Below are 52572 nucleotides of genomic sequence, written 5' to 3' on the forward strand. Positions count from 1 at the left end.
AAAGTAAATTTGGTATGTCACTAAAGTAATTGAACCCTTCACAATTTTGGAAATATATTATTCCTTTTTGTGGGACAACATTGAAGATATGACACTTTGATACAATGTAAAGTAATCTGTTGTTTGTAAATTAAGCGTGTCCTAAAAATAATTGAATACACAATCATTAATGTTCCAACCTCTGGCAACAAAATTGAGGTGTCTCAGCTGTAACCCCACCCAAAGGCACAACAACGCGGCCATGGACCACCCCCTCACCGTACTTCTCAGCATCTCAGATACTTGCACTAGCAGTAAAAGCTGACACATGCTCAGTAGAGATTCAGAGAAAATCTGGGAATTCAGTCATTGTTGACAAGAGCTGGGGAGCCGGAGCTATGACCCAGACATTAGATTATTCCTTGAGAAATACAAAAAGTTTAACTTCCTCATCATTTACAAAAGGGTTGTCCAGGATTTCACACGAGAACATTGTTCTTCTATTCATAAAGAAGGAACTATCACTTACCTTAGCAAAAACATGCATGTCCCACAGAACCACTCCAAGAAAGACTTCCTTCCCTGGCAGTGATAATGGAGACTGACACTGGAGTCGGGGTCGCAGTGGCACCCATGACAGTAACCCCCCCCCCCCTTCGGCCTCCCCCTCTTCTTGGACTGAAGGAACCTTTGAAGAAGAGCAAAATCCTCTCCTGTGGATCATACTCAGATAAGTAGTCAGGTTTAACTTGCAATTGACTGCACAGAGATCACCAGAAATTGGAAACAAACTTGACCCCACGGTCCGAAACAATGTGCAGGGGAAGTCCTTGTAGCCAGAAGATTTGCAGGAAGAACAGGCCGACAAGGCATGGAGCCGATGGCAAACCTGGCAGAGGGACAAAGTGGGACATCTTAGAGAAGCGATCCGTTACCACCCAGATGACTGTATTACCGGAAGAAGATGGGAGATCCGTAATAAAGTCCATGGCTATGTGAGACCACGGGTAACTGGGTATCGGCAACGGAAGCAGCAGATATGCTGGATTGAGGCTTGACGATTTGTTACAGGCACAGGAAGCACAGGAACCTACAAAATCTCAAACGTCCTTGACCAGATCTGGCCAGATCCCAGTACATCTTCTTCCGGTAATACAGTCATCTGGGTGGTAACGGATCGCTTCTCTAAGATGTCCCACTTTGTCCCTCTGCCAGGTTTGCCATCGGCTCCACGCCTTGTCAGCCTGTTCTTCCTGCAAATCTTCTGGCTACAAGGACTTCCCCTGCACATTGTTTCGGACCGTGGGGTCAAGTTTGTTTCCAGTTTCTGGTGATCTCTATTCATTCAATTGCAAGTTAAACTGGACTTCTTATCTGAGTATGATCCACAGTCCAATGGACAAGTTGAGAGGGTTAGTCAGTTCCTGGGCTGCTATCTCTGCCATTTTGTTTCCACCAGACAGCAGATTGGTCCTGCCTGCTGCCATGGGCAGAATTTTATTACAACTCTCTGGAGTCTGAATCTGCCGGGTCCTCTCCATTTTTAGTTGTCTTTGGACGACATCCACGCCCACCTCCTACTCTGTCTGAAGCTTCTGATGTTCCTGCTGTGGAGGAATTGGTTCAAGATCTCAAGTCCATCTGGAAGCAAACACGGCAGTCACTACTTTGGTCCTCCGCCCGCACCAAGACCCAGGCCAATAAGAGAAGCAGGCCTTCTCCAGTCTTCTCTCCAGGTGATAATGTGTGGTTATCTTTTAGAAACATCCGGCTGAAGGTTCTCAGCTACAAGCTTGGTCCTCGTTATCTGGGTCTATTCGAGGTGCTGAAGCGCATCATTCCCGTGGCTTATAAGCTCCGCTTTCCTTCCACCATGCACATCCCGAATTCCTTTCCCGTCTCCATTCTAAAGCCAGTCATCCTGAACCGCTTCTCCCGGTATGTACCACCTCCAGCTCCTGAGGAGCATTCCACCAATGTCTATGAGGTGAAAGAGGTCCTGGGTTTGAAGTCAGTCAGAGGGAAGCGGTTCTTTCTCGTTGACTGGAAGGGGTTTGGGCTGGAGGAGAGGTCTTGGGAGCCCGTGGACAACATCCTGGATCGTGCTCTTCTTCAAAGGTTCCTTCAGTTCAAGAAGAGGGGGGGGGATACTGTCACGGGTGCCCCTGCGACCCCAACTTCAATGTCAGTCCCCGTGATGCCCGCGCTCCAGCGACCATGTCCCCGTCTCCTAGGGTGCCCGCGCCGGCTCTGTAAAATTTATCTATATACCATTATCACTGCCAGGGAAGAAAGTCCTTCTTGGAGTGGTTCTGTGGGACATGCATGTGTTTGCTAAGGTAAGTGATAGTTCCTTCTTTATGAAAAGAAGAACAATGTTCTCGTGTGAAATCCTGGACAACCCTTTTGTAAATGTTGTAAAATCAAAAGTATCTGAGTTAAACTTTTTGTATTTCTCAAGGAATAATCTAATGTCTGGGTCATAGCTCCGGCTCCCCAGCTCTTATCGTGCCGGTTCAACAATGGCCGAATTCCCAGATTTTCTCTGAGCATGTGCCAGCTTTTTACTGCTAGTGCAAGTATCTGAGATGCTGAGAAGTACGGGGAGTACTGGAAAAAATTCAGACACAAATTAAGACCAAATATACAAACCGACTCAGTATCACCTATATAGCATACAACAAATAATACCATTGACTCAGAGAGCACTAAGCTTAAACATAGGCCGCACTAGATACAGAATATAAGATAGAACCTGCCTTGAACATTAATTCATAGATAAAGGCAAAATCAATGCAAATCGAACCACAGAATGACCGAAGACTCATGGATGGATCTCAAGTTATTCACTGAAACAAAACTGCTACAAGTTATTTCCGGTAATAAACTATTATATTTCCGGTACAGTAAGAATTCACAAGATGTACTCACCCAACCCCACCTCACCCCCCCCCCCCCCCCCAGCATATCCAACCCCCGTCCCCCTACAGATATTTGGTTCGCACAACAAAAGGACATTCAGGAGATAAAAGAGGACGTTGGTCTCTCTAAATAGTCACCACAACTGCGAGCTAATTTAGCAAATTGTGGGGAAGCTCCACTCCAAGGAAGCACGTATTACTTATACCTTCTTCCCCCCTAACCCCTCATCCCCTCCTCTCCCAACCCTCACCCAACACCCCCCTAACCCAATTTATATGGTCTTCTCTGCATAGATTGAAAGTCGACTTTATTGCTCCTGCGCGAGCAATCGCAAATGTAATTTGTCTTGTTCTATCAGAGTATTAATAGCAATATGTTTCTGTTGCTTCTTTATTCAAAAAAACCAATAAAAAGATTAAAACAAAAAAAAAAAAAAAAACTGTCACTATGAAGTGCAATTTGTTACACATAAAACAATTTCAACACATTTGGAATTTTTTTCCCAACTTCTCAGTACACGGCATGGAATATCAAATACAGGCGGTCCCCTACTTAAGGACACCCGACTTACAGACAACCCATAGTTACAGACGGACCCCTCTGCCCACTGTGACCTCTGGTGAAGCTCTCTGGATGTTACTATAGTCCCAGACTGCAATGATCAGCTGTAAGGTGTCTGTAATAAAGCTTTATGGATAATCCTTGGTCCCATTACAGCAAAAAATGTTTAAACTCCAATTGTCACTGGGGCAAAAGAAAAAAAATTGTCTAGAACTTCCATTATAAAATATACAGTTTAAACATACAAATTCAACTTAAGAACAAACCTCCAGACCCTATCTTGTATGTAACCCGGGGACTGCCTGTACTAGGAAGTAGATTTTGTTACGCATAAAACTAATTTTGAAAGAGGGGAGCGAAATACTGAAGGGCAAAAAGGAAAAATGGTTTTGGCAGGAAGGGGTTAAAGCATGGACTCGTATAAGGGATCTTGTTGGTATTTATATATATATATTGTAGGAAGGGAGGCGAGAGAGAAGGAGGAGGAGCTGCTGGGCTGTGGTTGCACTGTACAGCTGTGTTATGGATGTAGCCTCCTCCACCCGTGCTCCACATCTCCTCCTCCTCCTCCACCCATGCTCCACATCTCCTTCACATCTCAGCTCTCGGATCGTGTGTCTCGCTGCTGCTGCATCATCATGAAGCTGGAGATATTTCTTAGTTTTCTTCTTCTGGCAGTTTTGACTTTGGGTAAGTTTTATACAGAATATTTCCTCTATAGATAAATGTACGGAGGATGTGGGTCCCATCACAAGGTCTCCAGAAGAAGCTCTGATCTCTATGTCTGTTCTGCAGACCATAAATGGTCACTCCGTTTAGTTCAGTTTTCTTAAAGCAGATCTTTTAATTTTTAACTGCAAATTATTGTTTAACATTTTGCAAAATATCAGGCAAAAAACATGACCTGATGAAAGGCGGCATATACAGTATAATAGCGATTTTTATAAAATTGTACAAGGTCATTTTTAAAACAGAGGTGACACGCAGAGTACCCAGAGCACCGGGTGCACACGCAGGGACATTGGGGATCCAGGTATTTATTGTATGGGGTCATTGCTTTATGTATGGAGCTTGTTATGTTGTATATGGAAATGTTTTGCAATACTTTTGCCTGAGACATAAGTGAAAACTTCTGGGTTGTATCTCTAACGGACCCCACAATTATAATGTATTATTTATAGAACCAGTCTTCTCATATAACTCCCCTAAGGGCCCTGATGCAACCGCACCCTCGGCACTCCCCCTCGGCACACAGTATATAGACAATGCTCGGTATATATCTGTTTATATGGTAGGGTGCCCACCGAAGATGCAATATAAGACGTCATCCAATATAAAGCCGGTACTTATGGTTCTAACCCATTACTGAAAATGTATATTCATGGCTGGGGGTCCGGCTCCGAGACTCCAAGGTGAAGGCTGCAGACTCATCATGGCTCAGGTCATCTGCGCTCCAGCGTCTATCTGGTTATCAGGGGTCCCGAGAGACGGACCTCCAGTAATCTGGTATCCATTCCTATTCGGAGGATTGGATTGTGGAACTAAACCCCCCGGGTGTCCAAGATTTTGTTAAAACCGATTTGTTGAATGAAATGACCGTAAACCAAAGTATTTTACAGTCACTTGCACCAAATTTGTTAAGACGCCAGGAGATTAATGCAGTTATCTATCTTTGCTCCAGTAAAGATGTATACGAATCTTTATTTCTATGGCGCCATCACGTTTCGCAGCGCTGTACCGATCATGGGGGACATATACGGATAATATCAGACATTACAGAATAATAATATTGTCTGATGATAGGATATGAGCGAGGGCCCTGCTCACAAGAGCTTACAATCTACAAGGAAGACGTGCTGACAGACGGACACCTGTACCATTAGACTTTACAAGCTGAGCCATAAAATAATTCAGGCTCTCGCTGCTATTTTGTGACTTCCTTTTTGAGTGTGTCAAGTCAAAATTTGAACAAATCGGCGCATTCTACGGCACTGGTTGGTTTCTTATGACAGAGGTGGTGGAGGTGGTAAAGGTGGTGGTCAGTGGCGTAACGAGGAGAGGCAAGGCCCCATAGCAGACTTCTGAAGGGGCCCCCCTTCTGGCTTAAAAATATACATATTACATTCCTATATACATAAACATAGAGTTCATCACTTGTTCATACATACACATTTATACACTGTTACACACATATAGAGCATATACACATCACATATACACACATACAGTGCCATATATAGACATACAGCTTACATACACACATAACGTACTGTATATATACACACCATATACCATATACACTATATACCAGATACACATCACAGATACACAAACATATACAGCATATATACACCACAATGTGCAGCATAATATGTATATAATGGTGCACATCCTCCTTTCTTTAGTGTCAGGTCAGATGATGGGGCCCCCTGACACTGTGAGCCCCATAGCTGCTACTGCTGTAGTTACGCCCCTGTGGTGTTGACAAAGTGTGTAGCAACATTTAAAACTTGATAAATTCTGCACAACTTAGTGCACCCAGAGGTGGAGTTAAACATTAAAGGGGTTGGCCACTTGACCTCATGTTTTTATAATGTGTGTATAAGTGTGTGGGGGCAGGATACAAGGTAGGTTACCAATATACATCTATTAATAGTTCTGCTCTGCTTTCTTGATATGTAAAGTGAAGCCTCCTGTCTTTTACCTCATCAGCCAGAGAGTCCTGTCCATAAAATGGCCAAAGTTGGATGTGATCATGTGATCATGAGCAATCACCCTGCCAGGACCTTATGATGTTATTCATGAATATAGGATCACGGTCCTGGCAGGGCGATTGTTCATGGACACATAGAGATCGCATGATCCTCCATCTTTGGCCATTTTATGGTCAGGAATCTCTGGCTGATGAGGTAAATAACAGGAGACGTCACTTACATATCAAGAAAACGGAGCACAACTAGTAATAGATGTATATTGGTAACTTACCTAATATCCTGCCCCCTACACTTACACACATTAAACGAAACATGATGTTAAGTGGCCAATCCCTTGAAGTATCTAATACAAATGCTTAGAGCACTGAATCTCCACACAGCAGTAAGATGCTACAATTCTCCTGGAGGAGATTCATCCCGAGGACCTCAGGAGAATCCGGACGCTGACTGTCCACTATCTCTTTGAATTATGTTGGCATCTGCAGGTTGCCAATACAGTTCACAATTTTGGAAGAGCAAGGAGCAAAAGCTTCCTGATTTTGTTTAGACCCCATAGTGATAATGGGGCAGATTTACTTACCCGGTCCATTCGCGATCCAGCGGCGCGTTCTCTGCGGTGGATTCGGGTCCGGCCTGGGTTCATTAAGGCAGTTCCTCCGACGTCCACCAGGTGGCGCTGCTGCGCTGAAGAGCATCGGAACGCACTCAAGTACACCGGCCTATTCCTAGTGAAGGTAAGTGCAAGTCTTGCAACACTTTTATTTTTTTAAATGCAACGTTTTTTCCGAATCCGTTGGGTCTTCGTACGGCCACGCCCCCCCCGCGTGCATGCCGGCACCGATGCACCAAAATCCGATCGCGTGCGCCCAAATCCCGGGGCAATTCAGGTGAAATCGGCGCAAATCGGAAATATTCGGGTAACACGTCGGGAAAACGAGTAAATGACCCCCAATATCTCTACCCCAGAATGGACAAATTTACCTTCAGCTGAAGATGATGTCCGTTTCCATGCAAAAAGTCACAGAGCAACCTCAAAAATGTGCTATTCATTTAAAAATCTGCCCAAGAAAAACTCTACAAATCCGGCGCACATTTATTCTTCCGCAGGAGTTTCTAGAACTTGGAATAGGTTTAATGCCAACGTAAGTGACAATAGACAGAATGTGACAGCAAACACCACGTCAGCAGCTTCCTCCCTCTGCAAACACTAGGGATGTAGATGACGGTTCTAATTGGCCGGGGGAGGATCACTCTGATGACTTATACGGTTTGGCTTTTTTTTTGACACTTTTTGATTTTTAACATAAATAATCAGGTTTTTGGTTCTGGGGGAAATCCCTTTAAATGTCACTGTAGATAAAATCAAAGCTAATTAGGTCACACGTAGGCGTAGTCAGATGGGAGAGGCTCAATGCTAATGACAAAATTAAGGGAAACGCAACGGAAAAAGGACCTAGACTGCAGAATAAGGTGATAAACAGTGGAAAATAACCTCCGTGAGTCAGTAAATACAGTGACTGGGTGTAATGGAGCAAAGAAAAAGCTTATAGGGTCACTAACTTTACATACAACGTATAATCCTGGGAGTTCACACCTCCTCACAGAGCTACGGCCTGTGCTGTGATCATATTTTTATGTTTGTCTCCATATTGCTCCATTGCAGACACTGAACAAGCAGGGGGCGGCGCATACATTGCATACTGTGGGAAATACAGCAAGCTGCGTCTTTCCATCCTGCTTCCCCCTGCTTAGTGACATATTTATGCACAACCTATGGGCGGTGGATGCAAAGTATGGCATCCACCCCCAGCCTCTGCTAAACGTACACTCAGGAAGGTCCACAGTAATTTCACTGTCCATATAAGGACAGTTACATCACTAGGGAAATACCCTGAACATCAATAACAGCCAATCACTGTCTGCTGCCATGTTCACACCTTCTCTCACTTTCCTAGACTTCCTGGACGCTGCCCCCATCAGCTAACTGGTTCTGCCATCCATTATTCAACCCATACCTGATACACAGCTGAGCTCTAAAATGACACCACCCAGCTTTTCTAGGATAAAGTCTATGCATTAGAAATGAGCGGACCCAACATTTGGGTTCGGGGGACATGCCTTTGCCAACCATAGCTATGGCTAGTTGCTAGGGACATCAATTTGTGTTGGCTGTTTAGCTGCCAATCTGGCTATATGGCTGGGTCACACACCCATGCCCAAACCAAAACAGCCTTAGATATAGTGTGAACTCGGAGCACTGCAGCTAACCATTAGTGAGTTTTGACTTATTATTAAGGTAGGTATCTACAGGTAGTGATTCAAATCTTCCCTGATGGATCAATACTTCACTATTAGTCATATCTTCATACTAGTCATTGTGTTACGTGTCTATTGTTTTCCAGCATCCCCTGCTTGTTCACAGTCTTTACTGGCTTTCACCATAGTGAACAGTTTTGGGTTTCTTTTTCATGAAGAGAAAACTTAGGAGGAATCTCACAAAGGAGGAGAGTTTTTAGATGAGACTGTAGGCCATCCTCCCATAGCAGCCGGTAGACCTTCCCCAATTAGACCGACCCCTCTGACCACATGGCCGTCACGTCTTAGTCATGCGGTGAGGACTCTTACATTCTTAAACATAAATCTTAAAGAAGTCTTTTACTCACTCAATAATTAAGGAAAGTCAGATGTAGGTGATCTGGAAGGCAAATATGTTCCAAACATCTGCCTCCCCCCACACATACCTAAGAAGCGTTTGCTTATATTAAAAACAGGAAGTTTGCATACACTGTACCAGCAGAGGAAAGCCTAACCTGATAATATTTCCTGGATATAAAAACACTAAAAACCTAAACAAGTCCTATGTACAGCAGTATGTAAAAGGATTTTTTTTTTAAATAAATTTTTTTTTTTTTATATTTTAATTGAAAAATGTAATTTTCTTTGTAAACAGCATGTACTTTACAAAAATAAAAAATCTCCCCGGTGGGTCAGGAAGTAGGGGAGAATTGTCTTTCAGACAATATGTTCATTAATGTTATCTTCATAAGGTTTCCTGTGCGGCGCGGAGTGATATTGTTTCGTTACCCTGTCTGTCTTCTATTTCCTAAGAAACCCCCCCCCCTCCCCCAGCCACTTCCCACAGCTATGCTCCTTCTCACGCCATCTGACGAGGGTTTTTCAAAACCCCTAAAAAAAACTTGGAAAGGATGTGACTCGTATAAGACTGTGTTTTCTATTGTAGCAGCACCAGGCACAGCCACGCTGGTTTGCTTGTTGCGGTCTAGATTACTGTAGTGATGGGGGCGGGGTGTGATTTCCACTTCTGGTGGGTCCCACTTTTGACTCTGACCCATTGACTCCATGACTTCTGACTATTAGCCTGACACTGATGGCTATCTCAGTATTACTACTGACTCTGACCACATAACTTCCAAATCCGATGCTTGACTGTAACTTCATCACTTCTAACTCTGATACCTGCTCCTCACCGGATGACATTTGACTCAGACCCACTTACATCTGATTGTGATAACTGACCCTGACATAATGATGTGTAACTCTGGTACCTGACTTTGACCCTGTGACTTCATCCTTACTCCATAATGTTTGACACCAGTTTAATGATGAATGAATGACCTCTGACCCCGATACTTGACTATGACCCCCATGCAGGGTCGGCTCCAGGTTTTAGTAGCCACCTAGGTGGGACCCTTTCCGGTCAACTCACGTGGTGGCATTAAAAATTCAGAAGCTAAAACAGTCTCCTGTTCCCTTTAAATATTCCCTAGTTTATCATGCCAAACAGCCCCCTCATGGTTATTTTATATAAATCCCCCTAATCCCCAATGGACTCTTTATGTACAGCCTTATGTGCCCCCCCCCCCCCAGCAGTTCTGGGCCTTGGCAATTGCCCAGGTGTGCCCAGTGCTGATGCCGGTCCTGAACCCATGACTTGTGACACCTGACTCTGATATCTTACTCTGACTTCCTGACTCCTGACTGTGATACCTGACTCTGAGACAGTGACGCCTGACTCTGACCACATGGCTTCTTTCTACTCTGATAAAGTTCATAGATCTTCCAAAGTTATCTTAATCCTTAAATAATCCATTATTTCCTATATTATACAATGTACAATATAGAAAGCAGAACCTCTGTATTGTCCTCCGCACAATGACACCACTATATTGCTGTGTCAACAAGTCACTATTTATTTCCATTCTGTTATATCATAAAGGATAGTCCTCTTATACAGACTTCCTCTTATACGGACTTCCTCTTATATGTCACTTTTATACCGGTTTATCTTTCTTTTCTGAGATATTTCTTCATTCTCATATGGCATTTATAGCATATTTCCTTCCCGAACCCATTATTTTCCTTGTACACAGTGCAATTCTTCATTTCTCCTGTGGAGGCGCTACAGGGAGAAGGAGCAGTCAATTAAGGCTTCTCCCACATGTTATGGATATTTTCTGGGAGATTTTAAGATGTTATGACACCAAATTATATGTTGGGAATACTTCTCAAGACTAAAGAATGGGGCTTGCGCTTATATAGAGGAGCCAAAGAGAGCAAACCAGGCTGCAGACATGTATGCACTATTGGGCATATATACGCAGGTTTTGGGGCTGCCCTGGACCTAGAATTTTTTTTATTACCGGCACCCATCCTCCATGTTTACTAAACCCCTCATCATCTCCCTCTCCTCTCAGAATACTATTCCCTAAGAGCTTCACATCCCCACAGTACCTACCCCCCCCCCACTTAATTTACCATTCCCCTTTCAGCTCCTCATGTTTACCAACGCCCCATCAGCTCCCCATTCTCCATGTTTAATACTCCCCCTTATGAGCTCCCCTTCACCACAGTTTACTATCCCCTATCCTCCATAGTGTCTCACATCTTTATTTGTTAGGATGCTCAGTCACAATTTTGGCAGAAAAATTGTAGCAAAGAATTTTGGTAAAGTGACCGACACCCCAATGGAAGACCAATTGCCTAATAGTGAAACTGAGAAATTCCCCAGGAAGAATGAATTATGGGATTATTAACAGGCAAAACCCTAAAAACAAGACAATACTGAATCAGGTGTAAAAGTGGTGAGCAGACCTAAATGTGTGACCATAGCAGGTTGGATGTGGTTCCTTAGGACCAACTGTGAAAACAGAAGGGTTATCAGGATGACTTTCAGAAGCCACAAGTGGAGGGTAAAATCTAAAGCCTTCACATAAGGAGGGGGGAAAGGGCCACTTGGCCTATGTGTAATGTCCTTGTCCAATTCCTGTGTACTCCTGGTTCTAAGAAGCACCACCAACCATTGAGATGCCAAGGTTTGCACTTGTGTCCTACAACCTACCTCGTCCACCAATGCACGACAGCAGGACGACTCTGAGAGGTATCTTTCTTGTGTCCTTCTCACAGTGCTTACTAGATCCCTGACTAGATCCTAGAGGAGATCTTAAAGATTTGAAGCTTATAAGGACACTTGGATAACACTTCTTAGTTTAGCCCAAAATCAAAACAGTCAGCTGACAAAGGAGGTCCACATCCCACTGCTCGGGACACATTGCAACTAGAGATGAGCAAGTTGGTCGAAAATTTCAGGGACTAGATTTCGGGCCAAACTTTGAGCCAAACACAAACTTCATTGAAGTCAACAGGGACCTAGATTTTAACACCCGAAAAAGGGGCTGAAAGAGTTGAGAATAACAGTGCAGTTGCCCTACCCACAATAGGCTAGTACTTGAAAAAATAACAAAACAAGAAAAAAAAATTATATATATATTTATTTATTTATACAATTAAAAAAGTCCAATATCACAATACAATACATCAGAAAATCATAAGTAATAATGGGACACACCACAAAACTTGTTTTGCGGCCCTGCGAGTCTATCATCAACCCTCTAATATGTCTATCGGTGAGCACTTGTAGTCATTGAATCTGCTTACCGGAAGGTATCTGTGGTGGGAAGCTATGTAATATATAATATATGGAATCACTCATTACAGTAATTAAGTATTGATGAGACTATATGGTCTATACTACGCAGTTATAAGGGTTTTGGATATCGAAGGGGGCTTATGTATCCTGAATAGCCCATTTCCATTCTGGGCTCCTATGTCCCTGATTATGAAATGTCCTATTATTACTTATGATTTTGTGACATATTGTATTGCGATATTGGATTTGTGTAGTGAATAAAATTTGGTTATTGTTTTTTATTATGAGAGACTCCTACGTTTTCATTTGGTGTGTTGTTTTTGGTATTTGGATGTCTATTTATAAAATTTTTCTGTAATATAGATTTAAAAAATTTTAAGTTGACGTTCCTGGAATAAGGAACTTATTCAGACTCTGGCATAACCAAGTTGCGTACAATTCATGCCATCCATGCCATCACCGGCGATGGTGCCAAGGTTGTCATCCAATGGTGGTGGAGTTTGAGGAGAAGTGGACATGCCATTCCACTTTGCTAGTGTGCCAGCTGAATTGGTGATTTCCTCCTCCTCCACCTCTTCCACTGCCACATCCACCTCATTCCCCCCCCCACCTCTGATGCTTGTCTTAAATTTTTATTTTATTTTATTTTTTGTTTTTAATTTTCCTTATTTCTTTTCTTTTCTTTTTAATTTTATATTAATTACTTTTTTGAGTAGTTTATCCAACCCAATTTTTGCAGGGCAATTTCCCTCGATGGAAAGTGACCACTATTCACAGCCAAATCTTTTTTACTAATAAAGGAGAAACATGTAAGCTGTGCCATTGATTTACTGAAAAGACAGGCTCTGGGGTTGTTATATGCCTAGGAAAACAGGAAGCAGGATGAGGAGCTTTACCGGTATCTTAAAACCTTGGCTACAGCAACCAAGATATTTATACTTGTCCTCATCGGCATCATATTAACCCTTTATGGAACCGTCATAGTGGAGTAACTGCAGCACCAAAGAGGAATCAGTATATAACACTTCTCCCTCTATGTAACGGGGATGCATGTCAATTGTATGGTCGGGCAGTAACCAAAAATTGATACATACTATAAATTTACTGCAGAACTTATATTATTGGTCAACAATGAAAAAAAAATTATGGCCCAGAATATGGCATGCAGATATTTGATCTAAGTATTACTCGCTATTCACCAACAGCAACACTTTTCTGATCCACATATTAGTGCGCTGTCTCGCTGACCACACTGTTATGAACTAGGTAGAAAAATTCAATATTCTCTGACTACAATACTTCTAGGTCTTCTGTACTAGGTATTTGTGTGCGCTATTCTTGCCACATTTTTGTGAATTAGGTAGAAAAATGCAATATTCTCTGACAGGAGCAACTTTGCGAACAAGGGGCTATACAACATAAACACCAAAAAATGTAACAATCCCTATTGACATTAATGAGGTCCATTTGGTTTCATTTTAATGCTGTGGTTTACAGTAATAAAATATCATATAATCGAACAATATTATGATCTGTATCTGCAGGAGGTGAAGCCATCGTCCAGGACTCTAAATCGGCTCTACTACACGGGGATGTCACTATCTCATATGTTCCTACAGAGAAGATGGACATAGCAAGTTCAACCTGGAAGTTTGATAGGAATGGAGAACAGATCACCATACTGACTATTAATGGGAATTCTGAGTATGTATATGACTCTGAGTTCAAGGGGCGTCTACAAAAGTCTGAAGACTCTTTTACATTGACCATAAGGGACCTGACTATGGAGGACGCCGGGATTTACAGGATTGACTTTGTACAAAAAAATGGAAAAACAATATCCTATTCATGTAATGTCACAGTCTATGGTAAGTATAAGCCCAATGGACATAATAGTGATGGTCTACTTATCATCTACATAGAACAAGTTAACTTTAAAGGAAATCTACCATCTGAAAATGGTAATTCTGACCCAAACATACCTTTACAATGGGGTAGGTAAGCTGATGCCGAATGGGTCATTTGCCTATTGTATAAATAAATTTTTGGACAAAGTGCTGATTACAGTGCCTAAACAAGACAACCTCCAGCATCAGCTTACCTACCCCTATGTAAACGTATGTTTGGGTCAGAATGACCATTTTCAAATGGTAGATTTCCTTTTAGTAACAATGCAATATTAGTGTTATAGAAGAACAGAAGGGCTGATGATCAAGAAAATCCAAATTTGCGAATCATTCTATAAGACACCCTGGTAGTAAAATAGAATCTCCAAACATGGTCGTCTGGATTGTCTATTATGGCCAAAGTCACGTGACTTGCTTCTTTTCAGTTCACTAACCACGTGCCTACTAACTTCACTTTCTATCCCCATTGCCCACTCAGCTCTACCAACTTTCCAACTATTCACCTACTTGACTTTATTTCCCCTCTACACCCACTCCCAATAGTGGAGTATAATGTAGGTAGTTTGGGCAGTAGCCCGGGGCCCAACCCTTCTAGGGGGTCCATAGCCTCCCAAACCTACCAAGGGCCAGACCTCAGATTGAAAGCAGCAGAAGGGAAGCTTCCTCCATACCCCAAGAAGCTTGATCCTTCCATGACTTCTGGACTTGTAGGAGCGATAATATTCATACAGCCCAGGGCCCAGGGCAGTGTTAATCCACCCCTTCCCACTACAGGCTGTAAAACAAAAAAGAGAAAGAATTTTTGCCTACCCCCAGTGCTGTACTATGGGATAGTAGTCCTGGGGGTGGCATGGACTTCTAACATCTAAGATGACTATGAAGCCAGATGTCTGTGCCCATTGTGTTGTAGACAGAAAAAGAGTTTTTTTTACACTGTTGTCAAGTGAAGATTGACATTTGGGAGTTAAAGTAACTGCAATTGGACTTTATTGGAAAATAATAGTTGTATTAGCAGGTTTTTGACACATTATGAACCCATACTGGTCTTTTTCATAGTCTTGTTCTGCTACTTTGAGCGTTGTTTTTACCGGATTCTGAGATCATTAATGAGATGCAATTACCCTGAAGTTACAGCCTGTACATACACCAGATGTGTGATAAAGAGCAGATGGTAGAGGCCGGCAGGAAAGTCAATTCTATTCTCTATTGTGAATTATGATCTGCCATTTGTTTAGTGTAGATAACACTCCCCATAAAAGTAACCTCTAGCGTCTGTCGTGTTGTAATGAGTAGATCTTTATTTAAGCTTACCCCCTCTCTAAAGTGACATCTGAATATGTCCCAATGTTAGGCCCCTTTCACACAAACGTGTAGTGGACCGATATCCGTCTGAACAGTTTATGACCGGGTGTCAGTCCCCAAAGAAGCCTATGGTGCCCTGACGGCGCACAGTGACCACACATGTATGTCCATGTACCATACCTGACCACGGGAAAAAGATAGAGCATGCTGGCACCATGCCTCACCATGGAGAGGGGAGGGGTGAACATACATGAATGTGAAAGAGGCCTTATTCGCATATAAAAAGTAACCTGCACAGAAAATAAAGACGCCAGCATACATGGAGAAAGAGATCCTCAGCGCGCACACACTACTTACAGTATTAGGCTACATTCACACTGCCGTATGGGGGACGTATATACAGCCGACGTATATACGGCCGATATACGTCCCCCATAGACGGCAATGGGCGCACGGCGCCCTACGGGAGCGGTACGGTGCAGCACACGTGCGGCACCGTACCGCTCCGTAGCCCGGGAAAAGATAGGACATGTCGTATCTTTACCCGTAGTATGGCGCCATGCGCCATTACTTTCTATGGAGAGGGGCGGGGGTGAGCGGCGCTCACCTCCTCCTCCTCTCCCCGCGCTGCCGCCTGCCTGCCATGCTACAGTGCGGCGGGCACTCGGCAGTGTGCATGTAGCTTTAAATCTACATCTAGTAGCACTAGGCTAAAGTAATAAATAGAACTCAAGGGGGGGGGGGGAGTCATTTATCAATTTCTTTTGTTTATTTTTCTCTTTCTCCTTTTTTGTGACTTTTTAGCCTAATTTCACCAAAATTAAATTTGTAGAACCTGTTTTACAAAGTTTGTCACAACACAGTTTTACACTACTGCACCTGAATTATCATAAAATCCAGATTTGGACGTCTGCAAAAGTTGCACCATCACAGTGAAAAGTTGCATTTGTTTTGCACAAATCCCCTCCAGTCCTGAGCAGGCGTAGGCAAGGGGTCGCTTAAAAATTTTATACTTTTGTGTGACTTTTCAGACAACAGTCTCATGTGCCTCATATATCAACTACTAATATAAATCAGGTAAACCCAAAACCTTTTAAGAAAAACCCAAAACTAGACACTTATGATACAATTTGATCAAAATGTAACTAAGTCACTGACCTCTTCCCGGTTACCTCATTCTAGTGGGTCCCTACGCTAATGGGTGCGGCATCACATAACGTCCACTGTCGCTGAAACACGGCGCCAGCAGGGACCAAGACCTAGCAGCCCCCCAGCCCCACTGGGTAGGCCTCATGGATCTAGGCCCTGGGTCCCCACCATCACCGAGCCACAGAAAGAGCAGACACCATCCAGTACCACACTGTGTGAACAGGTCTTAAATACTCAGCATTCCATGTGCTTTCAGAAACTAATTAAAAGGACCTGACCCAAATGGATCATAGCGCTGGTACTAAGAAAAAAGTGAACAAATAAGGAAACAGAATTCACTCTAAACCGACATTTGGAGAGAGAAAGATCTGGTCAGCACATCCACACATTATACAATCATCTATTGTCGTTAGACTAAATGGGTCTTGGCCCCTGCTGGTACTGTGTTGTAGCGATGGTGGACACCATGGGATGTTACAACAACTATCGTAAGGATCCACTAGAAAGAGGTCATTGTGAAGAGGTCAGGGCCCCTTACATACTAGTCAGTGTGATGCGTCCAACTCGCATCACTCCCTTATTGTTTGCTGGCTGGAAAATCCGGCCCGAACGATGAGCATCCAGAACTAAACTGACATGCTGAGTCCAGTTCTGGTACCAGCTGGAAGCACCACACTCACAAGTGTGTAAGGCGCCTTAGTAGCTAATGCAATTTGTTCAAAATGTGACTCAGAACCTTGAATTTGATTGATTGGATTTAGATCATTGTATAATTTGTGGAAGTGCGGTCCAGAATTTTCCAAAAGTCGTTAAAAAAGGCATTGAATAAAAATATTTACCTAACAGCAGTAAATCAATAGATTAGGATGGGCACCACTGCATCGCTGAAAACACACGGTATGGGAAATCCAGTAGGGCTAAATCCCACAATCTCCCTGTCAATGTGTAAATATACACAAAGAAAGGTCCCTCCTAAAGAGCATGTACGTAAAGAACAGTGTCACAATAGAGAAAGAGGGTGCAGGTCCTAAAGGCCACCACCAGCCCCTGTAACCTACCTAACAAGCAAACCCTATTGCTTAAGGACTTCTGGTCAATAATCCCTACATTCAGTAAGTGCACAGGTAAGATGACCAAACACAGAGGGACGAGCAACAGATACCAGACAGAAAAGAGAAGTCACACAAAACCAGGTCAAATCCAAGATGGTGGAAAAGCACAGAATTGAATATCAAGTCCAAATAATGTAGTAGAGGTCAAATGCAAGGATAGCAATAGCAAGTAGAAATATGACAAATGAGATAGGGAACTAGTAAAATTAGCAAGATGTAATGGCGCTGGACAGAAATATAAAGGAGTCCTGGGTGCTGCCCCTAGCAGCTGACTGGATTGGCAGTCAATCACTCAAGTCACAGGTGAAACACAACTGAGCTTTAAATAGCAGTTAATAGCAGTTAAAGTGGCATTGGCTTAGAGTGGACATTCTCTTTTCTGTGCACAAAATGGGGTCCCAACGCCGCATTTCCGTCGGGTTTTGCAAATATTTCCTTTTTGCGCTGAATTGCCCCGGATTTTTGGTGCTCGGACTAACCACGGTATTTAAAAAGCAAATTGTGTCACAAGATCAGCACTCACATGCACCGGGAAGAATAAGGTGAACTCCGGCGGACCTCAGCGGGGGAGGCGACACATGCAGGAAATTGGATGCACGATCTTAATGAATCGCGGCAGACCCGAATCCTCGGCGGACACGGCAAGGCAGGGATCGCAACGGGACGGGTAAGTAAATGTGCCCCAATGAGTCTTAATGAGGGCACCTGACAATCCCAGTGTTCTTTGATGGAAGTCACACAATGCTGGGCTGTTTGTCCCTCTTGAGACATTCGGCCATCATCCCACGCTTGTGAAGTTGGTCCATCACATGTGCAACATCCCCCACCGGGGCCTAGCCCTTGAGGTGAGGTCTGGAGACAGTCGGGGCCCGCGGTACCGGAGTTGCTGGCGGTTGCGGCCTAAGCACGCTATTGTCACGGTGCTTGGTACGGGGGAACCGGAGGGCTGTCCTACAGCCTGGCAGGATCCAGCAGGGTGGTGTTGGCAAGAAAAGATGAGGGAGCGGCTGCTATAGCGGATCTCCCTGGGGCAACCCCTTAATGTCCCGAGGGTGAGTCTCTGTGTGATGGACAGGGTGCCGGTGATGAAGGCAGCCGTATTAGCAGGGACCAGACGGAAACAGAAGTTGAAGAAAACAACTTACAGTTCTTTATTTGAACCGGCAGGAACCGCAGCAACGTGCCTTTAACAGGTAGATGGAGTGCTGAGATGTGAGTTGGAGGGAGCCTCAGGAGATAGTTCACCAGCCTGGATGTAGAGGGCAGGCTGGGAGGCAGCTGTGTCCTGGTAGGAAGCTTCAGCTTGTCCTGTAGGGCTTCAGGTATCACCTTTAAAGGTAAGATGATACCCCTTTTCCTCACTACACTAACTCTAGTCTTATACTCCACTCTTCAGAGGCAGGGGCTAGGCTCTTCCTGCTCTGGTATGGGCTAGACAGAGATTGCTCCCTCACTCACTGATCTATACTAGGGCTGAGAGACTTCTCTCAGAATCCTCTGAAAAGTTCTCCCTAGAAAGACTCCTTCTTCTGTTCTCCTCTTCTCTCTAGAATCCTCCAGAACATTCCTGGCCAGGGGGTTTTATTACCTTCCTTTGGTCAGGTGGTGGCTGCTCCTCCAATCACATCTCAGCTTACAAAGGACAGGATGTAACACATATCATTGGACAATAGCATCTTGCATCATACAAAATACTTAACCTCTGCCTTGCCAGGCAGGATTCACCACTGCAATATCCCCTATGTCCTATCAGGACCATGTAGTGTAATGTGGATACATGCAGGTGGGGACGTATTCGCAAACCCTCCCTCGCCATTGCATCGGCGAGGGTGTTGCACATGCACCCCAGCAACTCTCTTATTTCTGGATTAATTTCCTTCTACCTCTCAGTCTGGCTCTCCTCATGTAAGTGGCTGTGTCCTTGTATCTTGAAAGTGCTCTTATCTGTGCTGGAAGACGCATCAAATCTTCCTGAGATAGTGGGGCAGATTTACCTGGTCCATTCGCGATCCAGCGGCACATTCTCTGCGGTGGATTCGGGTCTTCCGGCGATACACTAAGGCAGTTCCTCCGACGTCCACCAGGTGTCGCTGCTGCGTTGAAGTCCGCCGAAGTTCACGATCCATTGCTGGGTGAAGGTAAGCATATGTCCAGTGACACTTTTTTTTAAAAAATGCGGCGGTTTTTCCGAATCCGTCAGGTTTTCATTTGGCTACGCCCCCGATTTCCGTTGCGTGCCTGCTGGCGCCGATGCGCCACAATCCGTTCACGTGCGCCAAAATCCCGGGGCAATTCAGGAAAAATCGGCGCAATCGGGCCCCTAGTAAAGACCCCCAGTATGTAAGGAAAAACTGGTCTACCTGAATGGGTAGTAATAAGCAAAATGCAAGACTATAGGAATCCATGAGTAGAAATGAGGAGAGTATATTTCTGTGCTTGTGGTGATACCTCTCCAATGTATCTGTTCTCACTTCCATTTCCACCAAAATAGGTGAAATGCTTTGCTACCCTCTTATTCTTCTAACTGAGAAGGTTGACATTCTCAAAGTGCTGTTGACGTTGGGTTTTATTGCGATAATTTAGCGTTTCCTTCCTTTTTTTGAGTATTGTATGTATTGTATGGCCTTATGAATCCTGTAGAGGAAGAGAGGTGACCTCAGCAACTCCAGCGATGGTCACTTTCCACTAGAACATTGTGAGGTCCTCAGATATCCTGGACTCCAACCAAGATAAACCATGCACAGTCTTATTCAAAGGCTTGATGACACTCACACTCATAACAAGTTGTTTGATTCTCCAAGACGTAGCACTCTCTATCCAGATAGAAGATAAGGGCCTCATGGAGATCCCGAAATACCTTGATCTTATCCCTAGACCCTCAACTACCCCCCATTGTTGTAGACAGTGTCTAATGATGCTTTTTCTTCATTACAGAGCCCGTTCCCAAACCAAATATCGAAAAGAATGATGTGAGAAAAACTAACGACCAATGTAATTTTACTCTTCATTGTTCTGTCCCATCAAATATATCGAATTTGGTTTATGAATGGAAATACAGAGATGGGAACTCAGCCGAATATCAGCCATATCATAATGGAAGCACAATCCTATTATCACTTCCATTGGACCACCAGGACATGGAAATCCTGTGTGTAGTCCGCAACCCGGTAAATGCAACCAGCAGCTTTATCCAGGTACAAGAAATTTGTAAGTTTTCAGGTGAGAAATTCAAAAGGGCAACAATTTAAGTTGTGTAGTGGGAGGGTACAAAAGAATATGGGGGGCATCTTCATCAGAGGAGGAACACATGGGGGTTAAGTGGTCGTAAAAATATTTGTTCCATCTCTTTTATCCTAAACATTGCTTAAAGAAGGTAAAACCCACAGCCTCATACATGTCACACATAGAACATATCTTATATGCAAAGCCTGTATGGTCATATCTAGTGCCTGCAGGATAATAGATGGGAGAAGTGCATTGGATGGGTTAGTGATCCACACTCACTATTTTGCTGCTGGTGCAGTCACTGTGTACATACATGACATTACTTATCCTGTACTGATCCTGAGTTACATCCTGTAAATCTTTTATTTTATATAAAAGTGAAAAACATTACAATAATAAACATAAATAAAGCCATAACTTCTGGCAAAAGAATTACAAAAGAACAAATATAAACGAAAATAAACTTACAAAACCTCCTGGCCCAGCCACATACACACCACACACTCAGCATGAAAACAAACAAAACCTTCACCCAGTCCCACCACCTAAAATTTTTTTTTTTTTTTAATATCGAAATACACAGCAAAATACACATAAATAAATAAACAATAAATAAACACAGAAATAACAATGAATATAACGGAAATAACATTAATAACATTAAATAACATAAAATAACATAAAATATAACTAACTAAATCCCACGCCCATCACCCTCCCCCCCCAGACACTGGTCTAACGTCCAAAGTTCGCGCTATATAGTCCAGACCAGTGCCCAGGATCGTACAGTCCAAGTCCCGTCCACCCCCTCCCAACCTAACACCCTAACACCAACACCCCAAAACCAACCAACCTATATACACACAAGAACTATAACTACATATAACTATATCACACTGTACACAAGATACAAACACATTAAACATATCAACATATATCAAAACCACATAAAGCCCAGGTTCGGCGACTGCAAGCCCCTACATCTCTATATGTTCATAACACAAAACAAAAATCTACAGTGTCAGCTTCAGCCCAACACCAGGAGCGGAGATGACAGACTAAGGGACACTAAAGGAGAACCCCCTCCAAAGGAGAGAGGCCCTCCCCGTGCCCAGCCTCTCATACTCCAGAGAGCGCACCTTCACCAGGTCACCCAGAATGTTCCTAACCACCTCATCCACCGGGAGGATTTTACGCTGCGTCGATACTAAACACCGTGCGTTCCACGTGTGGTACCTGACCACTAGGCTAACTAGGAATAACGTGCAGCGGTCCCGGCCACCCAGGCCTCTGAATGCTCCATAGGCCCACTCCGCATAGGAGAGACCGGCCAACCCGGGCCAATGGATGGAAGCGCCCACCCGGTTGTACACCTCTGTGTTAAAGGGGCACTGAAGCAGGAAGTGGTCCATGCTCTCCAGCAGGCCACCGCACTCCTCCCGGGGACAACCCCTTTCCTCAGAGCTCCTACACTTCAGATTGTCCCTCACACACAGCTTTCCATGGAAGCAGCGCCAAGTCACGTCCCAAAACTTCAAGGGGATCCGGATAGAATTCAATAAACTCAAACCCACCCCAAGATCCCGACTTGGGCAATCCCTGAGGGCCAGAGGCTTCTGGAAATGGGTCAACAGAACCCTTTTGTCAAGGAGTTTCCTCGACATGGTCCTGATCTCCCACATTCCCAGACCCCACCGGCGAATCACCTTCAGAACCGGGGTAGCGTAAGCCGGAAGATGCCCATGTGGTGTACGGAGATCCTTCACTCGCCCTCCTGTCTCCCATTCCTGGAAGAAAGGCCGAAACCATCCCCTGCAGGAGTATACCCACGGAGGAGCCCTCTCTTTCCAGAGGTTTGCTACATTGATCTTAAGAAAGGTATTCACTAGGAACACCACAGGGTTGACCATACACAACCCTCCTTGTCTCCTCGTGCGGTAAGTAACCTCCCTCTTGATTAGGTTCAGCCTATTCCCCCATAACAGCTGGAAGAACAGACTGTAGACCCGAGTCCAGAGGGGTTCTGGCAACATGCACACACTGCCCAGATATATCAGCAATGGGAGCAGGTAAGTTTTAATCAAGTTCACCCTTTCCCTGAGGGTCAAAGACCAACCCTTCCACTGGTCCACCCTCTGAGCGGCAATCTTAAGCCTGCCATCCCAGTTTTGCATGGGGTAATCCCCCTGGCCAAATTCGATGCCGAGAACTTTGGCAGAGTCTTGGGGCCCTGGAAGAGTGTCCGGGAGATCAAAGCCTGGATCCCCCTCTCCCAGCCAGAGACTCTCACACTTATCCCGGTTGATCTTGGACCCAGAAGCCTCTGAGTAGCGGTCAACCTCTGACATCACCCATTGCGCCTCCCCTCTCGAGGACACAAAGATGGTGACATCATCAGCGTACGCTACCACCCTTAGAGTGGCTTCCGGTGCCGCCTGGTCCATCCCGACTCCCACCAACGGCCCACGATCAACCCTCCTAAGGAATGGGTCAATCGCGAACACGTATAAAAGTGGGCTCAGAGGACAACCCTGGCGAACACCAGACCCGACCTCAAAAGAGCGGCCAATCCAACCGTTCACAAGCGGGAAACTCTCTGCCCCTGCATACAAAACTTTCAGCCAATTGACAAACTCCCCCGGCAGGCCATACCTCAGAAGGACAGACCAGAGGTACTCGTGGTCAACCCGATCAAACGCTTTTGCCTGATCCAAGGACAGCAAGTACCCCTTCCAGTTACCAGCCCTGCCCTGCTCCACTGCCTCCCGAACACAAAGCACAGCACTAAATGTACTGCGGCCTGGAACAGAGCAGTGCTGGGTCCCCGAAAGGAGCCGGGGCGCAAACTGCACCAGCCGATTAAACAGCACCTTTGCCAAAACCTTTCTGTCCGTATTGAGAAGCGCTATGGGACGCCAGTTCTCAATACGAGATCGGTCCTTACCCTTTGACAGAATGATCAGGGCAGACCTCCTCATTGACTTCGGCAGAGCGCCCGAGGAAAGACACTCATTGAATACCTCAGTCAAGAGGGGAACCAAGGCGTCCTTAAAGGTCTTATAGAACTCAGATGTTAAGCCATCCGGACCTGGCGATTTCTTGAGGGCGAGCCCTTCAATCGCCAGGCTGACTTCCTCTTCCCTGATCATCTCTGTCAAAACATCAAGAGAGGGGTCTACTCCTGGCTCAGGGACAGTTTCAGCCAGGAAAGCCGACATCACATCCCGATCTAGATCCTTCCTGCCCAAGAGGTGCGAGTAGAAGGATCTGACGACCTCCAGAATCCCTGATCTGGACCTTTTCAGGGATCCCGTACTGTCAACCAGTCCCGTGACAACTTTACCATTCACTGACATCTTGCAGTTTCTGTAAGGGTCGGGCGAGCGGTATTTCCCGTAATCCCTCTCAAAAACCAAAGATGCGTGTCTATCGTACTGACACCTCTTCAGCAAGGATTTCACTCTGGAGATGTCCTCACGACTACCTCCAGACGAGACGAGATGCTCGAGTTTCCTCCTCAGGCCCTGATACAGGCGGTACCTGTCCAGGCTCCTGAGGCTCGAGAGCTGGCGGAAGAATCTCGCCACCCTTTTCTTGAGCATCTCCCACCACTCTGACTTACTGCTACAAAGGCCCAGCAATGGTACCTGGCTCTGAAGAAAGTCCTCAAAGGATTGTCTTATCTCTGCTTCTTCCAGGAGAGACGAATTGAGCTTCCAGTAGCCTCTTCCCATCCGGGGGGTCTCTGTAACATTCAGAGAAAACAAAATTAGACAGTGGTCGGAGAACTCCACCTCAACAACGGACACTGCTGAAGAAATGGCTTCCTCCTTTAAATAAAACCTGTCTATTCTAGACCTGCAGCTACCCCTATAATAGGTGAACCCTGCGTGGCCTGGGGTGTGCCGGATGTGGACATCCACCAGGCGAGCCTCACTAGCTATGCTATTAAGAGCGACGCAATCATAAGTCAGCTTGTCTCTGGAACCTCCCCTATCCTGGGACCTCGTGACAGCATTGAAGTCCCCTCCAAAGACCACCTGCCGACTTGTAAAAAGGTAGGGCTTGATCCTCATAAAGAGACACTTCCTGTCCCACTTGGACTGGGGACCATAGATGTTAATTAGGCGAAGTTCTTGTCCCTTCATGAGGACATCCAGGATCAGGCACCTCCCCATTTCTAACTCAATAACTCGTCGGCATTCTACCGGCGCGGTAAAAAGGACCGCCACTCCGCTATACGGCTCGGCCGCAAGAGACCAATAGGAAGGCCCGTGTCTCCATTCCCTCTTAGCTTTAAACACGGCCGCCAAATCTGGCAGCCTGGTCTCCTGCAAAAATAAAATGTCGGCTTCAACACGGCCGAGAAAATCAAAGGCCGCAAATCTAGCCGCATCAGACTTAATGCTGGCGACATTAATGGACGCCAGCGTCAACGGAGTGGGTGCCGCCATCATGAGTGATTGAGTTAGACGGCTTTTTTCTTACTACCTCCCTTCCCTCTACTGTCCTCTGAGGATGATCCCTTTTCCCTTTTCCCTTCAGAATTGGGGCAACTTCTTTTTAACGAAATTGAGGTGTCCATGTTATTACTGGCCCCCAAGGACCCACCCGGACCACCCTCTCCTTCGTCCTTGTCTCCTGACTCTGAGTCAGTCTCCCACTCTGAGGACCCGGCTTCCCCAGAGGATAGAGACTCGGCGCCCCCTGCAGGCTGCTCCGCCGCCACCTCCAGAACCCCACCCTCAGCCTCTCCTTCCGAGGAGGCGATCTCATCGAGGGTGAGGAACCGGTTGGAAAGCTCAACCAGAGGGGAGGAAGTTTTCCCTTCCTTAGGTAGCTTAGATACGCCGCGTTTTTTCTTTTTCTGCTTGCGCTTATTTTCTAGCCAAATCCTGTTATCCTCATCCATACTCTCATAATGGGAGGACGTGGAGGACATGGCACCTTTCTCGCGCTCCATCCTCCTGACCTCCTCATCCAACTCATCATCCCTCAGGGCCTCAGTAGCATGACCAGCCTCTGAGGAAGGACCAAGGGTCACCCCAGCAACCTGAGGCTTCCCCAGTTCTCTCCCTTTTTGTCTGGCTTCAAGCCGCCTCAACTGAGAAGGTGACTTATTCTTACTTTTCTTCACAGGCCCCTCAGCTCCTCCACCTCTGCTGGTACCTTCCCCAGCAGAAGCAACCTCATGGCTCTCCTCCACTGGGGTCACAACCGCATTGGCAAAGGAGCGAGGACAACGGCTGAAAGGGTGACCGAGCTCACCACACAGGTTACACCTAATGTCCTTACAGGATGCAGCGAGATGACCTAGCCCACCACACAAAGCGCACTTCTGCACTTGGCAGCTGGCGCTAAAGTGTGTGGGGTCACCGCACCTGTGACAGACCTTCGGCTGCCCCTGGTAGAAAATCAGGATTCTGTCCCGCCCAAGAAAGGCTGAAGAGGGAATGTGGGCGACTGTGCCGCCTGAACACTTCAACTTCATCATGAAGGTCCAGGCCCCAGACCAAATGCCAAATTCATCGCGGTTTTTCTGCGGTACCTGTACAACCTCACCATAACGACTTAGCCAAGTCATGATGTCCATGCAAGAAAGTGACTCGTTACGGGTCAAAACGGTCACTTTCTTGACTGCGTTTTGGCGAGACACTGCTTGCACAGCAAAGTCTCGCCATGCGGGCTCGTTCTTTGCCAGCTCATAATTCGACCAGAAGAGCTCTAAGCCCTCCGGCCGGACAAAGCTGACATCGAACTCCGGAGTACCATAAGGATGTATCAGGGCAAAGATGTCACTAGCCCTGAAGTTCATCTTCAGGAGGAGCTCCACCACCCTTGACCTGGGTGGGCATGCGTCACTGCCCCTCCAGCGAAGACGAACCACATTCCTACGGGAAGCTCCGGGCCCGGTTGTGGGTAAAGACCATATAGTCTCTCCCCCCCTTTTCTCTTGGAAGGCTGCCAGGCCATGCCTGTCTGTCCAGAAGGACAGATCAACCTCTCTCCCCTCTACATTGATTGACTTTTCCCCTCTCCTGAGAGCCTCCAGAAGACGCCTTTGCAAAACGCTGTTCCCAGAGCCAGGAGACAAGGAGTTAACCCCACTTGCCCCAGCGGTGACACTCGCATAGCTCCTTATGGGAGCGGCCACCACTGGGGGTGCAGATGGATCAGCACAAACCACATGATTAACCCCCTCAGCACCATCCACCACTCCCACACTCACCACACTATGTACATTACTGTCTCGCTTCCCTCGCTTCCTTGCATCACTCACACCAGCTGGGCCAGGAGGACCTGGGGTTGCCTCAACGTCACTGGGCACTGGGGGTAGAGCCACCTCCATAGCTGATTCAGCCTGAGAAGAGGCAGCTCCAACCCCGATCTTACTTGTGCCCTCTGCCTCATTGGCATTAACCCCTTGTTGTCCTGCAGTTTTCATAAGGTTGGAGCATCGCTGCTCGCTGGATGAAAGAGGCCTCCTGTCTTTATTTACTCCGGACAGTCTCTTTGTGCCATCTCCAGGGTCAGATGAGCCAATACAAAATAAAACCTTTCCTGCGCCCTTTCCCGCAGGCTGCACAGGACGCTTGGGAGGCGCCGCACCACAAGCCCCAGCAGCCCCATCACACTGCCGCTGCTCACCGGACCTAGCAGCAGCCACAGTGCTAGGGACTACAGGAGCCACCGCCACTGCCCCTGGCACCGGGCCACCCCCCCCTCCCACTGGGGGGCAGCGCACAGTACCAGGACCTGCCGGATCGCCCTCACTGTCCGGCCTTTCGGCCGATGCCTTCCCTGCACCATCCTTGCTACTACAAACAAGGCTGGTGCTCTGCGCCATGATAGAACGTGGCTTTGCAATCTCCCCGCACCCTGGCACCGAGTCCACTGCAGGATTCGTGCTGGGCTGGGTAACGGGGCCTACACGACAGGCTGACACTGCTGCCCGCCCGGAGGGAACAGGGAGGGGACGAAACACCAGATTCACCTCCTGAGACGCCTTGGTCTTCCTGGCTCTCTTCTTTCTCTTTAGGTCGTCATCTGGCATATCATCGCCGAAGGAAAAGTTCTGGAGGTGAACTGGGGACTCGAGCTGACGGATCTGAGCCATTAGCGCCCCCCCCTGGCCGCTGTCATCACTTTCCTCCTCCAGGTTGGCAGAGCCGCAGCCTGATGGTAATGGCGCTTGCTCTGCAGGCAGCCTGTCGTGCGAGGCCTGCTGGTGTTGGTGCAGGCCACCAGACGGACACGGCTGATCTTCCTCATCCTCCTCATCATCGCCATCATCCGCCTGGATCTCAAGCCCCTTTTGCTTTCTTAACTGCTCCTGGCGCATTTCCTCAAACCGGGCGTCGTTTTCCAACTTTTCGCGGAACGGACCGCTGTGCTCGCGGATTAGATGTCGCTTCTCCTGCAGAGCGGTGACCTCGGCTTTTAGTCTGTCTATGGTGGTAAGAAGATCAGACTTTTTCTTCTTAGTGGCCACCCCCGCTAGGGCCAAGGTCTCCCTTATCTCCTCCTGGAGCCTCCTCAGCGCTTTTCCGGCTTCCTCGTACTCACGGAGGTGCTCAGCAATCCGGGAGCCATAGATGGTAGCAGACTCCCGGGCCTTAAGATCACCCCATGCCTTTTGCACACCTCCGTGAGCACCCAGCTTTTCAGCTGAACCACCCACCTTTCCCGCACAGTCACTCAGCTTTCCAGGAGGAGCACTCAGGCTGATGTTACTTGCCTTGATCTTCTGTGATCTGGAGACCTTGCAGCTTCCCTGGGTCTTGGGGGTGGCAGCCGAGGTCACATCGCTGCGTCCTTGGCTCCGGGCAGATCTTCTTACCCCCTCCGCTTTGGCCGGCAACTGGCTTCTCCTGCCCCCCGCCGGCCTGGTCCGGGAGGCAGAAGCCTGGGATTTTCCTGGCTCACTCATCCCAGAAACCTACTCCCTCCCTGGGGAGGAGAGAGCAGGCCTGGGTGGATTGGTCTTCCACCAGGTGGTGCAGGAGCTCAGTCACAGACAACCACACCCGTCAGCAGTTCACAGCAGAATGATCCAGCACGAACTATTCTGCTGCTGGTGCAGTCACTGTGTACATACATGACATTACTTATCCTGTACTGATCCTGAGTTACATCCTGTACTATACACCAGAGCTGCACTCACTATTCTGCTGCTGGTGCAGTCACTGTGTACATACATGACATTACTTATCCTGTACTGATCCTGAGTTACATCCTGTATTATACTCCAGAGCTGCACTCACTATTCTGCTGCTGGCGCAGTCACTGTGTACATACATGACATTACTTATCCTGTACTGATCCTGAGTTACATCCTGTATTATACTCCAGAGCTGCACTCACTATTCTGCTGCTGGTGCAGTCACTGTGTACATACATGACATTACTTATCCTGTACTGATCCTGAGTTACATCCTGTATTTTACCCCCAGAGCTGCACTCACTATTCTGCTGCTGGTGCAGTCACTGTGTACATACATGACATTACTTATCCTGTACTGATCCTGAGTTACATCCTGTATTATACTCCAGAGCTGCACTCACTATTCTGCTGCTGGTGCAGTCACTGTGTACATACATGACATTACTTATCCTGTACTGATCCTGAGTTACATCCTGTATTATACTCCAGAGCTGCACTCACTATTCTGCTGCTGGTGCAGTCACTGTGTACATACATGACATTACTTATCCTGTACTGATCCTGAGTTACATCCTGTATTATACTCCAGAGCTGCACTCACTATTCTGCTGCTGGTGCAGTCACTGTGTACATACATGACATTACTTATCCTGTACTGATCCTGAGTTACATCCTGTATTATACCCCAGAGCTGCACTCACTATTCTGCTGCTGGTGCAGTCACTGTGTACATACATGACATTACTTATCCTGTACTGATCCTTAGTTACATCTTGTATTATACCCCAGAGCTGCACTCACTATTCTGCTGCTGGTGCAGTCACTGTGTACATACATGACATTATTTATCCTGTAATGATCCTGAGTTACTTGCCCGTATTAAATAGAAGGCCGGAGTGCTGGTTGGGGGATTATAAAAATTCTTTAAAAAGCCAGTCTTACTGAATTCCCCATGTGTATTGTTAACTCTATCCTATCCAGAATTCAGACAAACAGTGCATGTTGGGTACATAGAGCTCTTTATACTGTATACATTTCTGGGTGACTGTATTGTATAAATTACACAGTGCTCAGCTTTGTCTTTTTTTCCACAGGAAGCACGCCTGGGAGGAGTCATATGGCCATTTTAATATCAGTCTTAACACTAGTACTAATTTCACTATTTATACCAATTATATTCATCCGTTTAACGAAGAAGTGTGAACCAAAAAAAGGTAGGTCCAACTACATTCACTAAATCATTGGCCATATTTTATGATCTGTTATAAAATTCTATTGCCCCTTTTAATTAGTCCTGTGCCTTTGTCCCAGTGTAGGAGGCACAGGACAGAAGATGACCGCTGGTCACATGTCCACACCACATGTCCTGCAACTTCCTGAGCAGGACATGTGATCATCACTATGTTTGTTGCTTGCAGTGGGTTTGATGTCACTTAGGGGGCAGGGCCTATGAAGATTAGGGGCGGAGCCATCATCAAGTAGCAGAGAAGCCTGAGATATCTGAGGAGACAAAGGCAGTGATGGCAGTTGTGGCAGTACGATGGCATCAGAGCAGAACAGTCTGGTAAATCATCACTGGGAGCAAAGCATGAGAGGGAGGAGCTGTTACTGAGAACTGAGTGCTCATGGGAGTTGTAGTATCCTGTGTCAGCCATCTTGGAGATAACTCTGCCTACTTTAGAATGCCCATAAAATTTTGTGAATTGGGAAAGCAAATTATTTAAATAGAATTTTGTGATTAATGTTATTGTGCTTTTTTGTATTCATTTATTTATATCATTATAGCTTTTGGTATCAGAAGTCCATATTCCCAGAATACCCCTTTAAGGATAGGCCATCAATATCTAGTCTTGGACATCCCCTTTAATAATGATTTATGATTGTGCAGTAAAATCCCTTTTGAGGTAGTTAAAGTTTACATTTTTAGACAATCTCCAATTCCCATAACGATATATGTTTATATTTATAAGCAAAAGTAGAGGTCCCAATTAAGTTATTTTATTATTTAATTTGTTTTGTAATGTTTTTCCTAGGATCTTAACCAAGGCTGGTTGTGCTCTGTCTAAGTTGGTGTATATTTCATGGCTGCATCATGCTTTGTCCTTTATGATCTCTGGCCATACATTAGTGACTTCACAGGGTCATTTATTGGGTTCATTCCATTCATTGATATATTTGAGATCAGTAACAATGAAAAAAATTGGTCACCAGTTGATCATTTCTGCCTTTGTTTGGCATCACAATCAACTATGTCGCAAGAAGGCACCAATGGATGACCAAAAACATTCAAAATGAACCTTGCCGTCCAAAGACTCTACTGTATGGCCACCTAAAAGGGATTTCCACCTGCAAGATGTAGGTCTTATCACGTCAGTTGAAGTCCAACACTTGGGATCATTGTAGTCATCTGATTCCAGGTGCCTCCAGTACTGGGACAAACCGGACTGGAAGTACACGGCCAATCCCTTAATGGGAGCTGAGTTGCAGTTCCCAAGGCCAGGACTATATGGTGACTAGTTGGAGGTCCAGAGTGTCTGATCCCTGAAAATGTTACATAAATTATGGACCGGTGACCAATATCTCAAAGATTGAAATCCCTTTAAGCTTGTGATTGTGCTTCTGCCAGATATCTGACTACTTCTCCTGCTGCATGACCTTAATTCATCTAAAGCAAATAACCGATTATGACTAGATATGGTGATTCGTAGAGGACTATCTCTATGTTGGGGTCTTATTGAATATAAGACCAGTTCCTTAGATTCCTTCTTCTTTACTGAGGTTCAATCGTCTTAGTTTCTTTGGTGTAATGGAAATCAGATCTTGGTATCTTTCTGGTGAGCTTTTGGTGAGGTTCTTTGTCTCGGAGCCAATCTGAACAAAAAAGAGCTGCAGAATACAAAGTAATAAAGTGATTGAGGAGCTCCTGAAGCAACACGAAGTGGATTTTAAAGTTCCTCAACCTCCAAAGGGAATTATTCTGTAGGTAAGACCCTACATGGACAACAGCTGCAAGGGAGGTTTTTCAGGTGAATAGATTATTCAGTAGATTATCATAGAGTGGTTCCTACATTGTTGTGCTTGATTTGTTTACTGGGTTTCAGTCCATTCTGGTCCTTTTTGTACAAAGTGGGATGGGGGTGTCCAACAACCAGCATTGAAGACTAGCTTTCTATCTACACTTTTAGCCTCAGTGTTGCCAATGCATCTAGTATTATAGGCAACATTTCAAGGATCCTATTAAATCTTAGACCATACAACGGGTACAAACATTGCATAGTATCATAGTGCATGAATAGAGATATAGGCCGAAATATAATCCTACAGTATTGAGCCAGAGAAATCTCATCAAGCAGATATCAGTTGGCCAAGAGTGAGAAAATAAAATCCTTCTCTACCCTAAAGACTGCAGTCAGATTCTTGGAAATAAACCATAGATTTATTGTATTTTCCAATAAGGTCATATATTTACTTAATAGAACATCGAGGACCATCTTGAACTTTTCCAGTGTCTCAACCATCAAAACATCCTGTAGATCCACCATGTCCAACCTGCAATCCTGCAGTGGTGATCTAGAGGAAGCTATGAGGCTGATGCAAGTCTACTCATAGTGGGAACAAAATTTCTTCCCGACTCAAGATATGACAGTCAGAATAAATCTCTATAGATTAATGTCCCATATAAAAAATCTGGTTATCATAACATGAGGGTTTTTTTCCATCCAAGAAAGAAACTGAGGCAATTCCTAAACTTTTCCAGTGTCTCAACAATCGTAAGATCTCATGGCAGTGAGTTCCATATTCTCTCTACTCTTAAAGTAATGAATCCGGCCTGTGACTATAGAAAACTGCCTTTCCTATAGGTGTAGGGAATGTTCTCATGTTGGAAGCCTCGGAAGAAAAAGATCCTTAGACCAATATGTACATGGTGTGAGCCCTCAACCTCAGGACCATGTAGACGTCAATACGTGGATCGCGCAAGGTTCTTCTAAACTGAACTTGGATTAACCTAAGGGTGTATGGTAATCTACGGTGAATAAACTCAGAAGTACCATAAGGGTTCATGTGTTGTGGCTTCAGGATTCCTCCATTTTCTGTAACTTTTAGGATAATCCTTGCGTATCTCTGATGATATGTTTCTTTTTTGATTAGAACCCAAACAGAGTATAAATGAAGAATTGAACTACATTGAGGTGACAACACACCGGCGGGATCTGGTAAGAGATTATGTTCTGAAGCTACAACCAAGTCCAGAAAATGTGCTGAACACAGAGGTGCTGGGCTTGTTAGGGTTGTCACAGTAATCAAACCCCATTGACTAGACACTTCAGCCTTCAGCAATATTTGTAAAAATTATTATATCCCTAAATGTTTCTGCACCCTTGTAGATCAATGGAAGGGAGAGTATCAAATCTATCTATAAACATTACCATCCATATGTTCTAAGGGGTCATATGTTTAGACAGGGCTGGATAAGACTGCGATGTATGAATATTACAGCCCCTACAAGTCTGGGCTGTATGGATATTACAGCCCCTACAAGTCTGGAATCACTTCCTACATATGGTACTAGAATCAACTTATTGGGGAATGTAGGTTGCATCCCTTCTGCCTGCCTTCAATCTCCGGTTTCAGGACCTTGGAGGACCTTCAAAGGTCCTGAAATGGCTGTTGTATACATGTGTATTGAGTGCAGGAACTGATGTATGAGGATTCTGATGGGTAAAGGTCCTTCACAGTATTAAAATTGTTGGGTGGTTTGGGTGGCCATGGGCCACTAAAAGTCTTGAGCCACCGGCTAGCACCTAAATTCCCTATATAATAATCCACTACTGTAAATTTGCCAGTAGTTCAATTGTGCCACCAGATGATAAAAATAGCAAGATATAAGGGCCGTAATACACTTCAGACCTCTGCCACCCGGAGCAGAGCTATACATTGGGGGAGGGGGTAGTGGGGCTCCCGAACAACTTTTTCACAGTTAAAAACTTCTGCTTTTTCCCTCATGTGATTGATAGCAAACCATAAAAACATGACTATGACCACAGGGACAAACTCTATCCAATAAATCTCGCACCAAGCTTTATTACCAATTGAGCATAAATTACACCCTAACCCACCCGACAGACCAAACACACAACTCAAGAACTGTCCAAAAAGGAACAAAAATTTTATAGAATCCATATGTAGTCAGTAACCACATGGTTAATAATCTGAGCTGAAAGAACCTTTATATCTCTGTATTTTATATAATCTTCACCTGAGCTAAGTCCCCACCACCCCCATCCAGCCCCTCTTCACATTCTTAGAATTCCGAATTATCTAAACTCATGTCAAGACGCCTTACGAGAGGCCAAAAAAGGGGAACTATTTTATAGCAAGTGGAAGTCTGTTTCCAAAACTTACAGTTTTTGCTGAGATAAGATATTTTGTGCTGATTAACTTAGAGGAAAAGTCTTATTTTATAATTGGGGATAAGGTGTCCGTTGGGTGCATCCAGGGATCCCAGTGACCAGTTCAACCAGCACAGTTGAGCCTTGGTTGACTTCATCAAGATTGTTCAAAGTCTTCTCCAAATCTAGTTCAACAAGAACTTACGGGTGCACGGAGAAACCATAATTCCAGTGCATTGAAGGCCATACCTGCCTCAGTAGGTGACCCTGGGTGTCCACTGCAGGCAGGCTCTCCATAATAAATCCTGGAGAAGCCCTTTAAGGCTTGCTCTCCAGGAAAACACTGGCATTGACATTATCCCCATCGCTGCCAACAGATATACAACAAAAACTTGGGCGCTGCTTTACCCCATTACATTGATTACGGTTTGGACACTAATCCCCCAGTAAAGATCACATGATCCCCATTTTATGTTTCACAGAAAGTATCCTATAAATATTGAAAATGGGTATAAACCTAATGTTGTCTAAGTTGGTCTAGAGTTATATGAAGGCTTGTTGTCTAGGTGGTTTATGCCAGCCTCCATGGTGGTCTAGGATAGTGACGCGACTAATCCATACTTCAGTCACCCTCAACTTCAGTAATGTCTCTGAACTTCTTCTTCTTTTCCTTCCTTATGGAAATGATTATATTATTAGGGTAGGACAAGGAATATGAAGGACTGTGTGGTTTATCTACCTTATAATGGTCGCATGCCCCATGGTAAAGGTGCACCAAAAAAAGTGTGGTGCACTCTCTCAGGGCAGTGCAGGGGGCGCCAGATTCATGAAGAACATGCGCCACAAATCTTGTATCTGGCGCCCCCTGCACACTACACAGGCAAACTGCACATAGAACAGACTGCACTAGTCTTAGTAAATATGCCCCAGTGTGTTTGGAGACCAGAGGGCTGTAACCAGCTCGCAGCCTGACGTGGCAAAGACAACAAAACAAGTATGTGGAATTAAGTCAAGACGGAACACACAATTCCTGGAACAAACAGAGAAGTTTTAGCAGAGTCAAGATGAAATGTGTAAATAGGCAAATGTGCAAATAAAGAAAAACTGAGTTAATATTGTACAAGAGTAGAAGCAGATCTGGACTTGACCAAAAACACAGAGACAACCAAAGAACCCAACAGTATACAGAAGCAGCAAATAGGAGTACACGGGAGTAGTGACTATGAATAGTCCTAGCAGGTAACCAAGACCCCATGTGCCATGACCTTGTATTGAACCAGGTGACACTGGGATCAGCAACCGGTATCAGGCCCTAGACCCAGAACCAGAAGATGTTAGGGCCAAGAGTCCAGCAGAGGCCTGGGATCAGAACCAGGAGATACCAGTAGCAGATCCAGCAGCAGGCATAGGTCAGTTGGAAGAAGAAGGCTTGGACAATATAGTAAGTCACAAGCTTGGAACACAGGCTGAAATGATGTAACCCTAATAGAGCATACAAGAACAAATAGGAATATAGTAAAACCAGGATCCAAAAGTGGCACTACAGGAACCAGGACATCAATAGATTACAGGAGCACAGGACTAGGTGCAGCACAATCTCATCATTATAAGATATGGTGGGATGAACACAAAGTTTACATGTGGATGGTGACCTCATTCTATAGAAACTTTACGTCTAGACATGATAAGAACACACATGATCATAATCTCTAAATGGAGCAACCTAAGGGTTGAAGCTTCAAACAATTCTTGTTACCTGAGATCATAATCTTAAAATTAACTATTCATTTAATTAAATTACAACTGTAAAGTATAAAAACTTTTGCCTAACTCTGCACTAAGCAAAAATAAGCAGTTCTCTAATTTATTCTAATTAGCTATCTGGAGGTGTTTAGCAGCTAGCAAAGGTTTTACCTTGCCCTCCAGGTTAATCTCCATTTGCCATGCTTCCTGGTAACCATGGGAAACCGTATAGGACAGCTAGAGATGACAGGAGGCTTGTTAAGAGGGGCGGAAGGACCTTTAGTGATATCACAAGCATGTGATGCATCACATGCTTCACATTGGCCAATTACAAACATGCTGTCCTGTTCTGGCTTCACTGCCCTGAGCGGATGTCCCAACCTCGAAGTGCCCACCCACTTTAGATACAGTTGAATCTGATTTAATAAGAAATAATGGTATACCAGGCTAGGAAGAAGCCAGCACATGATACAGGGGTTGTTGGAATTGTTGTCAAAGGCTTCTCTCCAGCTGTGCTAAAACTAGTTCTGTCAGTACAGTTATGCTTTAAGCTCTGGTTGACATGATTTGAAGTTAATAATATCAAGCATATTGCATTACAGCTCCCTCCCCCTTACTCTTCAGTTGTTGAATAGTCATATTTCTTGGTTTAGAAATAAAGAAGGGAATTTCCAACTCAAGATTTCCATCACACAAAAACATTTAGGAGACCACAAGTGATACATGGTCCTTCGGGTGCTTACGGCACAAAGTCTGCCATTATCTTCCAAAGTAAAGAAACCGGCTACAAGGTCTCATCATTTTTTTGCTAAGGACCACCAGAGATGATACAAAGGGTAGCCCTTCATCTATACAGGAGCTTTTCAACATCTCTAGAAATAGTTTCTAATGTTACAGTAACATACATATGGGTTGGCCTTCAATTGATTCTTGAAGTCTCCTATGAAAATGAATGAGGATCTGGAGATCATGGTGACCCCAAATGGTAGTAAGATGCAGAGATTCTCCTAAATCTGTTTCATATTAATGCTAATGGTCCAGGAGAACTGGCTGCACCCATATGAGGTCCCCTTAGTCACCAAGCCCCAAACAGTTCTGATACGTGCTACACCAACCATCCTTACACCCATATACCTCAAGCGAAAATGGTTTCCCGAAGAGCTGGGAATAATAGACTTTCTACTCTTCTATTCATAGTAGTTTTTTGAATTAGTGGAGGCCTTAAAAATGGCAAATCTTCTACAGTTAAGGCCCATTATTTCATGTCAGAGCATTGGTCCAAAGGAAGATCTTTGGTATTCGAGAGGGCCAGTCTATCCCTGACGTCAGCATGAGCCCACCATGACTTATGATCTAATAAACCTTCCTATGGACACCAAGTAGGTATCAGGCGTCTAACTTTAGAGGATACAGAGGTTTCAGTTGAACTCAAGCAGGTGCTTTGTCCTTCAAGGTCCCTATTCCATATATGAACCACCAGTGCAATAAAGTGGGGCAGATTTACTTACCCGGTCCTGTCACGATTCCGCGGTGCGTTGTCTGATGCCCCCCCATTTCTGTTACGTTCAAGCCGGAGCCGATGCGCCACAATCCGATCGCCTGCGCCAAAAACCCAGGGACAATTCAGCGCAAAATGGAAATCGTCGGGAAACTCAGCGAAAATGTGCCCAACTGAGCCCTTAGTAAATGAGCTCCATTATCGTTAGAGGGCTGGTGCAAACATTGTTTTGAGGAACAGCTTCAAGTTTTTATGTCATCATCATCAGTCTACAAACTCTTTGTAGTTTAATTCTTTGAAGCTGTCACCATTTTAAACCTCAGGTTCAAAGGAAAGGCATTGTTTTCCAAAAAGGCTTCTAATTGGACTCACAGACGCTGAACTCCTTGTATTACTGATCCGTAACAGATCAACTTCTGAAGCTTTTGTCGTAAACTACTGTGGAAACTCTCGTTAGGCCGGGCCGTGTTGTACCACCAGCTCTACAGCCTGTCCTGGCCTGCAGGATAGTTAGAACCACAAGCGTCTGAATTTTAAATGAACACCACCATATATAGAAGATGAGATCAGCAACATCTGCAGCTCATGTTATGTCCTAAAATAGAATTCATTGCGAATGAGCAAAACCTTGAGGCTGTTCTAACTTGGAAAGACCTAACGTAAATAACATCATATGTTATGGAGGACCTTTCCTCATCTTCATCCACTCAACTCTCAAGATCCTTAAAAAGCTGCCACATCACTGATCTCAGTGTGGTTAGAATTTTCTCTCGAGACCCCACCATTCATCATTGTTTTGGATTTTCAAGTAGGTTGTGAGTAGGCTGTCTTCTCCAACCTAAGAAATCACATCTGACGTCAAAGAACCTGATTCACAGATCTTTGTTAGAAGTTTCAGAGGTAAAACTGTTCTAGCTGCCCATAGAAACCAATCAGAGCTCAGCTTTAATTTTATAAAGCGCTGTGGGAAAATGAAAGCTGAGCTCTGATTGGTTGTCATGGGCAACTAGAACAGTTCTGCTCTCACACACTTCTGATAAATCTCCCCTATTGGCTTTAAGGCCAAATGTTCATAAACATGTGGGTTGGGATGAGCACCTGTAGGCCCAAGACAAGTTGCCGTGTATAATTTATGGTCTCTAGTTCCATTTAAAGGGAGCCTGTCAGCAGAAATTGTCCTAATAAACTATATACCAGTATGTTATTAAGCAGCTTACCATCTTCTAGATCATGTTTCTTACATGGCCCAGCATGGTGGCGTCATCCAGATAAATTATCCACTTTGAAAGTTAATTAACACTTAAGTCAAGCTCTCCCCACCTCTGAACGCCTCTTCGCCTCTGATTGACGACGTGCACCAGACTTCAGGATATCTGCTTAGCGATGTCTCTGGATGCAATAAAATCAGTTATAGTAAAGGGGGCAGTCTAAGGCAGGGAGAGCTTGACTTCAGTGTTATACTCTCCACCTCCCTGACATTATACAAGTAATTTATCTCACTTTAAAGTTGATTTTCTGGATAATGCCCCCACACTCGGCCATGTAAGAAACATGATCTAGAAGGTGTTCAGCTGCTTGACAACATACTGGTCTGTAAGGTCAATTTCTTCTGACAGGTTCCCTTTAAGCTTCAACAGCTGTCCTAATATGAACAAAGGTTTGTCTCCGGTGGTTGTAAAAGATCATTCCCATCTTTGGTATTTTGTATTATACATTGTATCTACAGGATAGGCAATAGATACCTGACCTCGAGGACTCAACTCTTGAGAACAGTGGTCCCACGACCATTGGGCTACACCCCGTGCATTCATCTCTATGAGACTTAGATGGGGAGAGCCATGCATTCCAGGCCAACTCCACATTCGGCCCAGCCATGGGTCTATGATCAGGGAACCCCCCATTTTTTAGATAAATGTGGGTTCCTCTGGAATCTCCCCTATCAGGTATTCATGACATATCCTAGTAAGACAACACTATGGTTCATGTAACATCACCCTAATATATCCCACCCGTATCTGCTTTCCCATCTCCATTACATTTCATCGAGACTGAATATGTTTCCTTTTTTTTCCAGATTATCCCCATGGAAGATGCTGAGTATATGGGAACGCCGGCTCCACAGAAGTGCAAAGCGGAAACGCTGTACACCATGCTTCAGCACCCCCAACCCAAGCATACCTGATACCTCTCATATACCGGAGCATGGAAAGCAAAGATGTAGCATCGCCTGCTATGGAGACGTCCAGTGATGTATACAGTCTTGTGACATCACCATCGCCAGAATGGAGGGGTCTGGCGTACACCCTAATATGTGCTATATGCTATTTGGGGGGCTATTTATGTGACCCCCCATGGCTCATACCTTGGAACTTATATTGGAGACTATAAGAGCAACATCCACCCCATGCATCTTGAAGACCCGGAGAAAATTAGGAATCCAAGCAATGGTCAAGGGGATCACACAGACATGCAAAAATTGTTCTAGAATCTGGGGCTTATCTGGTCTACGAATGTTAAAGTCGAGGGTCTCCCGATTCTGGAGTTTTTTTAGAATTCAGTGTGGAGAATGGATACAAAGAGAGTCTTTCCCTCAGGAGGCCTCAGCATGTTCTTGCATTACACAGTTTGTACATTGATCTACATAGATGCGGTGTAATGCTTCGTTTCTCCAGGGGTGGTGCTGTGGGTAAATGTATCAGTTGCTGTCAGGTTCTACCACTGATTAAGGCCGATCATTGGTGATTCACACCTCCTTTGGGTTGTGAGTAGCTAAATTCAGATCTTCAAAGTGAATGAGGCTTCGAATATTCAGGATGCCATTTGTTTTTCTAATTAGGACGATTTTCATGATGACAAAACCTTAGCGAGAAGATATTTCCAGTCTACTGGTCTTCACGCTTCACGTACAAGCCATGTTAACCATGTATGGACCTGTATATGCACCGCCACTTTATTGTATACAGGGTGTTAACTACCCCCTTATTGTGCCGGTTTATGCCTCCGTCCTTCTTAGCCTTAAAGGAATATTCTAATCTCTGGTCTTCATCACTTCCTATATATAGCCTACCCCTATACACACACCCCTCCACCCGCCTCATACTGTCATTTTTATAAAATTTTGTCCTTATTGGGGCAGATTTATCAAGCTGTCTAAAAGTCAGAAGATTTCTAGTTGCCCATGGCAACCAATCACAGCTCCGCTTTCATTATACCAGTGCTCATGAATATTTTAAAGGTGATCTGTGATTGGTTGTCATGGGAAACTAGAAATATTCTGACTTTCAGACAGCTTGATAAATCTGCCCCATTGTGTATCAGTCTCCATTAACCTGAGGTCACATTTACTTTGTGAATCTGTCTCACAGTGTTATACTTTTTAAAAAATATTTTTTAATTTATTTGGTTTCATTTTAATGTTGACTTTTTTATACCATTTACTGTGAATTATTTCTGACTTATTTATTAAAAAAAAATAATTGAAAAGATATTCAATTTTGGAGAAGTTTTTGTTTATTTATAGAATATGCTATTAATGCCCGGTAACAGCTATCACCCCCTTACGTATCAGCCCCCCATTTGCTCATTCCCAGGGACAGCATTGGTCCTTTTCCTTCTCTTCACTCCTGGCTTTCATGGAAGTAGCAGAAGGAGCCAATTACTGCTTGTTGTCAGTGAATAGAAGCATTCTTTCTGGGTACAGGGATAATGCATAATTTGAACAGCAGATACACTGGGGGTCATTTACTAAGGGCCCGATGTGCGGTTTCCCGACGTGTTACCCGAATATTTCCGATTTGCACCGATTTTCCCTGTATTGCATTGGGATTTTGGCGCACACGATCGGATTGTGGCGCATCGGCCCCGGCATGCACGTGACGGAAATCGGGGGGGGGGGGGGGGCGTGGCCAAACAAAAACCCGACGGATTCGGACACATTGCCGCATTTTTAAAAAAAAGTGTCGCAGGACTTGCACTTTCCTTCACCAGGAATAGGCCGGTGTAATTCAGGACATTCCAGCGGGCCTCGGGGAACTTTAGCGCAGCAGCGCCACCTGGTGGACGTCAGAGGAACTATCTTAGTGAATCCCGGCCGGACCCGAATCCACCGCAGAGGATTCGCTAGATCGCGAATGGACCAGGTAAGTAAATCTGCCCCACTGAAGTGATACATGAGAGGTTGGGCACCCAGATAAGCCGCTGCTTTCCTTGTTTCTCTCCAGCATAATGTTTATCCTGTAAATTATTAAGCACCTGCCATGGAAAAGAAAGACACCAGACGCCGTCCATTAGCCGCCCGCGCGTCATTGCTGGGAAACAGACGCATCGTGTTACTAAGCGACGCATCCGGCCTCCAGCTTATCATTCCCCTCATCACATACACCGAGGAGCCGAGATCCGTGCACATCCATAACAAGAGACTCTAGAAAGCAGAACAATCACCGAGGGGAATTTTCCAGTTTTGACGGATTCTGTATTTCCTTAACTGATGTCAAGTCAATCAACTTTGGTCAATTAGAGATGAGCAAATCATTCGAGATTGGATTCAGCGAAGCTTCCTCGAATTATTCCAAAGATTTGGTTCAGGTCCAAACTGATATTGCTGGAATTATTCTGGAAATTGGGAAACAACCCGCTCTAGATCTCTAAAAGCACAGATTTTGGTCAATTCATTCAACATCTGATCTTCTGGTCAGAGTCAATGCAGTTGCACTGGATCTGATCCGTAGAAAGATGCAGTCGGTTTCTCCTATAAAGGATCCCTCACGTTGTGTTGGGGCTGCTGCTTCTGAGCTACAGCATCTTCTCTGTTAGAGTTAAAGGGTTTATCCACTTACAACAAATAATTGATACTGTTTGTGTAATGAAAAGTTCTACAATTTTCAATTATATTCTTTATGTACAGGTGGTCCCCTACTTAAGAACACCCGATTTACATACGACCCCAGGTTACAAAGGGACCTCTGGATATTGGTAATTTATTGTACTTTAGTCCTAGGCTACAATAATCAGCTGTAACAGTTATCACAGGTGTCTGTAATGAAGCTTTATTGTTACTCCTGGTTCTTATGACAACCCAACATTTTTAAAATCCAATTGTCACAGAGACCAAAAAAGTTCTGTCTGGGATTACAATGATAAAATATACAGTTCCGACTTACATACAAATTCAACTTCAGAACAAACCTACAGACCCTATCTTGTTCTTATGTCTCTGTACATAACCCGGGGGACTGCCTGTATTAATTCCTCACAGTTTTCTAGATCTCTGCTTGCTGTAATTCTATCGGAAGTTTCATTGTTTACTTCCAGTGGACAGAAATCTGTCCAAAGTCATGTGATGTCACACAGGTGCACTGCTAGTTATATCCCTAGTCATGTGATGTCACACAGGAGCACGGCTCGGTATATCCCTGGTCATGTGATGTCACACAGGTGCACTGCTAGTTATATCCCTAGTCATGTGATGTCACACAGGAGCACGGCTCATTATATCCCTGGTCATGTGATGTCACACGGGTACACAGCTTGTTATATCCCTGGCCATGTGATGTCACACGGTTACACAGCTTGTTATATCCCTGGTCATGTGATGTCACACGGGTACACAGCTTGTTATATCCCTGGTCATGTGATGTCACATGGGTGCACAGCTTGTTATATCCCTGGTCATGTGATGTCACACAGGTGCACAGCTCTTTATATCCCTGTTCATATGATGTCATTCAAGTGCACAGCGCTATATTAAACATGGCTCTGATTTCTCTCTGTGATATAATGAGCCATGCACCTGTGACATCACATGGCCTGGGATCTAATGAGCTGTGCACTTGTGTGACATCACATGACCAGGGATGTAACGAGCCGTGCACCTGTAAGACATCATATGAACAGGGATATAAAGAGCCATGCACCTGTGTGACTTCACAAGACCAGAGATATAACGGGCCGTGCACCTGTGTGACATCACAAGACCAGAGATATAACAAGCCGTGCACCTGTGTGACATCACAAGACCAGAGATATAACAAGCCATGCACCTGTGTGACATCGCATGACCAGGAATATAATGAGCCGTGCACCTGTGTGACATCACATGACCACGGATATAACAAGCCGTGTAAGTGTGTGACTTCAAATGACCAGAGATATAACAAGCCGCACACCTGTGTGACATCACATGACCAGGGATATAATAAGCCAGGCACCTGTGTGATTTCACATGACCAGGGATATAACAAGCCATGCAACTGTGTGATTTCACATGACCAGGGATATAACAAGCCATGCACCTGTGTGACTTTACAAGACCAGAGATATAACAAGCCTTGGGCCTGTGTGACATCACATGACCAGGGATATAACAAGCCTTGGGCCTGTGTGACATCACATGACCAGGGATATAATGAGCCGTAACCTGTGTGACATCACAAGACCAGAGATATAACAAGCTGTGCACCTGTGTGACATCGCATGACCAGGGATATAATGAGCCATGCATCTGTGTGACATCACATGACCACCTTATATAACAAGCCGTGTAAGTGTGTGACTTCAAATGACCAGGCATATAACAAGCCGTGCTCCTGTGTGACATCACATGACCAGGGATATAACAAGCTGCACACCTGTGTGACATCACATGACCAGGGATATAATAAGCCAGGCACCTGTGTGATTTCACATGACCAGGGATATAACAAGCCATGCACCTGTGTGACATCACATGACCAGGGATATAACGAGCCGTACACCTGTGTGACATCACATGACCAGGGATGTAACGAGCCGTGCACCTGTAAGACATCATATGACCAGGGATATAAAGAGCCATGCACCTGTGTGACTTCACAAGACCAGAGATATAACAAGCCTTGGGCCTGTGTGACATCACATGACCAGGGATATAATGAGCCGTAACCTGTGTGACATCACAAGACCAGAGATATAACAAGCCGTGCACCTGTGTGACATCGCATGACCAGGGATATAATGAGCCATGCACCTGTGTGACATCACATGACCACCTTATATAACAAGCCGTGTAAGTGTGTGACTTCAAATGACCAGAGATATAACAAGCTGCACACCTGTGTGACATCACATGACCAGGGATATAATAAGCCAGGCACCTGTGTGATTTCACATGACCAGGGATATAACAAGCCATGCACCTGTGTGATTTCACATGACCAGGGATATAACAAGCGGTGCACCTGTGTGACATCACATGACCAGGGATATAACGAGCCGTGCTCCTGTGTGACATCACATGACCAGGGTTATAACGAGCCGTGCTCCTGTGTGACATCACATGACCAGGGATATAACAAGCCATGCACCTGTGTGATTTCACATGGCCCTTTGTAAATGACCCCCAATCTGTTAATTACACCAGGAGGTGTGGAGGATCGATTATGTAGTGAACCCTCCTTCTTCTGCAGTCAAACCTTCTCTGACCAGGCCGAGCAGATCATCCACCACCTATGAGATCACCTGCATCTCTAAAGGAACAAGAAAAAGCAGAACTGAGCATGTGCGACCACCTCAGGACATCTGCTGACATGGACACAGAGAGGCTGTTCAAAACAAACACCAAGGGGGTGCTATATTAAAATAATTCCTTACATTTATGAAAAAATGTCTAATTACAGAAAAAATGTTTAGAATTATGAAGTTTAATGAAAATAATATTGTTCAAGTAACAAGCCCCATCATTACAGACTACAGTTATTGATGAAATAATTTTATTTAGTGATCCCAGTTTTGGAGAGGACTGACATCTGGCACTCCAAGCTGTCAATGCTAAGAGAATGGAACAGGAAGCGGATAGCTCTGTTTCCTGTCTAGTGGTCAGACCTGGTTACTGCAGTTTAGATGCAATTTACTAGAATTATTCAGTTCTTATGTCTCTGAAGTCCTAGTATTTGTAGACTCTTAGCCCTGGGGTTATTCTCACGCCATAAGGGTGATGCAAGCTCGTCATATATGATAATCAACCACCTCCATCAGCTCAGAGGTGAGAAGAATCTCTGCTCGTCTACACATGAGACTTTTCCATTCTCTCTAGACAGATCTAGACCACCGCACAGACACCACAAAGCTTCATCAGCCTCGTCTGCTCTGCTGCAGCCACATAGAGGGGGTTTAGTAATTTCCTGCGCTGCTTCTGTATGTAATCCCCACGCTCCCCCTCTTCCTGTAACATGGTGTTTCTTAGAAGATGGCTAATTAGTTTACATCTATGGCAACCAAAATCTGTGCAAAATCCATATATATTCTGTCAGGGGTGTCCCTGCGATCCATGTCACTGATCGCGGGCTCACCCACTCTCCTCGCTGTGGCGATATGTATCCCCCATCCTCAGACCCGGACTTACCTATCCTGGCTCCAGGCTGCGCTCCGGGTCCCGGCGTCAGGGGCGCACCTGCCATGAGGCGAGTTGAGCATCTCGTCTCAGGCGGCGCGCCTCCTGCTCAACGAGGGGGCGGCACCGGCCGGCACTGAGCTCCCGGGCCGCACGCCGGACGGGACCGCGTTGCAGCCCACCTTGCTCCCCGAGCTTCCGCCCCCCTGCCTGCATCAAACTCCCCCACTCCCCGTATACTTTCGGTCCCGCCCATAACTCCGCTCCTGGCTCCCCCTCCATTCCCTTCTCAACCCCGCTGCGCTCATGTCTCCCCTCCCCCCTCCAGGCTCCCTGCTTCCCCCGCCCCCGCTCAAGTTCCAGGCTCCGTTACCGTTCTCCCCCCGTCAAGGCTCTCGGCTCCCGGCTCCCCCTCCATCCCGTCTGAACCCCCGCTCACGCCCCCCCCCCCTTCCCCGCTCCCGGCTCTCGACCTACCCGCTCCCGGCTCCCGCACTGCGCCACCGCCGCTGCAGGACAAGGCCCCGAACTTTCCAAGAACAGGTAAGGTTACTTTATATTTATATATTTATATATATGTGTGTGTAATATGTATATGTGTGTGTAATATGTATATATATATGTAACATGTGTATATATATGTGTAATATGTGTATATATATATACATATATATATATATGTGTGTATATATATATATATGTGTGTGTATATGTGTATATATGTTTGTGTGTGTATATGCTGTATCTACTGTTTGTTTATGTGTATTTATGCTGTATGTATATGCAGCATTTGTACTACATGGTGGTATTCTGTATGCATTTTATACTACTTGGTGGTACACTGTATCTATTTTATACTACTTGGTGGCACGCTGGATGCATTTTATACTACATGGCGGCACGCTGGATGCATTTTATACTACTTGGTGGCACGCTGGATGCATTTTATACTACACGGCGGTACGCTGTTTGCATTTTATACTACATGGTGATACGCTGTATGCATTTTATACTACATGGCTGTACGCTGGATGCATTTTATACTACATGGCTGTACTCTGGATGCATTTTATACTACATGGCGATATGCTGTATGTATTTTATACTACATGGCGATATGCTGTATGTATTTTATACTACATGGCGGTATGCTGTATGCATTTTATAGTACATGGCGATACGCTGTATGCATTTTATACCACATGGTGATAAGCTGTATGCATTTTATACCACATGGGGGGAGGCTGTATGCATTTTATACTACATGGCGGTACGCTGTATGCATTTTATACTACATGGCGGTATGCTGTATGCATTTTATACTACATGGCTGTACGCTGGATGCATTTTATACTACATGGCTGTACTCTGGATGCATTTTATACTACATGGCGGTATGCTGTATGTATTTTATACTACATGGCGGTATGCTGTATGCATTTTATAGTACATGACGGTACGCTGTATGCATTTTATAGTACATGGCGATACGCTGTATGCATTTTATACCACATGGTGATAAGCTGTATGCATTTTATACCACATGGCGGTACGCTGTATGCATTTTATACTATATGGCGGTACGCGGTATGCATTTTATACTACATGGCGGTACGCTATATGCATTTTATACACGCTGTATGCATTTTGCATTGCTTTATTTTTACACCAAACCAATATGATGGATCTGGTCCTGACACTCCCTGATATATCACATATATTGGCGGGGGGGGGGGCGTCTCTCTATGGCTCGCCTCAGGCAGCAGACAGGCTTGGTACACCCCTGCCCGGCGTGCATGCCACGTGCCTCCTGCCATCCAGGCCACGCATTCCCACTACTAGGGTGCACTTGGTGCTGGTCACTTCTGGGTGTCCTATATACCTCGGTGGCTCCCATCACTCCCTGACGGATCTTCAAATCTTCCCACTGAAGTGAAAGCCTCTTGTGTGTATCCCAAGGTCCTGTTCCTGTGTATATCACGAGGTCCTGTATCCTGTGGTCCGTTTCAGGTGGTTCGTATCCAGTGGTCCGTGTCCGGTGGTCCGTATCCTGGGGTCCGTGTCTGGTGGTCCGTATCCTGTGGTCCGTGTCCGGTGGTCCGTATCCTGTGGTCTGTGTTCAGTGGTCCGTATCCTATGGTCCGTGTCCGGTGGTCCGTATCCTGTGGTCTGAATCCTGTGGTCCGTGTCCTGTGGTTCATTCTTGTGCTCCTGTCCTCTAGTCATCCGGTGCTCCTGCTGTGCCTTACAGGGTTCCTGCCCAGCAGTGTCTTCACTCCATACCAGCATTACCAGTGTCCCTCTGCGTTCCTGCTGTCATCTCAGGTTGTGACTGTTTCCTGCATTTGTTACCTTGGTTGCCACCCCGGGTCTCATACCAACCCCCCTCGGTGGCCCAGTGGCTCCACAGACTCTTCCCAAAGAGACTCTCAGACGGTTTGTCCCTCAAGAACCGTGACATATTCCCTGGATAGAGACAAGCAACACCTGGCGCCCAATGATTGCATCTGGACTGACACGAAAAAACCCCATTAAAAAAACGCAAAAATGTCACAAACTTAAGTATTTTTGTCTGTAACTTTTAAAGTGCACCGGAAATTTCCATATGTTTATCCCATAAAAAATGGGAGATGTTTTTAGGATTTATCACCACGTTGCCTGGTTTCTCTTTTTTTTGTCATAGATGTGGCTTTTTTTGTTGCTTTTGTCAAGTTGAGACTTTTTTGTGACTGTTAAGGCAAATATCTGATTTTCCAAAAAGTTGGGCAATTTCCCTAAATGGCGAACAAGTCTCAATGTAACAGATGTGACCAAAAAAGGCTCAAAAATTAGTAAAATAAATCAGAATATGGGGCACATTTATCATACACAGGCGTTTAGTGGTCTAGTGTAGAATGTGCCATCATCCTCGGCAGACGGCGGCATCCACTGGGCGATAGTGCTGTGCCGGGGGGCACTTCTACGCCAGGTGCGGCCTAGCATAGAATTTCACCATAGACGGTACCTGAATGTGATAAGGCTTCCCATAGTGATGAATCCTCTATTGTGTCCCCCACAAATGATACTGCTCCCCCTCTTATACCTTCCCCTCAGCTCCTCCCCCTTCCCTCCGTATATTGCTCGGGACATACCACCTGCTGCCCAGGACAGCCGGACCAGGGTCCAGGGTCCAATCTACCACCAGAAGCAGAACTTGCTGTGGTCTTATGTACTTCACTTGTATCTGTAGGATCACAAAAAAGTGTCTTTTACTGCAGGTCTCCATTTGATTATATTCAATTTGCATGTAATTTGCATACAACAAATGGATTCTGGATATAAAATGTGCTGTAATCTACTCTTAATTTGCATAACTAGTGAGGGTGTCACGGACCTGGACTGGTTTTGCATGTTTGGTCAGGGATTATATAAAGTTATAATACACCACAAAACTACACAAAACGTAATATACTATATACACAACTTACAGTACAAACGTAGTGAAAGGGGTGAAAGGTGCAGAATGTAGCTCTGAATATAATATTCTCTGCCATGTACTGTATCTCTTTTTCCCAAATCAAAACATACCCTTACAGCATTATTCCACATGTAACCCAGCTTTCCCAGGTTCCTGAAAGAGCCATGCTACAGTTTAATAAGAAGAAAAGGAATGTAATATTTAGTAGTCTGTATTATAGCTGCACTGTCATTCAGCTTTCCTAGGATCCTGAAAGGTGAAAAAACTTAGCTATGGCAGATTTTTAAAATAATTGGAGAATGTGGATGATTGTAATGGTCTGCAGGGTAATTCAGCTTTCCTTAAACCCAGAAGAGGTATTTTATTGACCTGGTGTTCTGGGAAAGCTGAGTGACACACTTTACAGGGGTGTCATAAAGGATATGTAGGACATGTAAAATAGAAACAGTGATTCCTTGATACGTGTATCTCTTATATAGTAACATCAGCTCCATAGTTCTGCTACTCAGGGTTCTAAGAAAGTTGGATGACTAGTCATTAAAGGACATCTACCACCAGGATGAAGGATTGTACATTAAGCACTGACATACAGTTGTGTGCTCCCTCTGCTCTTTTAAGCTTCCTATGTTCTTGTTTTTAGGAATAAAAGGCTTTACCAATTATGCAAATGAGCTGAGGGGCTCTAGTCTATGGAGCCTGGAGCCCCTCATACCCGGTTGCATAATTTTCAAAGCCTATTTTTTTATGAAAACTAGGGCACAAGAAGCTAAAAGAAGAGCGGATCCTGCCAGAGGGAGCGCATACCAATATGTCAGTGTGCTTGGTTTACAATCCCTCATCCTGGTGGTAGATGTCCTTTAAATGGATTTTTCCCTACTAGATTCACTCGACTTGGAATTTAATAAAAATCCTGAGGATAATGTAGAAAAAACCTTTCATGTGACAAATTATCATCTAGAACCACAACCACAACATCATTTGATAACAGGCGAGACAGTCACATGGCCAAACTGCGGCATAAAGAGGGACATTGTGTTATCTCCTTCTTCTTTATTTCTTACAGTTTCTATCTAATACAAAGCAGGTTTTGTAATTAGTCACTGTGTCATCTCCACAGAAAATATGAGTCTATGGGAAAATATGAACAACACATGTGGACGTTGTGTGATATAATCTGGATGTGATAACTGGTGATTGCTCACGGACAGATATGATCACATGACCCTCCATCTGCCGCCATTTTATGGTCAGGGATGTCCGGCTGATGAGGTAAAAGACAGGAGGCTTCACTTTACTATTACTAGATGTATATTGGTAAATTGCCTCATATCCTGCCCCCTACACTTGCACACATTACACGAAACATGAGGTAAAGTGATCAACCCCTTTAATGTGTAAGCACCATCTTATGGGGGAAAGGTGCCGGAGCATCAAGGTTCCTCGTGTGCTAGAGTCCTACAAAAGTATCCTGTTTTCTAATACCTGATGAAACACCGGGGCCTGACCTACTGGCAGCTGGATTCCCCTGGTACCTGAGCGGCTGGCTTGAGTGCGGCCTAGCACTCGCTTGGTACAGGTGGGGCCGGTCTTGTCCTGGCCACGACAGGTGGATTCCATAAAAGAGGGAGATGCTGTGGTGCAATGGACATGACGGGGCACATTTACTTACCCGGTCCAGTCGCGATCCAGCGGTGCGTTCTCCGACGAGGATTCGGGTCTGCCAGGATTCACTAGGGTCCGTGCACCTGATTTCCAGCAGGTGTCGCTGCTGTGCCGAGGTCCACCGGAGTTCACCAGCTTCTTCCCGGTGCATGTGAGTGCTGATCTTGCGACACAAATTCTTTTTTAAATTCCGTGATTTTTCCGAATCCGTCTGGTTGTCCGACGGCCACGCCCCCCGATTTCTGTTGTGTGAAAGCCGGCACCGATGCGGCAAAATCCGATCGCGTGCGGCAAAATCCCGGGGGAAATTCAGGGCAAATCGGAAATCGTCTGGAAACCCGATGAAGGTGCGGCGTTCGGACCCTTTGTAAATGAGCCCCGATGTGTGTATGTATGAAGATCCCCAGGATTTTATGCGATCCTGGAGACAAGGGATGCGAAACATCAACCTTTATTCCAGAACACAAACACAATAAAGACAAGAGGCTAAAGTAACAGTTCAACTGCTCCTGGTCCAAGGTCGCTGGTTGGATAGTGTCTTGCAATCAGAATGCTCACAGCCTGGTTTCTGTATCTTGAGGCTCGAGAGGTTAGGATCTGCTTTATAGTGATGTGTCGTTCGTGAACGAGCCGGCTCTAAGAGCCATCTCTTGTTTGTGAAGGACGTGAGCCGGCTCCCCTCAGTGAGCCAATGGCTCACTTAACCCAGCCCCTAACCAGTTCACCATGCCCCCTTTAAATCGGGTTAAAAGTGGAGTGGTTTGAGGTGACTGACTGGCCTGCGGCACCCTATTATATATTTAATAGGGAGCCATTCAGGAGCCTAAAGAGCCAGTTCTTCTTAGTGAGCTGAGCCTAATGAGCCAGCTCACTAAGAAGAGCCGGAATTCCCATCACTACTGCTTTAGCAATGATCGAAGGCAGGCTTAGGGATCATAACTGCAGCAGGAGAAGGCCCAGTATCTGCAGGTTGTGTGTAGAGATGTATGCTGTTCCTCAGAGCTCACAGAAAAGACCTTTCCAGCCACAAGGAGGTTGATATAAACTTCACCTGGGGCAGAGAGCTCTATTTATCCAACCAGGGACCTTATTACATATAGATTCACATTAATGAAACAGTGCATATCATTGGTCAGCATGCAAACATTCCTTCCTAGGCAGGTGTTATGCTGCTGCAATACCAGATACAGACAGTAGATGGCGCACAGAGGTGATCAGGCTCTATGGGACATATGCAATCTAACAGGAGCAATATTTCTTAGAAACTGCTTTGTCAGGCCCATTACAATTGTCTCCTTTGTTCCCACCCTTATAAAAGGGAAAGAGGAGAAACATATAGGGGCAGATTTACTTACCCGGTCCATTCGCGATCCAGCGGTGCGTTCTTTGCGGTGGCTACGGGTCTACCGGCGACCCACTAAGGCAGTTCCTCCGACGTCCACCAGGTGCGCTGAAGTCCGCCGAAGTTCACGATA

The 52572-nt window shown here is 45.2% G+C and overlaps 1 protein-coding gene across 3 annotated transcripts; it reads left to right on the forward strand.

Moving 5' to 3' along the window:
* The first annotated feature begins 4025 nt into the window (after positions 1-4025).
* Positions 4026-41098, forward strand: LOC140069376 (SLAM family member 8-like). 3 transcript variants are annotated; one of them, XR_011848780.1, is made up of 7 exons: positions 4026-4152; positions 13668-13991; positions 20528-20812; positions 30077-30196; positions 31016-32008; positions 33132-33196; positions 39688-39750. XR_011848780.1 is itself a non-coding variant. In XM_072115017.1 (6 exons), the coding sequence occupies exons 1-6, from the start codon at positions 4038-4040 to the stop codon at positions 39793-39795; spliced, it is 1017 nt and encodes a 338-aa protein (XP_071971118.1). In that variant the 5' UTR covers positions 4026-4037; the 3' UTR covers positions 39796-41098. The 3 variants fall into 3 exon arrangements, 1 of the variants encoding a protein (XP_071971118.1); XR_011848781.1 differs by lacking the exon at positions 39688-39750 and having other exon boundaries at positions 31016-31965; XM_072115017.1 differs by lacking the exon at positions 31016-32008 and having other exon boundaries at positions 39688-41098.
* Positions 41099-52572: the final 11474 nt, after the last annotated feature.

Source organism: Engystomops pustulosus, chromosome 7 (genome assembly GCF_040894005.1).
Source record: "Engystomops pustulosus chromosome 7, aEngPut4.maternal, whole genome shotgun sequence".
NCBI lineage: Eukaryota > Metazoa > Chordata > Amphibia > Anura > Leptodactylidae > Engystomops > Engystomops pustulosus.

Coding starts and splice junctions, on each gene's coding strand:
- LOC140069376 (XM_072115017.1), top strand. CDS start 4,038: ATGCTCCACATCTCCTTCACATCTCAGCTCTCGGATCGTGTGTCTCGC. Junction 20,813..30,076: donor AGAAATTTGTAAGTTTTCAG/GTGAGAAATTCA, acceptor TTTTTTCCACAG/GAAGCACGCCTGGGAGGAGT. Junction 33,197..39,687: donor CAACACACCGGCGGGATCTG/GTAAGAGATTAT, acceptor TTTTTTTTCCAG/ATTATCCCCATGGAAGATGC.